The sequence below is a fragment of the Vulpes lagopus genome, chromosome 13, assembly GCF_018345385.1.
Source record: "Vulpes lagopus strain Blue_001 chromosome 13, ASM1834538v1, whole genome shotgun sequence".
Lineage (NCBI taxonomy): Eukaryota > Metazoa > Chordata > Mammalia > Carnivora > Canidae > Vulpes > Vulpes lagopus.
Window position 1 is genome coordinate 31,325,510 of NC_054836.1, and position 72,089 is coordinate 31,397,598.

General features: G+C 36.6%; 1 pseudogene; it reads left to right on the forward strand.

The window, feature by feature from the left end:
- Positions 1-17,888: 17,888 nt before the first annotated feature.
- On the forward strand, positions 17,889-18,002 carry LOC121475175 (annotated as a pseudogene).
- Positions 18,003-72,089: the final 54,087 nt, after the last annotated feature.

Consider the following 72,089-nt stretch of genomic DNA (forward strand, 5'->3'; position numbering starts at 1 on the left):
AGTTCTGGAGTCTAGAAAGTCCAAGATGAAGGCACCTGCAGGTTTGGTGTCTGGTGAGAATATGCTTCTTGGTTCATAGACAGCTGTGCTTTCACTGTGTGCTCAGATGGTAGAAGGAGCCAGGTTTCTCTCTTTTAAAAGTATACTAAACCTATTTATGAAGGCTCACCCTTATGACATAATCAACTTCCAAAGTCCCAACATCCATAATGCCATCGTGTTAACACACAAATTTTGACACATGAATTTTGGAGGGACACAAATATCCAGAACATAGCAGTAACTATATCCAATTTAGGAGTAAATTATTAACAAGTCTATCTGGCTTCAGAGCTAAAATCATAATCTCCTATCAGCTTTTTTTCTGGGTTCCATTTGTCTGACTTTTGTTTCTATTTCTCAATTGGTTCCAAAAGAACCGAGAGACCTATTATTTAGTGATCTCTATGAAGCCCACATTGAAAATATGGTCTGTATTTCACATTATATAAAAATAAATTTAAAGTGCTAAGATCTAAATGAGAAAAACACTGAGTATGCAGGTGAAAATATAGGACAATGTTCTTTTGGACTTAAATATGGAAGGATCTTGTAAGCAAGCAAGTAAAGTAGCACAAATATAAAAACTGGCTTCAAAAAAAATAAAAAATAAAAAATAAAAATAAAAAAAAAATAAAAACTGGCTTCACATCTGATCCTATTAAAATGAAAATACCTGGGTCTCCAAAATGCATGATAAATAAAATACAAAAATAAACCTCACACTGAAATAGTTATTTGTAGCACATATACTTGACAAAAAATCAAAAAGAAAAAACTACTCACTAGGAAAATGACAAAGGAGAGAAAAATCTCACAAATGGTCAGGAAAGTGAAAACTAGAGCCACCAGGAAATATTAGTTTCACAGTGAGAGACTAAAGGCATCGAGTGTAATAACATCAAGTATTGGAAAGAAAGAGGGGCAGTAAGAATACTTATGCACTGATGGCAGGGGTCAAAATTGGCACATTTTATTTTATTTTATTTATTTTATTATTATTTTTAAATTGGCATGTTTTAGATGGCAATTTGGCAATATTAAGTAAAGCTGTAAATATGCATATGACCATAATTCATTTCTATACCTCTCTCCCAGATATATACAAAGAAACATGTATAAGTGTATTTATAGTGGTAGCACTTGTAATGATGAAACTGGAAATAAACCAAATATATGTTAATAGGAGAAAAATAAAGTGCAGTATGACAATACAGCAAAACCCAGTGAAACTGGATGCCTTTGAAGGATCAACATCACAGATATAATATTAAAGAAAGCAAAGTACAGAAGAATACCTCCAGGTGGTTGTATTTATATGTATTCTATGTAGTAAAATATGTAGTAAAAATATGGGGAAAATAAAGGATGGATTGATAAATGCTGGATTCAGGAGAGAAGTTATATCTAACAGGATGGGTAAGTCTTGCTATCATTGAGGAGGGAGGTAAGCTTTCTCAGCTGAACCAATAATGACAGTGAAAGTTTGGACAAGAGGAAGACTTTCTTTGCTCTGCATCTCAGTGTATGCTACCTCTTTGGGGGGAAATCTAGTGTCTTTATTCTGCTCACATTTTCCAATGGCTTATTGTGATTTCTCTAGATGCAGAGACTGTGTTAGGGCTTCCGCTCCATGAAGAATAAAACAAAGAGAGGGAATGGGATAACAAGATGGAGCTAAACAAGGACATGTAGCCTCAGTTAGAATGTAGCTTTAGCCTGATCCCCCTCCCCCACACATGGAGGTCTGATGTGCAATCAACACCAGGGTTGATGCCACCTTGAGGCAAGTAATCCAAGCTTTTTTTTTTAAAGGTTTTATTTATTTATTTGTGAAAGAGAAAGCATGAGCTGAGAGAGAGGCAGATGGAGAGGGAGAGGCAGGCTCTCTGCTTAGTAGAGAGCCTGATGGAGGGCTTGATCCCAGGACGCCAGGATCATGACCTGAGCTGAAGGCAGATGCTTAACCAACTGAGTGACGCAGGATCCCCATAATCCAAACTTTTATGTACTCAGGTCAGTCAGTGTTGACAGCAGTCTGTCTTTAAGAAGGGTGCCATCTCTTGGGCAAGAGAAACCCCATTTGGCTAGAGGCAGTTCTCTTTATAAGAGCCAGCTTCAAACTTTGAGCAGCTAATACACCCAGCGTCTGGGGGCTGGTTCTTGCCCGTGAAGGTGGTTCTGAGCAAGACACTACCCAAAACTCTGCTCAGTTACCATATAATAAGTACATTCTTCCCACTCTTCTCTTTTGACTTTATTCCTTATCATGTTGTTGTATCTCTGCCCTCATATGCTGGATACTGCTTTTGCTGGGCACTGCCACTTTCAAAGTAATCCTCTTCCTCAAGGCACTGCTGTGTCTCCTGGTCACTGGCAGTGCAGCCTGGCACTATGGCCACTTCTACTAAATATCACCATTTATTGCCAGGCAGTGCCAACTCCTGCTGATTCTGCAGCTTTCTTCCTGCCAATTTCTGTGCAGGGTCAAAGCTAGTGAAAGATCCCTTGCATTGTGTTACACTGTATTTGTTAAATGGGACCCAGAGCAGAGAAAATTGTGGCCATGTCTTTAAGAGTTAATAGTAGACCAATTCTTTCATTTGCTCTAAAATAGAGCATCACTCACCCAACACTACTTGGGCTTCTGTCTTCTCCAGTCCCTAATGCCGTTATTGAAACTGCAATCTTCTCAACTCTCTGCTTCCTTAGGGTGGGTCCTCCCCTCACTAATCTCTCAATTGCTCTTTCAAATGGACTGTTAGCAGGCCTGTGCCACCAAAGTTCTAGGCTTCCTAGACATATCTGAATTCAAATACTGACACAACCATACCCCAACTACATATGTAAGACCAAAATTAATACTAAATTATTTGGTTAGTTGAAATTGAAGTTAATTTAGTATGCAGTGACTATTATGGGGAGATCATTGCATTAGGTTCTGTTCAGAATCCCATGATAAGCATCTTTCTAATGTTTTCACCAGTGCCTGGATCTCCTATCCTTCTAGGCAAATGAAAAACAGCCCCATGAGGTGGGAGTGGAATGACTTACAGGCTGAGGCACTGAGTTGCCAGTGTCATTTCTGGGCTGACGCATCTAATCACACATATGAGATCCACTTGTGTTCTCATCCTCCTGCTGCAGCAAGTATGGAGGGGTCTTGGTGGAGAGACGGTATACTGGTGGTTGAAGTAGTCTTGGTTCCCAAAATGGAACCCCTGCATGGAGGACAAAGAAAGACCAGAAGAGGAGGCTGATCAGTCCAGTTTGGTAGATGGTAGCTGAATAAGGAAAGGAACATACATGTGGGGTTAACTTGGGCAGTCACAAGAGGAGTACCTGTACCTATACTGGTACCTGCCCACCAGAATTTTAAAAGTTTCTTGACGGGGTTTGGTCACATATACCAGCCAGATGGTCTCAACAACACCCTACTCTTATTTATGTCCTTGGAATAGCTTCCACTGTGGGAGCAGTAGGCAAAATGTATGTTCTAAGGACAGGGAAAAAGATAAGGAGGCTCTCGTTGCGCAAGTCTAGCTCAAGGATCGAGCAGCAGTCATGTCCTCTCTATTACCCCCTACAACAAGCAGTGTGCATAATCAGACTCACAGTGGATGTTGCATAATTGAGAAAAATAAGCAATAGCCTTATCTTGAGTTAAGCCACAGAGATTTGGGTATTGTTTGTTAGTACAGCATAAATTTAGCCTATCCTCACTAATAAAAACAGCCCCTTTCATTCCCTGCTATTCCCCATTCAACTAAAAAATGTGGTCTCCATAATGAAACAGAATTGTGTGAAGACTGTAAGTTAGAAAATTTTAAACTAATAATTTTTTTCAACTCCTTTTTTTCCTTTTCCTGCCCTCTTTGTCTTTGTTGTATCATCTGGTATGTTAAGTCTTTGTGTTTGTGTAGAATGGTTTTGTAAAACAACAAGAACAACAACAAAAAAAAAACAAAGTAGATGTAAGTAGATATAAGTAGATTACAGGTCAATTATCTGCCACAGTTGTTAAAATAAGTGAAATATCTGAGTTACAAAATGATTGATTCATATAACTTAAGAAGTCAGTAATCAAATCAATTGCATGGTACTAGAGAGCCAAACCATTCAGCCATTCAAATTCTGTATTATTCTTTTTTTTTTGGATGAAGTTGGTCAGAAGTGTGTTTTCAATCAACATGTCCATTTTGGGAAAGTTTAATAACTGTTACTAATAATTATACAAATAGATGGTAAACAGTTTTCACTGGAATCCCCCCAAATAAATAAACTTCAAAAATACCTTTATTTACACCTTGTAATTTGTGAACAGTATTGGAATAAAAAAGAACAATGGAATTAGACATATTCACATCACAACATAAGTCTTTGCTTGTGGCAAAAATATTATTAGTGGCAAAATAATTGAATATTTTGATATATAATATTCTGAAAGCATTGAAGGGTAATGCGGCATTTATTTATTTATTTATTTATTTATTTATTCATTCATTCATTTATTTATTTTTAAAGATGTTGTTTATTTATTCATGAGAGACATAGAGACATAGGCAGAGTCATAGGCAGAGGGAGAAACAGGCTCCCTGCTGGCAGCCTGATGTGGAACTCAATCCTAGGACCCCAGGATCAAGCCCTGAGCCGAAGGCAGGTGCTCAACCACTGAGCCACCAAGGTGTCCCGGGTAACATGGCACTTAATATTTGTCTGAACACATATATTATTTAGAAAATACTTAAATAATAAAATTCTCTTCTTTCAAATGGCTAAAATCTGCATTTATTTTGTGTGCAGGGATCATGCTCCCATGTTCCACTCTTTTACACTTTAGAAAACAAACCTGGAGGCCTATTTTTCAGAATTTTTAATTCCTTTGTTATTTTTAAGAAATATTCTCATCAAAACATGCTCTGCTCTTAGAATCAGCAACTACAAGTTGTAGCCTGTGTCTTCTTATAAGCTTTATTTACTCATAACAATTATCTATAGTAAAAATAGCTACTATAGGTGAATTAATCTGTTCTGATTTTTTAATGTGAAAAATTTAAACCATGAGACACATCTAATGGTTTATATGATAAAGGACAGCTGATAAAAGAGTTACCAGAAAGACGTGTGAGATCCCAGAGTCAAACAGAGCATACATTGATGGCTAAGAGTATTAACAGTTCTTTTGAATATTTTTTCCCTTTTGGAACTTTATGATGTCACATTGAAAATTGGCATTTTTGTTACAGAGAGAGAAGATTCTCTGTACAGTCTTCCCATAGATAGATATTTCATTGTAGTGGCAAACATGTCTATTTGTTTAACATTGGTATTTAGACCATCTGGCAGATAAAAAAAAAAAAAAACTAAAAAATGAAACATTCATTTTCTTCTTCTTTTTTTTTTTTTAACATTTTATTTATTTATTTTAGAGAAAGGGAACACACAAATGGTGAGGAGCAGAGGGAGAGGGACAAGCAGACTCAGTGCTCAGTGTGGAGCCCAATGCAGGACTTAATCCCACAACTCTGCAATAATGACCTGAGTTGAAATCAGGAGTCAGACACTTAACCAACTGAGCCACCCAGGTGCCCCAAAACATTCATTTTCATTACCACTTAGGATAATGGTAATTAATCCAATATTTTTCAGCACACATAGTTTAAGTCACTTACTTAAGGTCATAACTGTAGTCATTTGTTATACATAAATTGAGCAAACATTTGTCTGGTACTAGTATTACAGACATCAGTAAACATGGGTCCAGGCCTGAGGAACTCTGTGGGAGAGATAGACACAGAAATAGCTATTCAGTATGATGTGAAAATAACTATATGCTTAAAACAGAAACCATGATTTGATACAGAGAAAATAACATTTGAGCTGAGAGTAGGATTTCGTCAGAAGGAAAAGGAAGATCATTCTAGCCATCATAAGCTGTATGTGTAGGGATAGGCATGAAGGGCCAAGTGCCTTGGGAAATGCTGATGGCTTGGTGCAGCTAGAATAGAATGTTGAGAGAGGAGAAAGAGCATCTCTTGTTGCCCACTTGAAAGAGCTAGATAATTTGCTTAGTCTTTGATTTCAACACTTTTGCCATTGACTTCCTTCTTTTTCCATTGCCTTTCTTCTTGACTCTTCATATACTTTTTTCACAAAATCTTTACAGTGACTACATTTAAAAAAACATAAAATATGATCACTGAGATTTAAAAAATATGACCAAATGCCTTACAGTAGATTCAAGGACTTGACAAGGCAAGAAGAAAAAGAGATATTCTATTAATTAGGCCAAAAGTCATTTCTAAAATCAAGTGTCAAATAAAGCCCTGAATATCCTAGATGATCTAGAAAAAAAAAAGATGTTAAGTGCCACGCATAATTAAAAATTTTAATTTCTGAGTGTCAAACCCACTCATGAGGTTGGAAAATCCCTACAGTTATCTAGGGCATTTGAATATACCACAACCCATGGGGAAACCCCTAAGGAACAGCAAATTAATTTTAGAAGAACAAGGGTTTTCTGAGTTGATGTTTAAAGATGCTAATGTAATTTGTTTTAGGTTGAAAGGCTGGCAATTTATTTCAGAAGGCAGTGTGCTGATATGTAAAATCTAAAATAAAATACAAAGGAAAATTCTAAGATTGTCCAGAACATTCTGGGCAACTTGGGAAGTCATGCATGCACTTACTAAAAATAGGAGGAGTATAAAATCTAAAGCCATGAGATATGTTTTCTACCAAAGGATAGCAAAATAATAATGGAAAAATATTAATTTTATCTAGCTCTAACAAGAGCAGAACCTACTATAGAAGTAAAAAGGCTAAATCATGAAAGGTAATCATGTCTGGCACAAGTCAAGGCCTGTAGGAATACAGCAAGTAAATGCTTGTGTCACTTGTTTATCATTCAAGAGCAAAACCATTTAGGGAAATAAATTTGACATAGTAGTATGTGGTGGATAAGGCTGATAAAAATACTATTTTACACATGGAAATAATAATAATAATGAAAGATAGCATGAGTTAGAAGTTAGACCTGACATATAGATTTTTACAGAGGCCCAAATGCCTAATGATTTCAGGGAACATAATGGAGATGGAGAGAAGAGTGGGGGAGTGGGGAAGAAGGCCAGAGAGATAGAGCAGATGTTATTCTTCCCTCCAAATGGCTACAACATTGAGAAATGAGGTCTTTGTTTCTTCTGTTGCAATCTGGGGGGCCTGTGTCTATAGTGGAAGTGCTTTTATCTGGGTGGGCCAATGACCATGGTAAAAGGACTGCCATGTGGCTTCTGAGAGTAGGTCATAAAAATGGTGCGGTTTCCACCTGGTTGTCTTGGGACAATCTGCGGTGGGACTCTGAGCCTCCATAGAAGATACTTGAGGCCACCATGCTGTGGGGAAGCCCAGGCCACATGAAGATGCTACATGCAGATTATCTAAGGACCTCCAGCTGAGGTTCCTGACAACAGCCAGCATCAACTGTCAGGGCATGTAAATGAAGATGTTTCCACATGATTTCCACTCCCAGGCTTCAAGTCCTTCCAGCTGAGGCCTCATCATGGAGCCCATACAGCTGTCCCTGCCATTCCATTTCTAAGTCATGGACCCACAAAATCTACGATTGTAATATCTGGTTATTTTTAGGCACTAAGTTTTGGAATAAATCTGTTATGAATTAATACATAACAAAAACAAGAGAAAAGAGAAAATAACATTTATATTAAAAATATTGAGCTTGAACATTCCTGTACTCAGGTCCTTGGCAACCTATATCTAGAAGTGGTCTTGATAGATCATGAGATCTAAGTATCTTGAATTCAATTAATTATTTTGCCAAGCTCCCTCCAGCAATGTATGAGTTACCACCAACACTTGGATTTATCATAATAGTAAATTTTATGAAAATGGTTAATTTGGGGAAATATCTCAATATCACTATAATTTGTACAACAATATTTAATGAAGTATCTTTTAATACAGTAAAATCTGAACGTCCCTATGGGAACAGATGGATAATATGCTGTTTGTTCATATACGCAGATACTACATAGCAGTTAAGATGAATGAACTAGATCTACACACATCAATATGATTGATCCCAGAAACATAATGTTGGAAAAAAGCAAACTGCAAGAGAATACATAATGTGATAATATTGATTTGTATTTAAAAATAGGAACAACACAACACCTCTATAGTTTAATCATTCCAAAAATCTTTACGGTGCCTGCTAGGCTCTATTCTGGGAACTGAGGATGCAATATTGGAAAGAAAGCATAAATACATAGATCTCAGTCCCCCAGAGTGTGCATGGTTGGTAGATATAGCAAAAAAACAAAAACAAAAAAAGTGTGTAGTGATGATACCAGCTTCAGATTAGTGGTTCCTTCTGAGGAAGGAGGAATAAAGAAGGGATAGGTAGAAGCTACCATCTTTATGGAAGAGCATAACTTTGTTTCATTACTTTAAAGATTTTGAAACAAAGAAAATGTCCACATCTGTGAAATTTTGGTAGCAGTTATATGTTATCTTTTGTGCTCTTCTGTTTGAAATGTAACATAATTTTACATGCAAATTTAAATCTATTGATAGAGTATAACAGAGCAGCTGCTCTTCAGGGATGGGGGAAATATCTATCTTAATCAATATGTCACCTACATGGATACACACTTGAAGTTTAAAATGTATCAGTGTAGTTAGGTCTTGAACTAAAAGAAAGCAGTCTGATATATTAGAAAGAATTTATGTAGGCTTTGGATCCAGGTAAGCCTTAATGAAAAGTCTATTTTCTCTACTTCCTAATGTCAGTGAGTAAAATATTTGACCGTCTAGGAACTGTTTCCTCATCTCAAGATAGTTGCAATAAAATTTAAAGTTACCTCAGTAGGTTGTTGTTTGAATCAGAGATAAAATCGACAAGAAGCTAACATTTATTGAATGCTGGTATGTGGCAGGCACTGTTCTACTTGCTTTATAAGACTTAGCTCTGTGACTCCCAAACTGTGTACCAGTGGATCATTGTAGCAATCTCACAGAGGCTCTGAGGAATTTCAAATGTTTAAGAGACATAGTGTGGGACCTGAAAACTGTTGGACACTGTGGTAACTTCTAGCTCAGGCTGTTTCAAATTCAACCTTAGATTATATATATTCCTTGCAATCATATTTTATCTTTGCAGTACTGTTTTAAAAAAAGATATATGTTCTATACTTTCCAGTGGCTATTCCTATAAGTTGTTAGGACACAAATACTTACTGGTTGTTTGGAAATAGTTACTTAAAACTTTTTTTTAAAAGATTTTATTTATTTACTCATTACACACACACATACACAGAGACAGAAAGAGAGAGAGAGAGAGAGAGGCAGAGACACAGGCAGAGGGAGAAGCAGGCTCCATGCAGGGAGCCTGATGTGGGACTTGATCCCAGGACTCCAAGATCATGCCCTGAGCTGAAGGGCAGCCCTAAACCTCTGAGCCTCCTGGGCTGCCCTGGAAATAGTTACTTAAGAGATAAGACTATTTGGTATTTCATTTGGTTTAGGGACACAGGGAAAGGAATTATGGAGACACTTAGCTTAGGGATCTGTGAACAAAGAAGGTTTGGGACCCTCTGCATATTTAATCTTCATATCAACCAAATGACATAAGTCCTATTATAACCACTTTACAGAAACTAAGACACAAAAAAGAGATTTACTACTTTGCCCACAGAGCTAAAAAGAGTATTTTGCAGGATTTGAACTGAGTCAGTCTGACTTCAAATCTCACCCCGGAAACCAGAGCACTCTACGGTTTCTATGTATATAACTATGTAAATACCGTGACAGTGTCGAATACATTACACTGTAGAGACATGTTCTGAGAGGAATTAAATTTTTGAACAGAATATTGGAAGTATGTGTTTCAAGCTGGAGCTGGAAAGAACTTCATAAATTTTTGTACAAGGAGAAAACTAAAGCCCTGATGAGTCTCCAAGACAAACACACCTTGTCATTGGGAGCAGCAGAATAAAAACCTAGTTTTTATTCCCAGTTGTGATACACCTGTGTAAAACTGATGACATTGCATTCAAGAGTGGCCATCAAAATTAGGATACGCTTATCATGCCATAAGAAGACACAGAAAAAAAAAAAAAAGAAGAAGAAGACACAGAAAAATAATCACCCCAATTTGGAGGGCAGTGGCATGGCAGGTATCTTTGTAGCTGATAAGAATCGATAGATAAAAGTCAGGTCTTTTTCCACTGAACTCAGGGGATTTACAATGTTTATTTCAAGCACTTACTAGAGCAACTGTTCCCATTGGACAGTCAAGTAACTCTCCCTACCAGGCTGTAATCTGAGCTCTGTGCTTCCACAATCTATGAAATACTTCCTTCCTTTGTGTTCCACAGCAGACAATGTAATACTCATTTGTTTTCTTGTCTGGTTTCCTCGGCAGCTGAGGGCTCTCGAGGGCAGACACTGTGCCTTTTGCCTCAGTCAGGATTTCCAGTGTCAGTCAAGCACAGTGCCTGGTATACAGTAGATGCTGAAAAGATGTTTGCTGAGTGAATTTGTAAGAAATATACATTGGCAGAAAGTTGTACATGAGCTATGACATCATCTATTCAATCAATCCAAACACAAATTTGTCTCCAATCACAGACACCTGGTTTGGACTTCATATAAGTAAGAAATGTTTATTATATTAAACTACTGAGATTATGGAGCTTCTTTGTTACACAGGCATCTGTTAGCCTAATACATCTCTTCATTAGCCTGAAATAACCATCTGTTATCTCTAAAACAAAATTTTATCAAGAGGTGGGCCTCTCCTTATATATTCAAGATCACTTGATTTTTGTTTATTTTTGAGAGAGAGAGAGTACATGAATACAAGTAATGGGAGGGAAGAGCAGAGGAAGAGAGAGAATCCCAAGCAGGCTCCTCACCCAGCTCAGAGCCCTATTTCATGACTGTCAGATCATGACCTGAGTCAAAATCAGGAGCTGGATACTTAACTGACTGAGCCAACCAGGTGCCTTTATCCAGGCTCACCTGTAACTCTTAGGTAGATTCCCTCTGCTTTGGCCACTGGTGACATACACACATTATATTAGCACTTTGAGAACTCACCATTGTATTTCCATGTCTTTGCCTTTATTCACTATATTCACATTACTTGGAATATTTGTTCTTTTTTACCTATCTGAATCCTCTCTTTTCCTCATTATTTAGTTTAGGCTTATCTCTTTTGCTATGCCTTTTCTAAAAGTTCTAGACTCTACTGATGCTCTTCCTTTGAACCTTAACAGCATGGCAACTCTGGAATGTACCATCTGGCTCATGACTAGACTATCTTACTTTATTTTTATGTGTTAGTCTAGTCTCCCTAGATAGATTCCAAGATCTCTGAGTATAGGCTCAGTCATTGCAGCATCACAGGATCTAGCAGATTCCTAAGCAAATGGTAGTCATTCATTATTTCATGATTCATTTGCTCCCTGATTGCCTCATATATTGCTTAATTTCAATTTACTCAACAAACTCCCAATCTGATCAGATAGTAGTATTTCATGAAGTATTAAGCACAAGCAGAAGTTAGTGATATCAAAGAGGAAGGGAGGAATCATTTCTTGGGTACCAGGATTTAGATCATGCGTCAAAACAGACGAAGAAAAGAAATTCAAGTGGGTGGAAGTTCAGTCATAGTTCACAGTCAAGTATGGGAAGGTCAGTAGTTTAAGGAAGTATAAGAGCCAAAATACCAGACTAAAAGGAGCTGAAGCTTGGAGTGAATTGAACTAAACTGCTCATGTACCACTGATGCCCATTTGAATACTTCCAGGATTTTTTTTTTCCCAGTTCCAGTATTAGAGCAGTAAATGGTAGTGGTTGCTTGTATGGTATATCTTTCCATACACATGTTATAGTTGCAGTCTTGGCATTAATGAAATATCTGCAGTGACAGTGATGGTTGGAATCTCCCTGGGATTATGAGATATGTATGGGTGTGATATTGTAGTATGGCAATGACATACTGTTTCCTAACATCCTAGAATCTATTACCCTGATGCAATTGTTGATTTATTGTAGTTTACAAGGCTAAATAAGGCATAAATCTCAGGAAACCATTTGAATATCTTCTGTGGAATACCAAGGAACCATTTTACCTGAATATGTCTTTCTCCCCAAATAAAGAGAATTAAAGAACTGTCCTTTCTTTCTCATAGAGGAAATCTAAATTGTCTAGAAAGAATCAGCATTAGTATGTCTTGGAAAGTATGAAGAGTGATATTTGTTGTGTTGTATTTTTGGGTACAGCATTTTCATTGTACTGTGAGAAGAGATCATTCTTGGATTAAGGACACATTATGGAAAATAGGCAAAACCAAATATTAAATCACAAATCACAGATTTGTAATTGTAATCTATTTTTAACTTTTTTTCTTTTCTTGGTTTGTTCCCCTATGGGATGAAAGAGATGTTTCCTATGTTGCTTAGCCTTTTGCTTCACCATAGGCTTAAACTCCACCTTCCACTCCCACCCCAAGACAGTACATATTTATCTACATGGTGGGTTGTGTTAGTCTTCCCCCAAAATGGGTGAATTATGCCTATTTGATGGAAACAAACTGAATTATTGAACTTATTCTTGGGGAACTAACGCTTTTAATTTTCTGTGATAGGTCTCATAATTTTATATTAAACACCTATGATAACATCAGTAATTTCATTCAATCAGTTGAACAAAAGGAATATTGAGAGAACAATTTGTCCTCTCTTTGCCTTCAAGTACACTTAAGCCACGCAGTTTTCACATTCTTATGTAAAAGTTCAGGCCATTTTCACTTGCTCCATTCTCAAGGGCAGTGTAGCAACACGTTTGCCCTTGTTTGAATAAAAACCAACTCATCTTAATGAGTGCTGTAGAAGCCTTTTAGGTAAAAGACTTGAGCAATAGACATTTCTACAAGGCAAAAGGGGCCTCAGTGACCCTTGACCTGAATACAAACAGGCTCATTAAGTGTCTTACCTCAAAATGCCATAAGCCGTAACTAACCAATGGACTACTTACAACCAGGCAGAGTTACCAAAAAAGGGAAAATTGCACACATCCCCATACTTCCTCACTCCACCCTGTAACTAGAGCCCCTCACCACCACCTCATGGTGGACAGTCTCTCCCTTGCTATCCTGCCCATGCTGCTGACCCCCACCCAATTGGAATGCACCATAGAAGCAAATCTCAAAGAGGGAAAATGTCAGAGCTGTGAATGAGGACGGTGACTAGAAACGAATGTTACAGTTGTTCTCTTCTGCTGTTTTCATAACCATCAATGTAGCCCTTAGAGGGATGCACATCATAAAAATAGAGATTTATGTGAGTAAAGGATACAGATAGATATCTTAAAATGACTTTATTATTGCAGTTATATTAAAGATTTTTCTTAGGTCTTCAGATCATTAAAAAAACTCATTCAAAGGAGGTGTCTCATTCAAATAATAGTTACATGTGTGAAAAATATTGACACTGTAGAGATTTTTTTTTCTTTTAATTCATGAGAGACAGAGAGAGGAAGAGACATAGGCAGAGGGAGAAGCAGGCTCCCTGCGGGGAGCCTGATGCGGGTCCCAATCCCAGGACCCCGAGATCATGACCGGAGCCAAAGGCAGATGCTCAACTACTGAGCCACCCAGGTGCCCAAATATTGACATTGTAAAGCACCTTCAATACTATCGGCATTGATGATTTTGTTGTCACTTCCCGACCACTGCAGTTGAAGCACAAGAGAGCAAGAACACCTGTCTCCGGGGGTCCCAAACAGATAAGGTTTGGCCACCTGCCACTAACAAAATCCAAAAGCAGAAAAAACAGTGGTGGTGAAACCAGAAAGGAATTTATTTCACTGAGGTCAACACCAGGAAGACAATGGATTAACTCCTCAAAGGCTGTCTCCAAAGTGCCAAAAATACTTCCAGGTTTATATAAGGAAAACGTGCGACAAAAGCCAGTGGGTACATCAAGTGGGGAGTGAAGGTCAAATTGATCATTGTCTCAGGGTCAGTCACATGGGGTCTTGCTGGGTCAGGGCAGTCTTACGCTTTAGGGGGTAGTTTCAGTTCCCATTAGGAGGTGCTTTGCCCTCATGGTCTTTTGCCTGCGTTCAGAGAAAAGCTGGAAAGAAGAACTTAATCAATTAGAAAGTACAGACCGAGGTCAAAATGGAAGCAGTTGAAGTTCTCTTTCACCACCTCTAAATATTCCAGTTATTTTATATCTTTAAGTTTTTAATGATTGATTTCAAAAATAGGTGTCTTTCCCAGTTTTGTTCACGAGGTTAAGCTCCATCTAGAAGTCATTAAGCTTCTAGAACATGCCTAAACTATGAAACTTTGAACATCTAAAAGAAATTGAGAGTCTATTACATATTTTGCCAAATGATGGTTTCAAGGTGTCTGGTCTGGGAAGAATGATGGCAAAAGTGGCAAAAACAATTACAGTGAAAAAAAAATGAATGAGAGGAAAAGTAGCTACTTCTGTTTGTGGACAATGGCTATTATGGGACTGCAGATGTTTAAGGGCAGCCAGGAGAATATGTCTGGAACGTGTTAAGAGTTAGGAGTGGAGATGCCAATTTCACAGGCATCTGTGTTCTGTCAAAGGTTTGTAGTGGGTAAGTTTACTGTGATTTTTGTTTTTCAGTCTCTAACTCACTGCTCAGCTCTGCCCAACTGATTTCATCTTTTGACATTTGAATTTTTTTCTTTCTAGTAAGCTACATTACATTTGTCATGGGCTGGGGTCACATGAAGCATTGGGGTTAGGGAGAGAGAAAAGGAAAAAGCTTTTGTCTGTTTCCAGTACTCCTCTAGGAATAAGAGACAATGGGGAGAAAAGGATGCCCGATGAGGTACTTGTATGACAAAGCCACTGATGAATTGTCATTCACACAGAAACCTTGGGGAAACATGAGCCAAGTCTCCTTATTAAATCGTGCCTGATGTTGGATACCCTCTGTTGCTACTGTGTTATCACAGCTAGTTCAACATTCAGGATTCCTTTAGGAAATATTTGAGAATCCACTAAAAGCATTCTCTGATGATACAGTCAGCTCGGGGAAAGACATCTGAGCTTTAATCAAGAAATGCATGTGGGGGAAAATTTCTGGTATCTTGTTGAATAGACAAGGGTAACATATTCTCCTTTCAAATACGTTTTCGATGACATCAAGTAGATTTAAAGAGATTTATAACAATGGGATTGGCATGACAGTAGACTTCCTTAACCCATTCTTTTATGGAGATCTTTATGTAATAAAATGCCTGTTTATGGGCTCAGCGCAATCATTTTTTGGAACATGTTCCTGTATTTCAGAGCATTGCATCATTTAGAAAAGTATTTGTTTTAATCCTTCCTGATACAAACTTAATTCACTTTGGTGCTCAAGGGTGACAGTAAGTATAGTTACATGCTCCTTTGTGCTTGCCTCACCAAACTTCCATCTGAAACCAACCAACCAAGATTTCTTGAATCTTAATGGTAAGCAGAGAAGTTCAAATGAAGTGTATGAACATCTTTCCACAAATGCACATCTGTACTGGATTTGTTTATCTCTGAGTAGTGTGATGACAACAGTATGTCTTTGTGGGGTTTCCTGGGTAGAGGATTGTAAGTTTGCACAAACAAGGAGTGCACTGTGCCTTGGGGAGATTTTACCTTGTTGCACTGCTGTTTATATAGCTTTGATTATGGCATCTTCCTCTTCAAAGTGTCAGGAGGTCCTTCTTGCCTAAAAGAACTGCGGTCAGTTTGAAAATAAAACAGGTCTTAATTCATTTGCCTTTCATTTCTTTACTCCTAATCTATACTACAAACCAATCAATCTTCTCACAAAAAATTTCAACATCTCAAGTTCAATGTCTCCTATGCTTCAATCCATAACTCCTTAGAGAGTTCCTAAGCTTGCCACAAAACTACAAAAACATATATCACAAACAGCACAAGCCAGTATGCCTCAAACTTTAAAAGCTGATGACAATTTACTTTAGGAGACTATGCTGAAATAAGAATTGTAGGATGTGTAGAAGTTCATGTTTGATTTTTGTGTTGATGCTAGGATGATATATGGACAAAGAGGATAATCCAAATCAGAGATCTGCAAACACACTACAGACATTTGATAACAGCGGTTACTTTTCTGTGTCCACTGACTGGGCTAAGGGATGCTCAGAGAACTGGTAAAATGCTATTTCTGGTTGTATCTGTGTGTGTGTCTGGAAGAAATTAGCATTTGAATTGGTAGCCTGAATAAAGAAGATCCACTGTCACCAATGTGGGTAGGCATCATCTAACCCTTGAAGGGCCTGAATAGATTAAAAAAAAAAAAAAGTGTTGGAAGGATGAATTTGCTTTTTGCTTAAAGTAGGACATCCATCTTCTCCTATCCTCAGACTTTAGTGCTCCAATTTCTTGGGCCTTCAGACTTAGATCGGGATTTATGTCACTGGCTTCTCTGGTTCTCAGGCCTTTGGGTTTGGACTGGAACTACACCATTCGTTGTCCCTGGGTCCCCAGCTTGCTGACAGCATGTTGTGGGATGACTCAACCTACATAATTGTGTAAGCCAATCCCTCATACTAAATCTCCATAACATATCCTATTGGTTCTATTTCTCTGGAGAATCCTAATTCAGTTATTACTTACTAAAATAAGACTTTAAGATCCTATAGCCATATGAAGCTCCTATAAGAATTATTAAGCAATTGGCCATTTATTTAACTTTTATATCATTTATATGCATTTTTATATGCATTTAACTAAGTGCATATTACTATTAGAAGTCAAATAGAGACCTATGTAGAATATTGAAAGACACCGATTCTCTCTTTGAATTTACGACTTCATTTTGGATCAAAAGTTGAGTAGTAAAATGTCTCATTGGTATGTCTCTTGAAAGTTTTCTCTCCACTCTTGTTTCTGGTTGGATAAAATGAATGTACTAATGATCAATACAGTGCTTAATGTGTGGCAGCTAAGAAAGGACTCTCTGCATAGCATATGGAATTGTTGAATCACTAGATTGTACACCTGAAACTAATGTAACATTATGTATAAATTCTACTTCAACAATAAAAAAAGGGGGCCCTTAGTACACAATGTATATAGTGGCAGGAAGAATTATGTCCCTCTCCCCTCAAAGATGCCTGCCTCCTAAGCCCTGGAACTTTTGATTCTGCTGCTTTACATGGCTTAAGGAACTTTATAGAGGTGAAATTAATTTGAAGGAAACCTGAACCAAGGAGAGAAATCTGGATTATCCAGATGGAAACAATCTAATCTGTTGTGTCTTTCTCTCAAAGCAGAGAAACTTTCCCAGCTCTGGTCAGAGATGTGTCCACAAAAGGAGAGTCAGAGAGTCCTAGGGTGAGGATCCTATCTGCTGTTCCAGGCTTTGGAGACAAAAAGAAGTCAGAGCTGAGGAATGTGGAGACTATAGAACCTGGAAATGGAACAGAGTATTGGTGAGTTGAAATTGGTTCAATAATTTCGTGATGTTAATGTGTACAACAACTCATGGGCTACTTGTTTGAAATACATCTCACAGGCCTGACCTTAGCCATTCTGATTCATTATATCTAGTGTGGGATTCTTTATACCTAGTCCGAAAGTTAACTCCGTTTGGACAACGATTTATAAAGATGAATTCAAAAATCCATTTTAGCTTGATTTTATTAAGAGTAAGTTGCCATATTTAACATATAATTTCGTAGTCTTCTTTCCCATATTTATATTATAGAATCAAGGAAAAGTGACATATCCATAAAGGTATTAAATTTTACTGCAGTTAAGTTAGTCAGCTTGTGCTCCCTTTGGCAGCACATGTATTAAAATTGGAACAATACAGAGAAGATTAGCATGGCCCCTGCACAAGGAGGACACACAAATTCACGATATTAGCTTGATAGCATCTTTCTAGAAATTCACAAATTTTTAACTTCAGTTTTTGAAAACTTCACCATGGGTCCTGATCAGAAGGATCAGGAATGTCTTCTTCCAGGGCATTTATTATTCATGTTTATTATACATGTTTATTTATTTATATATGTGTGTTTTCCATGCTTTTCTGTAAATTTCATTAAGGTGGGCAACATGGGTACCTTATTCACATCAACTAGCAAAAGTCCAGACCCCATTAATTAAGAAGCACTTTCTTTTCAGGTAAATGACAAATGCACAAGTGTAGTTAATGGTAGCAGAGGTGCAGGGCAGGGGTAGATTGAAGAAATATTTAGGAATTAAAATGAGCAGATTTAACAATCTGATAAAGGATTGCAGGAAAACGTTTTTCAGCTTCAAGCTTAAGTTGTTGGATGGACATATCCCCATCAAGGAAGAAACACATTTGGTGGAAGATGAATTTAGTTTTGAAGAACATGTGTTTGAAATGTCTGTAGGAGCTAATAATCTAGTGAATAACTACAGATACATATGACTTGATAATGCTCAGGTGTGCCAGAGTGCCCCCACCTCCATGTCTGTGCTCTCATTCTTAGAACTGATAAGTATTATTTTATATGGCAAAGGGACTTTGCACAGATGATGGAAGTTAATCTTAAGAATGGTTGGGATAGGTATTCTGCATTTTCTAGGTGGGCCCAATCTAATCACATGCATTCTTTTTTTTTTTTTTTTAAGATTTTATTTATTTATTCATTCATGAGAGACACACAGAGAGAGGCAGAGACACAGGCAGAGGGAGAAGCAGGCTCCATGCAGGGAGCCCGACGTGGGACTCGATCCCAGGTCTCCAGGATCAGGCCCTGGGCTGAAGGTGGTGCTAAACCGCTGAGCCACCCAGGCTGCCCCTCACATGCGTTCTTTGAAGCAAAGAGCTTTCTGCAGCTGCAGAGAGTCAAAGAGGGCAACATGAGAACGACTCAGCCTGTTGTTTCAGGTTATGATGGAGAAGGGCAGCCTTGAACCAGGAATGCTGATAGCCTCTAGAGGATAGAGAAGAAAATACATTCTGTCCCAGAGCCTCTAGAAGGAACTCAGGCCTGCCAACATCTTGTTTGTAGCTCATTGAAACTGATTTTGGACTTCTGACCTCCAAAAATATAAGAGCATAAATCCATGTTGTTGTAAGCCACCCCATCTCTGTTAATTTTTACAACAGCAATAGAAAATGAATAAAGCAACTATCTCATTTCCCCAAACAAAACAAATAAGTTTATGAAACTTGATAACGCAACCCTCTGAGGCCACATTCTCTGGAGCCAACCAAGGAGCAAATTCTCCCCCTCAGTTCCCTTCATTTTGAGAGACATTTGCTTAGTTGTTGACTTCTGATCTGGGTTTCCCCTGACATTCTTTTGATGCTTCTGAGGACACTGTGGGGTGGAGGGGAGGGCATGCTGTGGCCCACAACAGAAAATAGGAGGCTGACTCTCTGCCAGTCACAGGGTCAAGCCAAACTTTGAGACAGAAAAATTTCACACTCTGGCTCAGTTCTTATTCTCAATATCTCTCAGTTTGGATTTATTCCACCACTACTGAAACTCATCTGAAGATTTCCTGAGAAGCCTTGGGTGAGCTGTATTTGGGGACTGGAGTCTGGACCTGATGAATATCTGAGCATGGCTACATTTGGAAGCAACAACACAAATTGTGCATTTGTCTCTTCCATTATCTCTGTTCCTTCTTGTTTAATGGTATGGCAAAAGGCAGGAGAATCCCTTGATCACCTGACTAGACTGTATTGGTCAGTTCTCTCCACTGTAAAATTCTTTTCTTTTTTTCCATACTCTAGTCTTCGGAAGAAACCTATAATATGCAACCCATACATAAAGAGTGGGGAGTTAGGTTCTACCTTCTTGAATATGGAATATCTGTGTAAATTATTTGGAATTATGTACAGATTGTTCTCTATTTTTTGAGTAAATGATTTATAGCAGTATGGACTCGTGACTCATACTTTGGTTTATAATGCAACACTACTTTATTTTGTTGATAACTTGTTCTGCTTCAGCCACTGGGAGTTCTTTAAGTTTGTTCCTATGTCCTGTTGACCTACTCACATTACTGTGGTTTTGTTTTATTTTCCTTTTTTTCTTGTTTTTTTGTTTGTTGTTCTCTTTTGAGTGTTGCCTACTTTCTGACAATTCAGGATGCTCCAGTTTCCTCTTGTAGTTTTTCTGACCCTAGAATCAGTCCCAGAATCAGTTGTTTTTTACCCCCAAGAAGCTCTGGTTATTTGTATTGGTGAACAATAATATAAACCAAGATCTGAATGTCAGGTGGGCTCATTGCTACCAGGGAGCCATTGCTTTTAGGCCTCTTCAGGTGGCATAAGAAGGAAATATATATGTAAACACTAACTTGTATACATATACATACCTATAAATTTTTATATGGGACAATATTTATTCATACTGAGCTGAAAATGAGTTCATGTGGAGGTCTCCAACATTCACCCATCACTACATGGATCATTCTAGTCTCTTCCCCTTGCTTATCTGTAATCTCCTACTCCAATTGTGAGAAAACTTGCTCCCACTATCCATTTCAGTTTAATTGTTTGATTCCAGTGTACATGTACAGTGGCCTCAGAATCATTAATACCTATCCCTGGAGAAACAACTAGATTATTATTAATAATAATAAGGTTTTTATAAATACATAGTGCCATATATCCACTATTCCTTTTTTATGTAGAGTGGTTTAATCTATATTAAAAACTTTTGTGCTATACCAATTTAACATCCCCCTAACCGCTAGCAATGTGTTCATTATCTTTACAGTTTTGCCTTTTCTAGAATGTCTTATAAATGAAATTATGTAGTTCGCAGCTTTTGCAAACTGCTTTTTTTCATTTATCAAAATGCATTTCAGATTCATGTTTCTGCATGGTTTGATAGTTCATTACTTTTTATTAGCAAAGACTATTGAATGGATGTACAACTTTTTTCCCCCATTCACCTATTAAAGGACATTTTGGTTGCTTCCTATTTTTGGCAATTAAGAATAAGGCTGCTATAATGATTAATGTGAAAGTGTTTGTGTGGCCATGAGTTTTCAACTAAGTTTTCAAGTCCTTGCCCATTTTTTATCGGATTTTTTTTTTCTATGGAGTTGTGGAAATTCCTTATATATTTTGGAAGTTAATTCCTTATCAGATAGTTTTCAGATATTTTCTCCCATTCTGTAGTTGACCTTTTCATGCCAGTGACTGTTTCCTTTGCTACTGGAAGTTTTTAAATTTGTACTAGCTCTTGTCTATTTTGTCTTCTGCACTATTAGCATTCTACTCACAAAAAAATAATTTCTAAGACCAATGTCAAGAAATTTTTCTCCTATGTGGTGCTGAAGGAGTTCTACAGTTTCAGGTCTTATGTTGAAATCTTTAATCCATTTTGAGTTGACTTTTGTGCATGGCATAAGGTGGGGCCTAATTTCATTTCTTTCTTTTCTTTTCTCTTGGCATATGGATAACCAATTTTCCCAGTATTATTTGTTGAAGAGATTATCCTTTCCCCATTCTATGTCCTTGGCATCCTCGTCAAAGATGAGTTGATGTGGGATACAGAACATAAAGACTCCTAACTCTGGGAAACGAACTAGGGGTGGTGGAAGGGGAGGAGGGCGGGTGTTGGAGGGGAATGGGTGACGGGCACTGAGGCGGACACTTGATGGGATGAGCACTGGGTGTTTTTCTGTATGTTGGTAAATTGACCAATAAAAATTAATTTAAAAAAAAAAGATGAGTTGATGTACATGTGTGGGGTTATTTATGGGCTCTGGTTCTATCTCACTGGTCTGTAAGTCTGTTTTTATGCCTGTGACATAGTACTGTAGCTGTACTGTATACTTACTTTACTATATGTTTTAAAATTAAGAAGTGTGATGCCTCCAGCTTTGGTGTGTTTTTCAAAATGGCTTTGACTATTTGTGGGCTTTTATGGTTTCCTACAAATTTTGGATTTGTTTTTTCTATTTCTATAAAACTGCCAATGGGATTTTGATGGGAATAGTATTAAATCTATAGATCCCTTTAGACAGTATGGACATTTTAACAATATTAAATCTTCCATTCTATGCACACAGGATGTCTTCTTATTTTTGTCTTTTATTTCTGTCATCAATGTTTTGTAGATATTAGCTACAAGTCCTTCACCTTCTTGGTTAAGTTTAATCCTAAGTATTATTTTTGATGCTGTTGTAAATATAATTGTTTCCCTTTTTTTCCTTTCCACATGGTTTGTTGTTAGTTTATAGAAACACAACTGGTTTTTGTATGTTGCTGTCAGTTTTTTTTTTTTTTTAAGATTTTATTTATTTATTCATGAGAGACAGAGAGAGAGGCAGAGACACAGGCAAAGGAAGAAGCAGGCTCCATGCAGGGAGCCTGACGTGGGACTCAAACCCGGGTCTCCAGGATTCATACCCTGGGCTGAAGACAGCGCTAAACCATTGAGCCACCCAGGGATCCCCCCGCCCCCTTTATTTAATGCTGTAATTTCACTGAATTTGTTGATGAGCTCTAACAGATTTTGGTGGAGCCTTATAGTATTCTACTTATAAGATCATCTAATCTGCCAACAGATAATTTTACCTGATTATTTATTATTTGGGTACTTTTTATTTCTTTTGTAATTGCTCGGACTGTCAGTACTATGTTGGCTAGAAGTGGTGAGAATGGACACATTGTCTTGTCCTTGATGTTTGAGGAAAAGATTTCAACATTGCACCGTTGAGTATGATGTTAGCTGTGGCTTGTTATATGTGGCCCTTATTATGTTGAGTTCTTTGTATTTCTTGTTGATTGAGTGTTCTTATCATAAAAGAGTGCTGAACTTGTCAAATGTTTTTTCTACATCTATTGCTCTGATCATGTTATTTTTATCCTTCATTCTGTTAATGTGCTGTTATCACCTTGATTTGCATATACTGAAGTATCTTTGCATTCTAGGGATAAATCCAGCTTGCTCATGGTGTATGATCCTTTTAATGTGGTCTTGAATTTGCTTTGCTAGTATTTTGATGAGAATTTTTGCATCTATTTTCATCAGACATATTGGCCTGCAATTTTTTTTTCTTGTTTGGCTTTGGTATCAGGGTGATACTGACCTCATAAAATGAATTTGGGAAAAAAATGGATTTGGGATTTTTTCTCTTAATGTTTTGGAAACAGTTTGACAAAGATTTGTGTTAATCAACAGGATGAACAGGCAATATATGGAATGGGAGAAAATACCTACAAACCATATATCTGATAAAGCATTAGTTTCCAAAATATGTAAGGGATTCTTAAAGCTTAATAGTGAAAAAAAATAAATCTTATTTTTAAAAAAAATGGGCAAAGGACTTACTTGAAAACTTCCATACACAGAAACACTTATATGGGGATCATTATGGCAGCTTTATTAATAATGGCCCCAAATAGGAAGCAACCAAGATGTTTTCCAATAAGTGAATGGTTAATAGGATATGAAAAGATATTCAACATCATTAACTATCAGGTACATTCAAATCAAAACCATAATGAGATATCTGTTCACGTCTGTTGGGATTATTATCTAAATAAATGTTAAGGTTGTGGAGGAATTGCAATTCTTGTGCACTGTTGGTGGGCACATAAAATGGTATGGCAACTATAGAAAAAGTACACAGATGCCTTAAAACATTAAAAGTACAAATACCATATGATTCAGCAGTCTCACTTCTGAGTATTTGCTCAATTAAATTATTAAATTGAAATCAGAATCTCAAAGAGACATTTCTATGTTTACTCCTATGTTCACTGCAGAAGGAATAACAGTAGCCAAATAGGGAAATAACCAGTATCCATTGACAGATGAGTGGTAAAGTATGGTATATAAATAAAATGAAGTGTTCTTCAGCCTTAGAAACAAGGAAATCCTACCATCTGTGATAACATGGATGAACCTGGAGAACATTATGCTGGATGAAGTAAGCCAGTCACACAGAAGGACAAATGCTCTGTGCTTAAGCTGATTTGAGGTACCCAGGGTAGTCAAAATCACAGAAATAGATAATACAATAGTGTTTGCCAGAGGTTGGGGGTGGAGGAAATGGTAAGTTGTTATGCAAGAGTATAAAGTTTTAGTTATGCCAGATGAATAAATTTTAGGGATCTGTTGTATAACATAGTGCCTGTAGTTAACAATACAATATTATGCACTTCACAGTTTGGTGAGAGGGTAAATATATGTTAAATGTTACCACACACACATGAAAAAACCCACAAATAGAAGAAAACTCTGGGAGGTGTTGAATAAGTCTCTAACCTCAATTGTGGTGATGGGGATGTTTGCCTATGTCCAGACTCCTCAGATTAAATATATTTGATATGTGCAGTTCTTTTTTATCAATTATACTTTCAATAAAACTGTTTAAAAAAGAAAAATAAGAGCAGTGCATGGATACAACCTATGGAAAAAAAGTAAGTTAGGTAAATACCAAAAGAGCATGATTCTACATAAATGGATTGATGATTCTACATAAATGGATTTTATACTGAAACAGTATTGAACTTTGTAAGAATCCACCAAATTTTCTTTCAAATTAGTTGGGACATTTTATATTCTCACTAACAGTGACAAAACGTTCCTGTTGCTCTGCCTTCTTGCTAGCAATTGGTATCATCGGTATATCTTGATTTTACTTGAGTGAGACCTATACTGGACTTCCCATCTAAAGAACTGATCTATAGAACCATAAGACAATAAATGTATGCTATTTTAAAAAGTACATTCCTGCAAATTTGTTAGAGAAGCAGTAGAAAACTAACATGTCTATGCAGTGTTTATGTTAGGAGGAATACATATATTTTTGGATGAGTCTATCCCCTAGTTCACATCTGAATGGTAAAGAAAGTATGGTATATAAATATAATGGAGTATTCTTCAGCCTTTAAAAATAAGGAAATCCTACCATCTGTGACAGCATGGCTGACTACCAGAATATGCATGACTTGGAAACCTATTCATGAGTTGGAGAGAAATTATTGTAATTCTTCTCTCCAATTAAAAAAAAAGAAAAAGAAAAAACACCTTTACCAATGGCAATGTGGGACATTATTCTCCAAAGTCCCCAGTTCTCTACTCTTTGTGTAAAACAAATGTTAATAAATAGGATTTTAAAAGTACACTTCGAAGCTTAATTTTATCTGAAAGTATGTTTCTTGTTTTTATATGTCTCTCTACTTTTTCTTTTAATAAAACTTTGCTTGAAGCTTTCAGTTCTTCAAACTGAATCTCATGATTAATATTTTAGGTTTACTTGAATGGCAGGAAAAATGCAGAGTATTTACGACTTGAAAGTACAGTTTTTGAGATAGTCTTATGACTAATATTTCAGTGTATGGTACAGAACAAAAATTTTCATTTATAGACATTTACACTGGTCTGTTCTTCCAGGTAACTTACATTTCAGGCCTTTTCAGTTCTCTCCCAATAAATGTGTTCTTCCTTTATCGTCTGTAATTTCTTCCACATAAGGTTTTCTTCCACATAAGGCCACCTTTTCATTCTGTCACCTCTATTTCTTTTCTTACATCCCAAAAAGCCTCTCACAAAGTACTTATACAACATTTCTACAAAAGGATATTTTGGGGGCATCTGGGTGGCTCAGTCAGTTAAATGTGTGCCTTCAGCATAGGTCATGAACTCCGGGTCCTGGGATTCAGCCCCATATTGGGTTCCCTCCTCAGTAGGGAGTCTGCTTCTCCCTTCTTCTCTTTCTCAAAATAAATAAAATGTTTAAAAAATTTTTTTAAGATATTTTTAATTCTAATTCATTAGAAAAAAAACTAGTTACATACTTTTTAAAAAAAAAAAGAATGTAGGTTTTCAACCTGTATTAAGAAACACGCTATCAACAAAGTGTCTAAAGATTTATCAGCTCATTTTTTTTCTTTTTAACACTCTTATTCTTATCCTCCCTCCTTTCACATATCTGTTTTTAGCAAGATTCATAGTATCACATATATAAGAAAAAAGGTAGAAATCAGTACTAGAGTCTACCTACAAATATTTAAATTTATCAGAAAATAATAGGAATGCAAACATCCCCAAATGGTAACTAATGATGAGGTGATGGGAGTAAAAATAATAATAATAAATTTCTAAGCAAAACTTACACTCAAGATAGATCCACCTGAAATGTAGAACAGTTGATACATGTTTAGTCCTTAATTTCAGTGGAACATAGATGACTTTATGCTAAGGTCAAGGACTAATAGAGCATGAATTATTTCATATTTGAGGTGAACAAATGCTGAGTATCAACTGCACTAAGACAATTTTTAACCTTGAAGATTTTACAATCGAGAGGGAGAAATATAGATGCAGATGTAACTAATAATTTACATTATTTTAATATCTTAATATAAGGTAAGTGATCACTATATAAACCTAAATGTAGAGATTTGAGGAGTTCAAAAGAAGACTGTGTCTAACTAGGAAAGACAGATTAAGCTTTAAGGAGGAGGGAGCATTTGGCATACTTGAAGGACTATTAGAATTTAACAATTGGGAGCAGAATGGGCAATGCTAGAGGTGGAAAAGGATGGTAAATATTTAAGAAACATGAAATAATCCTCCATATATTTTGGGGAGGTTAAGAGTGAATAATAAGTTAGAACTTGAACAAGATTTACTTACATTTTTGGAAATCCCTAAAAGTCCAGCAGAGTTTTATTTAATTCACTAGACAATAAGACGCCATTGAAGGTTTTCAAGACCATTATTTTAGCAACGATACTTAAGGTAAATTAGATGAAATAATAAAAAAGCAAATGGGAATCAAGGAATCATCACGATTGTTCTCTAGGTCTGGATTTCAAACATCAGCGTGCATGAGAATAGTCTGTAGAGTGAACTAAAAAGCAGATGACTGGGTTCATGTCCTGTGAGTATGATTGAGTTTGTAAGTGGTGGGGCTCGGGAACCTTCACAAGTTCCCCTAGGTGGTTCTATGCATATTAAAGTCAGAGTATTTCTATGTCAGATGAGAACCTGACTTGGAGTGTGGCAGAAGAAATGGCTCATAGGGTACAGATGAGACAGATGTGACACCCTGACTGCAAACCCTGAATTTTTATAAATGACTCAGTTTCAGATCGAGGCTCACTTAACCAAAGCATCAAAAGCAATGAATCTTTCTTAAATTCTATAGCACTAATTCTCAGAATTGCTTTCTGACGGTGACTGTAAAACTGAGCACTGTCTTATCACACTTGATTTCTGATTGGCTCTGGCAGGTTGAGACTAAATAGACTAATAGAGCAGTGTCATCACTACTTCTCCACTTTCTTCAAAGCAAGGTGGGGCAGCTGAGAGAGATTATGGAACACAGGGAGAGGAGATTGAGCTCTTCCAGGACAGACACAATAACTCCTACATCTGTCAAGGAAGGGTCAGTGTGAGTGAGATGAATGAGTGAATAAAGGGGAACCTGGGTGGCTTCAAACAGCATCAAGAAAAAGAAGAGTGATAATGTCCTTATAATGATTTTTAAGAATGTTAAAGAATTGTTTCAGGTAGTCTCTATGACTTTCTACTGCCACTAGGGACAGGTGAGCCAAAAGCTAAAACCAATTAGTCTTTCTTGTGGAGTCTTTCCCTCTTATTCCCAGAAACAGTTGTGCTAGAGTTTTCTACACAGTAACAGTCAACAGCAGAGAGGATTTCAGATGAGGACACTCCTGATGGAAGATCTATTTGAGTGTCTCTGGAGCAGTACACATTTCTGGTACCAGATTCTCCTCCTTATCTTTAGAAAATTGAGTGAAGAATAACATAAAGCACAGAAGAGAGCCTCAAAGAAAAGATTGGTCCTACACAGCAAACTTGATTTGCTCTATAGAAATGGAATTGTGAATAAACTGTGTGAACAGTATTTATAAATACTCCTCTCCTTTTTTTTGAAGATTTTATTTTTATTTATTCATGAGAGACACAGAGAGAAGCAGAGACATAGGCAGAGGGAGAAGCAGGCTCCTCACAGGAAGCCCAATATGAGACTTGAATCCCCAGACCCGGGATCACACCCTGAGTTGAAGGCAGATACTCAACTGCTGAGCCACCCAGGCGTCCCTACTCCTCTGCTTAGTAGAAAAAATTCTTGAGTGATGGTAACAATGTCTGCCAGAACAGGGTGTTAAATTCTGGAAAACAACTATTTTCTAGACCATTTAATAGAGCATAATTATTTAAAATTACCATAATTAAAAACAAAATCAAAACTATTATAATTAATCATGGAACGTTTTTGTAGCAGTGAGCATTTCTTCAGTTTAATAGCTACTGAAATAATCCTTTTTAGAGAAAGGACAAAAGACCAGTAATAAAGAATATTATTTTAAACTGATATCCATATAATCATGAACATGATTATAGTATTATTTTAATATGTTTGGTCCTTGAGCTCTCTTAAGCTTTGTCACTTGGGAGATCATTTTTTTTTTTAAATAAATTTATCCTATATGAGTTTAACTAGGTGATGCTTCAGTTTCGAAAATATCATGTATGGTACAGTGTTTCAAGTTGAAAAAAATAGAAATTCAGTAGGTGCTTGATTTATTGGCAAAGTCCTATGATTACTTTTATTTTTACTACAGAATATTAACATGACTCAGGTGATTTGAAGTAGGTCCTGTTTATTTTTTTGACTTTTCCTAGATTTATAAAAATGACAGTAATCTGCTAGAGAAGAGATTTGCCTTCTCTCACAGAACAGAGGTTCTTCGAGCCACTATGTATCATGGCATATATTTCATCCCACATGATAAACAGCTGTTTCATGGAAACAGGTCACGGGCAGAGACAAAGAAGCTATTCTCTGTGGGCCCCTGAGTCATTCTCATGTCATAGAAAGTATAACTACTGACTTCAGTCATAACCATATGGCTTTTTAGAAATCTTCCTATCTAACTACAATATACAGAAATGTGTAATTGGTCATAAACTTAGACCTAAATTTCACATTGACATCATTATCAAATTTTCCTTCTGTAATAATGAAATAGCAGATAAGGAACTACATACATAGGACCTTCCTTATGAAATTAGGCAGCTTTTTAAAATTAATAATTAAAAGATTTTATTTTTTCATTCATGAGAGAGACACAGAGAGGCAGAGACATAGGCAGAGGGAGAAGCAGGCTGCCTTGGGGAGACCAATGCAGGACTTCATCCCAGGATCCCACCACTATGACCTGAGCCAAAGGCAATGCTCAACCACTGAGCCACCCAGATGCCCGAATTAGGCAGCTTTTAGAATTAGTCATCATATACCATTTTAATAGCATTCAATGGCCATCATTAATTCCATTGAAGAGTAATTTTAAATGGAAAAGTATTTTAGATTGAGCTATTGCTTCCTTCTAGATACAATATTTTTTTTAATTTTTTAATTATTTTTTAAAATTTATTTATGATAGTCACAGAGAGAGAGAGAGAGAGATAGAGAGAAAGAGAGAGAGAGAGAGGCAGAGACACAGGCAGAGGGAGAAGCAGGCTCCATGCACTGGGAGCCCCATGTGGGATTCGATCCTGGGTCTCCAGGATCGCACCCTGGGCCAAAGGCAGGCGCTAAACTGCTGTGCCACCCAGGGATCTCCTTCTAGATACAATATTGATAATACATTCTTCGACTAGATCTTTAATTAAAATGTGCAAGAGTCTCCCTTGAAAATCAATAATTGCCAATGATGTCTTTGTGAGATAACTGCATTTACTATATGTTTATTATCCAAGTATACAGTAAACCATTGTGTGTGTACAATTAATATTTAACAATAAGAACAGAATCTAAATATATTTCTTTATTGGATTTGTTTAGAAATGTATTCAGAATTTACTGAAATTTTGAAGATAGGCAAAATGAATATAAAAATAAAATTGAGGGGCACCTGGGTGCCTCGATAAGTTAACTGACTCTTTATTTCAGTTCAGGTCATGATTTAATGGGTCATAGGATTGAGCCCCAAATAGGGCTCCATGATCAGCAGGGAGTCTGTTTGAGATTCTCTCTCCTTCTGCCCTTTCCCCCACACATGCTCTTTCTCTCTCTAAAAAAAAAAAAACAAAAAACCTAAAAAACAAAAACAAAACCAACAACAAAAAACATAAAATTAAGTAGTGTCTAATTCTAGGCCCCAGTCCTGTTAACTAAAGCTTAGAAGACAGCACTCCCAATCAGGAAATGATTTGTTGGTCTGGTAGGGGGATACAAGGATAACATTTAAACAAAAAATTTAAAACCCAGGCAGCCTGGGTGGCTCAGTGGTTTAGTGCCACCTTCAGCCCAGGGCCTGATCCTGGAGACCCGGGATTGAGTCCCGCATCAGGCTCCCTGCATAGATCCTGCTCCTCCCTCTGCCTATGTCTCTGCCTCTCTCTGTGTGTCTCTCATGAATAAATAAAACCTTAAGAAAAAAAATTCTATTAATCAAATTTGGAATAAGGTAAAAGAAGTGGACCTAGAAGAATAACGTGATGTATAGATGGCCATAGAGCATTAGCAACTCTCTAGACACAGTGTGACATTAAAATCTGTTACTGAGAGTTTAGAAGGCTGAAAAAGTAGTGATATCAGAGACAGTGTAATCCTACTTTGAAGACATTTGTAGTGATTACAGTATTATAGGACAAGAAAAATTACCCAAAATAATATACATCATACAGACACATGATCAGACATATCTCCAAGAACATATCTTTTCTTAAAAGATTTTATTTATTTTTTAGAGAGAGAGCAAGTGAGTACACAAGCAAGGTGAGGCAGGGAGAGGGAGAAGGAAAAGCAGGCTCCCCAAAGAGCAGGGAGACCAGTGCGGGATCCCAGGACCCTGAGATCACAATCTGAGCAGAAGGCAGATGCTTAACTGGCTGAGTCACCCAGACACCCAAGAACATTTATGATGAATAGAATTATTGTGTTTTTTATTGAATAACTTAAAATTGATTTTTTTTTTTTTTTTTTTTTTTTTTTGGAGAGAGTGCATGAGTGGACAAGTCAGTCAGGAAGGGCAGAGGGAAAAAAATTAAAAAAATAAAATAAATAAAAAAGGTAGGGCAGAGGGAAAGGCAGAGAGATAATCTTAAGCAGGCACCATGCTCAGTGCAGAGCCCAATGTGGGACTCAATCTCACAACACTGAGATCATGACCTGAGCTGAAATCAAGAGTTGGACACTCAACTGACTGAGCCACCCAGACTCCCCTCCTTCATTTTTATTCATTAAACATTATCTTAGATCTATCATGAGACAGGCACTCCTCTAAAGTACTTAAATAGACAAAATATCCCCCAAACTCTGCCCTACAGAACTTATATTCTGAGAGAAAACACAGAAAATAAATAGTACACAAAATAAGTAAATTCTGTATGTTAAAGGCAGAAAGTGCTGTGGAAAAACAGATAAAGGAGATCAAGGCCTGAAGCAGGAATAGCGTTTTGAGAAACAGCAAGGAGGCTAAAGGGCTGGAGTGGAGTAAGTGATGGGGACAGTGATAAGGTCAAGTGGTAGGGAGAAAAAGCTAGCGCTCTTAGAACTTTGTGGGCCATTACTGGCCTTTTGGCTGTTACTTTAAGGAATACTAGGAGCCACCATAGACTTCAGAGAAGACAAAGGCCATAGAGTGACTTCCATTTCATCATTATTACTCTGGCTGTGGGCTGAAAATAGACGAAAAGATTACAAAGGCCATAGATAAAAGCTGAAAGACCACTGGTTCAAGCCAAAGCATTAGTGGAGATGCTAGAGAAGAAACTCATTTCTGAATACAACTTGAATATAGAGCCTAAAGGATGGTCTGATTGAAAGTAGGGTGTGAAAGAAACCAAGAAGTGAAGAAGTTTAACTCCAGAACTTTGGATTTGTAACTGGAAAGATTAAGTTGCCATCGACTGGGATTTGGAGCAGATATTAGAAAAAAGAACAGAGTTTGGTTTTAAATCTTTTCAGTTTGGTAGGTTGTTTGAACATCTAAGTGGAGATAAAGGAGAGAGTTAGGTAGATGCATCTAGAAGTTTTTTTGTTTGTTTTGTCAATGCCCTTTTGTAAAGGGCCAGGTAGTCAATATTTTATTAGACTTTGTGGGCCAAATGTTCTCTGCCACAACTACTCTGCCATTGAGCAGCTACAGACAATATACAAAAGAAGGGGAGTGGTTGTTTCAATGAAACCTTATTTGCAAAACTAGCCAAATTTGGCCTAAGGGCCATAGTTTGCTAACTCACATATAGAGTTTGAGAGAGAGGTCTGAATGAGAGAAATATGTTTGGGAATTATCCATATATAAATATTTCCAAGATCATGCTAATTTGATGTAATAACATTCATTCTGCTCTATAAAAGCTTTAGGACAAAAGAATGATGTGTTGCTAATGATAAAGAAGGAGGTAGTTGAGTCAACAGGATGTTGAACAATCAGAGATAAGATAGTCTTTCTTAATGACTTAGCAAAGAGAAAAGTACTACTAAAAACATTCTTGTAGGTACGGGCAAAATCATCAAATCTTGGTAACTGATATGAAAACAGTGACACAGAAACAGTATTTGGAAAACTAGGAGAAGGCTAATAGGTTTCCTTCTGGTTTAGGTTTTGAGTTGTAACAATGTATGTGCTGGGATAGGGACTGTTTCTACAGATTAAGTCCTTTTAGAAGAGAAGAGCAGTGTTTTCCAACTGTTTTAGTATTACCATCATTTCCCCTATGAAGTTTTTTTAGATTTTTTTCTTCCTCATTGCAGCCCCCTATGAAAGTTTAATACCTAAGACACACTATACATCTTTATCTCTAGATACACAGTCCATGTATTATTTGGAGAGCCTCAAGCCATTTTAGTATCTAAGATTTTATGCACCCTCCCCAAGAACCAACGCTCTCCTCAACTCACTGGGAATGCTATTGCCCCTTTGAGAATGGCTGCTTTAAAGGATGGACTCCTCATTCCAAATTTACATGCTTCTAAGCTTTTTCTGAAATGCCTTGGTTGGTGGAAGTAGATTGTAGAAAGATATTGGAAGGCAGTATTGAGGGAACATAGCTAAGAAAACAAAAGATTATTTTCCCTTGTTTTTGTTATATTTATTTCCCCCCTTGTCATTGCTCTGCTGAAATCTAATTTGACTGTGAAGCCTAGAAATGTGTTAAAAAATAAATAAAAAGAGAAAACACTTTTAATTTAGTATCTCATTTTTAGAGAAATATAAATGGGGAAAAAAGCATACCAGATACAAAGGGAAAATTTTATCAGAATTATTTTAATATAATTGATATACTTAATATCACATCTAAAGATCAAGTTAAATGTTACTTCCACTTTATAAAACTTAATCATTTACCAAGATCTGTTAGTAGCAAAGTCTGAGATATAAAATTGGTCTCATTCCAGTTCCATGACATAGTTTGATGGTCTTAATATCTCAGTTTCCAGGTTTGGAACCAAGTGTAAATTACGATTTTGACACAGAAAACCCACTACGAGAAACTGCTATGAAAACGGTGTTTTAGTATAATTGTAAATTTAGTATAAATATAAATTATAATTTTCTTGAATTTATCAAGCATTCTGTCTATAGAAAAAAGAGTCGTTCTGAAAGTAATTTTAAGGGAACTTCACAGCTTCTCAACGGGGGCCCTCCTCCAACCTTTCCACATTGGCTTTGGGGAAGACACAGAGACAAACAAGGCAGGACTATTTCCCAGGGCTGAAGGTGGTAAACAGAACTCTTAAGATGGGCGCAAACCCTGTGAGTGAATTCTGGGGAAGAGAAATGAGTAACACTCAGATTTTGTTTCTATGCAAATAAATCGTTGCCATCACTACGGAAAATTCTGATTAATTCTATACCCCATTTACATCCTATGGCCAGCTCCAATTTTTATGTGTGCTCTGTAATATTTAGTGTTACATGATCAAACTGATATATATAAGAAAGTTAGTTTTAATGAAAAAAAAAGTAATTGGGCCTCCAATTTTTATTCCACCAACTCCTTCAACACTCAAATTATCCTTAAAGTGTACATGTACAAAGATAAAGCTACATGTCCTGTTTTTTTTTTTTTTACCCAGAGATGGTTATTGCAAAATGGTAACAGCAACATGTTAATGGGGCATAAGGAAACTGTAAGAAATTCATAATGGTAATGAAGAGGGAGATATCTCCCATTACCCATGAGCCACACTTCTTGTATAGCAACTTCCTTATAACTCTTATATAATATTGCTGCACATCCAAATGATATTTATTGTTTTTTGAAAATGTGAATAACTGATAACAATTGCGAATTATAGTTTTGAACCAAGCCTCAGGATTCCAAGGTCAATGCTAAGAAAATTTCAAAATTCCCAGGATAGAAAGAGGTTTAGAGCAACATTTCCATAATAAATTTTCAATTTACCAGTTAATTCACCCTAGCATCCATTCAATCCCTATTCATCCATCCATCCCTATAAAGGACGTTTTCCCATTCCCTACAAGAGAAAATCTAAGCTACTCCTTGGCAAGAAAGAAAAAATACTTCCCAACCTGAAACCTCTTTAGCCTTAAAAACTAAAGGCTAACTAAAGGCTAATGGGAAACCCCATTAGACCAATAGCTGTACCCAGTGCCATCTTGTCTGCACATATGGGGTACCCTGGTAAGACAGCTTTCTGGGAATCAATGCTCTTGTTTTGTCCAGGTGTCTCAGAGGGATTGTGTTCCAAAAGAAGGGTCTGTTAGGCAAATCTTTGACAGTATCTCAATTTTGCATCTTTGTCTTGTTCGCACCCTGAATTTACTTCCAAATACTTAAAGAGAGGAGGATGCAAGTAAAAATGGCCGGACTTATGTGTATTGGTAAGTTCTAGAGCCCTAAGCCACAAGAAAGCACTGTACAGATTTCTCTTAGGTCAAAGAATGAAGATACTCTGTGAATATCTTAGGGGTAGCACATATTTAATACATTTTAGTAAAAAAATGAATTAATGATGAAATGAATACATGAATTCCAGAAAATATATGCATAAAATCTATGATGTAAATGTGTCTTCAAATGCTAATAGCTCTTTAAAAAGTTGTCCACCCATAAAATTTAGTGTAATAATTACACTCAACCACTGAGCCCCCCCAGGCATCCCGATTAATAGAATTTCTAAGTGATTAAGAGAATGCTCCTATATTTTGATCCTATCCACATTGTGATGATATATCTCCCACCAAAACTTCTTGTCTTAACTTAGGTTCTACAGAAAGCAGAGCCTAAGGCAAAGATCATAATGCTTTTTACTGACAAAGTACAAACTTAGGGAAATGATTCAGTGGGAAAATGATACTGAGAGAAGAGTGCTGCAAAGCTATGAAATACAGGGCTATTGCCCTAGCCTCTCTTCTTGACCAGCTTCAGAAGGACACAGAACCATACTCAGTAAGTATGTTCTGACATGCAGGATTTTTTTGCAAGGATTATAAAGAAAGACCATAATTTGAAATATTAACCAAAAAGACAAAGAAAGGGAAATATATCTACCTGGCACCTTTACACTCTCACTTCCCATTGGTCAGGGTTTCTGTAAAGAGTTGACTTTCCTTTACTTTTATGTTGCCTTGTCTGGCTGTGCAGGAAACCACGAGTGTGGTATTTTATTGAATCCAGAAATGAGTTGACAAAGATGAGGTCAGCATGTGGGACATGAGGGCAACTTAGGCCCAGTATTTTTAAATGTGACTCAAGCCTCTTGAGAGGTAGACAAGAACACCAGTTAAGTGACCAGCGGCCTACAAAGAAGTATAAATTCTTTAAAAATAGGCCATTTTTAGGGGTGTACAAAACCACAACTCCAGTTACCATCAATTTGACTCAACTTCTGGCCATCCTCAGAGGAAAAAACCCTTTTGAATCTTACTTAACTCTTCGAAGTTCTCTATCATTGGTCACAAGCTTGCCAGCATTTGCCCTCTCACTTCCAGTCCACGTGTTCCTAACCTTGTCCCTAATCTCTAGCATTTAGTACCTTTATGATCTCACCTGTATCATCTCCTTTTTGTTCTTTCTTTCTCGGTCATCCATAGCCAGTAAATCCAGAGTCACTTTTCTGTGTAACTCTAGCCTACCACTCAGGAGAATCTCCAATCCTTAACTTCTTTGTTTTTTTCTACTTCTGGGTTGTCATGTAATATTGGATGATGTTGGTACAAAAATAAAGCATATAAATATCAGACAAATTCCTGCTGTTTTAGTTTGTTCTGCCGAAGTGAGCACAAATTCATACTGTTTCAAACTTAGCCATTTCTTCACCAATGTTTTTCATTTTTTTATTCATCTCAAATGGACTATAGCATTTTCACCACCATCTATTAAAATGTTCTTTTTTTTAAAAAAAAAATTTATTTATTCATGAGAGACACAGAGAGAGGCAGAGGGAGAAGCCGGCTCCCTTTGGGGAGCCTGATATGGGACTCCATCCCAGGATCCTGGGATCATGACCTGAGCCAAAGGCAGACACTCAACTGCTGAGCCACCCAGGTGTCCCTATTGAATGTTCTATTGCTCATTTCCTAAATTAATTTTTCAACTCACTTCTCATAGATTATGAAATTTACTAGTTTATTAGTTCAAGAACATTCAAAATTGGCTTATCTCCATGTGAAAATCTCCAAGGTCCTCCTAAGGTTAATGTTTTTACTGACTGATGCTGTGATTCCATCCTAAATTACTTCCTCTAGAACCTTACTTTAATAGTTAGTTACTTTTTTATCTTCATTCTGTCCCACCCTTTTTTTTAAAAAAGATATTATTTATTCATGAAAGACACAGAGAGGCAGAGACCCAGGCAGAGGGAGAAGCAGGCTCCCTGCAGGGAGCCCGATGTGGGACTTGATCCCAGGAATCCAGAATCATGCCCAGAGCCAAAGGCAGATACCAAACCACTGAGCTACCCAGGTGTCCCCCACCTTTTTAAATATACGTCTTTTCAAGTCTCTAACTAGAGTCTCTTCTATCCTGAAATGGACACACATAAAAGAGAAGTGAAATAAAGCAACTAGTTATTCTTTAATTTCATTTTTTCCAGCTACAGCCTAATACAGATTGAATTATATGGCAATATAATGTAAAGACAATACATTCAGTAATATCATCTGTTTTTTTAATATCATCTGTTTTTAGAGATATTTAGATAACCTATATTTGAAAGTAAAAATATATAAATAGGGAAGTACTAACTTCAGCTTTTACTGTATGAAGCCATTCACATGGCTAAACCCAGAGTGGCACATTCAGATGTTAGCAGTAAAGGTGATTTGAATAAGTGTCTAGAAGCTGACCAGGAACCATAATTCTGGTAAACTAGTTCATCCTCCTTTAGGCAAAACTAGGTTAGTCAAGATGAAATCTTAGTAGTATATAATTTGCAGTATTCCTTTTCTTATGCTTGATTTATTAGTATTCATCTTAGTAACTTAAAAATAACCCTAGTTCCTGGCTAATAATTAGTGCTATAAAAATAATCATGGAAGCACTTTAGGAATACTGCCATGAGGAACTCTGTGGTCCCATTCGCCAAAGAAACAATTATAATTGGTGGAGATTGTGAAAAATAACCATTGAAAGTGTCTGGAAATTTTTCTAGGGCATAGATGTAGCTAAACTGCTTAGAGAAGAATTTATAAATGCTTTTCTTTAAAATGAACAAAAATAACAACTCTATACCTTAGAAACTTAGGGGGGGGGGCGGCAAACTATATCTACAGCAAACAGAAATAAAGAAAAAATAAAGACCAGATTTGAAGTAAAATGGAAAACAAAAAAATCAATGAAACTAAAAGTTTTTTCTTCAAAAAGTTCAAAAAATTTAGTAAATCATTACTTAGCCTAATGCAGAAACAAAGAATAACCAAATTACTAACATCAGGAAGAAAGCAGGGCCTATCATTATAACTTTATAAAAATAAAAAAATACATATATATATATGTAGTTACAGGAATACTATGAACAGTTGTACACCAATAAATGAAATAACATAGAATGTTAAGTTCGTTGAAAGATACAAACAATAAAAACTGGCTCAAAAAGAATATCTGAATACACTAGGTTCTAATAGGTAAAAAGATTGAGTTGGTAAATTAAAAATTATAGACAAAGGAAAGCCTAGGCCTAAATGGCTTTCAGGTCAATTCTACCAAACGTTTAAAGGAATTAATGCAAAGGCCCCACAAACTCTTCCAAAAATTGGAAAAGGAAGACATATTTTCAAACTTGGTCTGTAAGGCCAATATTAACCTAATGCTAAAACCAAACAAGGTAGCATTAGAACAGGAAACAACAGATCAATATTTCCTCCAAAGATATGAAATCCTCAACAAAATACTATCAAATGGAATCCAGCAATATATACAGAAAAGCAGTCTACATCAAGGCCAAGCACACAGCAAACTCAAAGAACAGAGCTTCTTTAAACTTAGAAAAGACCTCTGTGAAAGATCCCATAGCTAACACCATACCTAATGGTAAAAGGTGGAAGACTGTCCTCCTAGGATGAGGAAAAGACAAGGATGTATACTCTTCACTTATATCCAACACTGTACAGGATATTCTATCCAAGGCAAGAAGAATAATAAAAGGCAATGAGGTATGAAAAGGAAAAAAACCTATCTTTATGAACAGATGACATGATTTTGTATATAAACAATCAAGGAATTAAAACATCTCTAAGAACCAATAAACAAGTTCAGCAAGTTTGCAGGATATAAGATAATTATACTGAAACGGTTATATTTAGATATACCATAAACAATCTGAAAATTTAAAAAATATTGAATTCACAGTAACATCAAAAAGAATATGCCTACAATTAACTTTAACAAAGAAACTCAAGACTTGTAAAGTGAAAACTATTATAGAACATTGTTCAACTTGAAGATAAATGAGAAGACATTCCATATTTATTAATAGGAAAAGCATACTGTTAAGATCGTGATTCTCTTTGGCTTAGTATTCAATGGCTAACAAAACACATTACCACAAACTTGGTGGCTTAAAACTAAAGAAATTTATTTTCTCAAAATTTTAGGGGTCAGCAGTCTAAAATCAAAGTATTGACAGGGTAGTACTTTCTTTGAATTCTGTAGAGGACAATCTTTCCTTGCCTCTTCTAGCTTCTGGTTATCTCCAGACCATCTTTAGCTTGTGGCTGTATAATTTCATTGTCTCTCCCTATTTTCATAAGACCTTCCCTTTTGAATGACTGTCTTCTTTTTTTCTGGGTCTTATAAGAATCCTTGTAATTGCATTAAGGGCCCACTGGGATGGCCCAGGGTGATCTTATCTCATGATCCTTAATTGCATCTGCAAAGATTATCTTTGCAAGTAAGGTCTTATTCACAGATTCTGGAGTTAGATTGTGGACCTGTTTTTTAGGAATCATCATTTATCTACTATAGTCTCCAAATGGATTTACAGATGGAACATAGTCCACATCCAGCTGGATTTTGTGTTGCTGTTTTTCAGAGATTGACAAAATCATCCTAAACTTCATATAGAAAACAAGGACTTCTGACTAGCCCAATCTTAAAATAGAATAAAGTTGGAAGACCCGTGCTTCCTGATTCCAAACTTTATTGTAAAGCTAGTAATTAAGATAGCATGTTACTGGCATAAAGACAGCCATACAGATTATTTTATTTCAAAAAAAATTTTGAGCATAGTTGACATATAGTGTTACCTTAGTTTTAGGTGTACAAGTTAATGACCCAGCATCTCCATACATTGCTGTGCTCACCACAAGTGTAGTTACCATCTGTCATCACATAACACTATTACAATAACATTGACTATATTTCCTCTGCTGTACCTTTTATTTCCATCACTTATTCATTTCATAACTAGAAACCTATACCTCCCACTCCTCTTCACTTATTTTGCCTGCTCCCATCCTCTTTCTTGTGGGAACCATCAGTTTGTTCTTTGTATTTATAGGTCTGATTCTGCTTTTTGTTTGTTTTATTTTTTAAATTCCACATTTGAGTGAAATCATCCTGGATTTAAAAAATCTAGCTATGTCCTATTTATTGGAGGTACCTAAAGCCTCATGCCACAAAAATGTGGTAAGTAAAAACAACAGATGACATGGCAAAGATAAAGAAGACCATCTTATTGTTATAATGACATCAGGTAAAAATAGTCTTTCAAAAAAACAAGATAAAGTGGATCACAACAAAATGATAATAGGCTTAATTTTATCAGGAAAATGTAATCATTCTAAATTCATATAAAACTAGTAACGAAGTTTCTATTTTTTTATTTTTTATTTATTTATTTATTATTATTTTTTTATGATAGTCACACACAGAGAGATAGAGAGGCAGAGACATAGGCAGAGGGAGAAGCAGGCTCCATACACCGGGAGCCCGACGTGGGATTCGATCCTGGGTCTCCAGGATAGCGCCCTGGGCCAAAGGCAGGCGCCAAACCGCTGCGCCACCCAGGGATCCCACTTTTTTTTTCTAAATATATAAAGCAAAAGTTGATAGAAATACTAAAAGAAATTGACAAACCGTCATCATGATGGAGATAAACTTTTCCCAGTGCCTGATAGATCAAACAAACAAAAATATCAGAAAATACTAGGTCATAAAGCAAGTCCCAACAAAGTTCAGAGAAACAGGATTATAAAACCACATGTCTTACTGATTGTACAAAATAGATAATAATCAAAACAGAAAGAAGTTATGTTTAAACTAAATTTCTATCTGGTGGAGGATCTTGGTTTGTTCTTTTAGAGCTTATTTTTATAACGTTCATATATTGGAAAGGGAATATATGCCTGGTGCATACCTAATTATTTTACTTTAAATACCCAGAAAAGCCTTATGAGAATAATTATTTTCATCATTTGCAAATGAAGAAACAGATACTCCAGAAAGCTAAGTGATTTTCCTAAGTTCTGGTAAGTGATGGAATTCATATGCAGATTTAGATTTGTCTGGTCTCAGAGTCCTGCACTAAGCGTATCAGAACTGAGATTGTTTCTGACAATATGCCCTACTGCTCCCTTGAAACTAGGCAGTAAATTTTGAGAATGGGTGAGTGTATGTAGTCCTACTCTATAAGCAATTCACATTAAGTTCCTTTTTCTTTCCTTTCTCTTTCTATTTATATAAGCCCTGAATAATTGCCCCCCAAATGAAGGGTTGACACCATACCAACTGATACAAATTATTTGCTGCAGCTTTAGGCCAGAAGAAAATGAAAGCTCATTTTACTGATACTATGTGAACGACAAGATGCTGTGCTTCAATGTGGAGATGATCTCATTTTTATCAAGGGATGCTGTGCTAAAGGAGGAGAAAATGGGAAGGGCAAGTTCTAAGGGAGCAAATTTAGCTTTCTTAGAAAGAAAATGGATATGTCTTAGAGATGAAGTACAACAACATTTATTTAGCCAAGCTGTGGGATTTAAATGTGATTTTATTTATGTATTTCATCAACTCTATGAAAAAGGTAAACTTTTATTTTACATTCAATAAATGAGAAAACTGAGACTCAGAGAAGTTAGGTAACTTCACCTGGTATTTTACTGATAATAAGTAGTAGAGCAGGAAAAGACACCAAAAGTCCATGTTGATACTGCATACACTCTAAGGCCTCAAAGGTATGTGAATGTTTTCTAATAATGAAAACATTCCTTGTTTGATGAAAGCAAATCTTCAATCTATATTTTAGTTATTTTTTACTTCTGGTCCAAATTCCTGTTTTCATTTCAGCCAACTTTAAACTTCAGCATTTTTCTTTTTGGCAAGTGACTATGACCAAGATACGTATAAAAGTTAATAATTGTCTTGTTTTTTATCCTTTTAGTGTAGGGTCCACAGATACAGGATTAAGGAAGAACTGTCCAAATGAAGGAATTTGGGAAGAGCTAGAAAGCCAATCAGAAGGCCAAAGTTGAGGAAGACTGAGGTCTAGAAAGACAAAGGCATATATCCTGAGGTAAAAAGTCTAGAACATAGGAAAGGAGGGATTTAAACCTAAGCCAAGAGGTTGAGTATTGACCATCACTGAATTTATTCTTTATGAAGAATAAAATTTATCATAGAGAATGAATGGAAGGATTTTAATCTCACTTGTGTCTGAATGCTTCCTGTCTCTATCTTGCCAAATTTCAGAACTAAAAGGCAAGTACATTGAGCTGTAGGGCAAGTATAAAAGAAACAGGCCTGTGAAAAGTGTCCATTATGTTTGGACTATGTTCTATATTATTTTTAGCCACATATGTAGGACACAGAGAGCTTCCTATTGGGCAACCATGGCCCAATTTATTTCCAGACTCTTTACCCATGGATTACATTTACTATAGGAATACTAGCTATGAAAGATCGCAAGTTTTCCCTTGTTTTTTTATTTGAGATAAAACAAGATACAGTTTTTATATGCAATGTAAAATGCTTCTGCCATTTCAAATATTTAGCCTGACAAACCATTAATGGTTTCTCAAACAATAATGGTGTAATTACATTATAATGTATGGGATTAAAAATCCAAAGGACTCAGACAAATGCTCATTAAATCAAAAAGCGTTTCATTTTATTCTTTTATCTTTTTCAACAAAAAATGCAAACAAAATTTTTGAATTATTTTTTGGCACCAATTTTGATTTTTATATTCACTATTTACTAAAAATTAAAAAGTACTACATTATGTTAAATGAAGAATCTAAATAACTCTTTAAAAAATATCCTATCAGGGGGCCATCTGGGTGGCTCAGTTGGTTAAACATCTGCTCAGGTTGTGATCCTAGGGTGCTGGGATGGAGCCCTGCATTAGGCTCCCTGCTCAGTGGGGAGCCTGCTTCTCCCTTACATCACCGCTCATGCTCTCTCTCTCTTTTTTTTTTTTTCATGCTCTCTCTTGCCCTCTTTATCTCTTCCTCTCCCTCAAATGAATAAATAAAATATTTTAATAAAAAATCCTATCAGTAGCAAGTGAAAGAAAAAATACTAAAAAGAGACTTGGAAGCTTCCACTTTATCTGTGTTTGTTGATATTTTCCACAATGCCCAGAATAATGAATTGTACATAGTTCATGCTCATAAAATAGTTGCTTTTTTATGGAGATTTTATTTCCACTTCCTTCCCAAACCTTAGTGAGTTCAAGTTCAGTGTGTCTTGAGGGTTGCTGGGTACTTGTGTGTTGATGCCAGTAAAAACCATGTACATCATTATTAATGATGTGGCTACATCTACTTATAAATTGTTAATAATTTTTGTAAAGAAGTGTCTCAGATACTTTCATGTTTTACCAAGCAAGACATGGGGACAGTTTCTGTTTTATTCTAGAGAGAGCAGTCTTTCTCACTTTGTTTCACAATGACTTTGCAGACGGAGAGAGTGAAAGGCATTTTACTCTTATTATCAACTCTCAAGTTTGCAGTAAGTCACGTGGTTTCTTTCTTAGAAACATAGAAATTATGAGCTGGAAAGAACCTTAGAAATCAGTCCTGTGACTTTACAGACTGGAAAACTGTAACAGAAAGTTTAAGTGCCTTTCCAAGGTAACAGATTCAGTTGGTGGCTGAGCCTCCTTCTGTTTGCAGTATTTTTCCACTACACACACCCTATTTTGCATCATATCAAAGTAACTGATCAATACACACAGAATAGTAAAATCTGGTTGGGCATTTGACCTATTAGCCTGTGATGAGGGTTGCAAAGTTCTCCATTTTGTGTATTGCACAGATGATAATTGTTAGTTGCTATGTTGCATGGTGCCCACTTGATGAAGACAAGTGAGGAAAACATGACCTCCTAGTCTTTGTATCAGAATATACTGTGTTTTATTCTTAAAATGGGATTCTCTACTGGGAACACTGAATTCTGCAATGGATCAGTTTTTCCTTTTCTAACGGCCTGCACAAAAGCTAAGAGCAAATGTGTGGCTTATTTTATTATCGGAGAGGGCAATATATTGAACCATTCTGTTATCTTTAGTTCTGACTCTATTTTATACAATTACTCTTGATTTTTGTTTTCTTTTACACCTATTTCTATACTCTGTTATACTGGTTTTTTTTTTCTTTTTTTTTTTTTTTTTTTTGGTTGTTGAAACTTAAATACTTTTAGTGGCAAGACAAATATAAATAAGCAAACATATGAGGTTGAATTCACAATGCAACTCTTTTATCATAGATCAAGTTTCAGAATTTATCCCATAGCTGATTTTGAATATATTTAGAAAGTCTTTTATAACTCAATTTGATTGGTTGATTCTCTTCGACCTTGGCCTAGTCTCATTTTGATAAATTTACATCATGGAGATGACATGAGGAAATTAAATTATTTTGTTACTTGTTTACTTAATTTGATTTGCCTGAACTACATCTGAACCTGAATTTAAATTTACAGAAGATAAAGAGCAGATTTGCTATAAAAAGTACCTCATATAAATGTGAGGAGATTAATTATCAGTACTTTAAAAAAATGTTTCAGCCAGGTAAAATGTCTTTTGTACCAGGGCTTTCCATGGAGTTGAAAAGCTTTTGTTGTAGCAGATAAATTTGACAGAAGATCAGTGATACTGGCTTAAACTTCGAAGGATGCTCTTTTCTGAGTATTTCACAGTATTAGCAGTGAGGAATCCTGAAAGGGGGAGAGCTACATGGGGGATTACACAGTAGCTCAAAATTCTAACAATTCTAATTCATGTTTGCAATTTGTTCAGGGCCCCATAATCTGGTTTTGCTTGAAAGTTGTTTTACTTTATAAAGGAACGTTTACCATGTCTAATCATACTGTTCACAAGACTACATGACCTCAAAAACAAAACACTTCACTGGTCTTTTCTGAGCTTCTTCCCCCAGCTTTTCTGAGTATTCAGCTCTGCTAGCCCTTACTTGTCTGCTACATGCGGCGGATATTATAATTTAAGAATCAGCATAATGCTTTGAGGGAAATAGTAGCACAAGATTCCAAGACCACTTCTCTGTGGTTTCTTTTGCTCCTTGAACTTGGCTTCTCACATTCTGGCTGTTGTAATTGTTCTCTGCTAACTTCAGAGAGCTAATAATGTTCGTAGTTTATCCAGTTTACATACTCAGTCTCTTCATGAAGATGAATCCAATACAAGTTGCATTACTACAGTACATCACAGAATTTCTGTTGTAAAACAATACTTGTATTTCCTATTTCATCGACAATAAATGCCCCCTCCTCTTCTTCCTTAATTTAGGACTAGCTAGCACGATCTGGTAGCTGGTAACTGTTGATTTCTCTAAGCTTGGGAAATTAAAGTTGTAAAATTTAAACTCTACTGCCCTCTCAGTGACCTTTGCCCCATGCAGATTGTCTTCAGGTCAACTGACTGGAAGCTTCCAGTTTACTACTGCACCTCTCAGGCTCCGCCCTCTGCCTGAGGTCTTTTTAAGCTGTCTCTTCCTTCTCTAACAATTTCTTATTCTATCCTCTGGAAGTTTACAGTGCCTCACCCTGTTAAAGCAGGGTCAGCCATTTAATATCCTCCTGCCTCTAAATTCTAGTCTTTTTCTGCTTCTTTGTTTTCAATGCTTTGAGTAACTTTCTGAAATTTAGGTCTCATGATGTCACTTCATTGCTCGATACCTCTCAGGTTTTCCTTATTACCTCTCGGAAAAAGCTGAAAGTCCTTGGCATGGAATCTAAGGCCCTTTGTGTGCAGATTACAGCTTACTTTTCCAGCTGTATTTTTAACTTCACTTCTACATGCATCCAAAGGTCCATTTTTTTCCAGATTTTTTCGTGAAAATGAAGACAATTTTTTTTTTTATTATAATATGTCTTATTATCTGTCGTGCCTTTCTGTTTCGGTTATGGCTATACTTTCTTCCTTACATGTTCTTCCTTCTTCCTTTCCCAGAAGAAATTCTCCTAACTCCTCATAGTCCACTGAAGCATCATCTCCATTGTGAGACCATTCTCCCCAATTCAGAGGCCCCATAACACTGTGATGTTTTCCAATATTGCTCATTCTACATTGTAAGAAATTAAAAATATTGTTAATTGTTCTGATATTTTTCTCCAGCTGGACTGTTAGCTCCTGAGGCTCCTTTCTCTTTAGCACCTGCTTGATGAGTAGTAATTGTTTTACAAATATTGGTTACCTAGAACTGAATTGCAATGAATAATAGGGTTTGGCTTGGGCTTTGGCCTATTCTTTTGACAGAGGGCTGTTTCAAGTACTGCATGGAAGGTCCAGGGAAGGCTTTTTATGGTGGGTGGGGGGTGGTCTTTCAGACTTACTAGCTCATAGCATAAAAGAAACTGCAAGCTTTCCCTTACATCTTGGTCCAACCCTGGATAGATATTATTATAAAGGATATTGTCATTTTTAAGCACAATTTTTTTAAACCCTTCAAAGAAACTAAAGTTTTATATAGTTAGGAGTAGAAAAAAGACTGTATAGAATACTAATACCTTATAATTTGAGCCAGAAGTTGCATCTGTATCTATAAATTTAGTTTTGAATTGTCATCAAGGTATAACACCAAGTGGCTCCATGATTTCTTAATAAGTTGGTTGGCTCTTAGCCGGGGGTGAATTCTAGTTGGCAAATGAGTTCAGAGGGATTTGGATTGCTTTTTAGATTCAAGTTATTTTGGGGCTTATGCTCTGATGGACTAAACTATAATGTAAACTTAAAATGCAAAACAGGCATCTGCTTGTGCCCGAAGCATTGGAAAAATGAGGTCTTAGGGCCCTTTGTATAAAGTTTCCCAAATGCATACTGTGCTATAAAACTGAAGAAATCAAAGAGGGAAAATAAAGTAAGTGGAAATGCAGACATGCACACCCTATGGTAACTTCATAAGGTCAGAATGGGGGAAAAAAAAGAAAGAATAATTGCAGTTATATCTGGAAGAATCATAGAAAAGAAAAACATATTTGAGGTCTCCCTGAAAAGCTGACAGGTTTGATGTTACCTGCATTTGGAACAAGAACAGTGTTTGCACTCTGGTGATGTATGCAGAGGAGGGAAGAGAACACGTGTTAGGGCATAGAAATTTGAAGAGGAGTGTACATCCATTAGAGAAGTCACTGAGATGAGCTATTCAGCTCCAAATCAGAAAGGAAGCTGGGACTTGATAGAGGAGTGATCCACTCTTGGGTGTGGGCAAATTGGTTGTCTTAAGGTTCTCTTTCTATCTGGTAACAATGGGGAAAGCAACAGAGAATCTCTCCCAATCACTACCTTACTCATAAGAACAAAAAGGAAGCTGGTCATATTTGGTCTACTTTAGATTCTAGCAGAGAATTATTGGGGCTGGCTGTACCTTTGCTCACCATGGAGCTGCAATTACTGCCTTCTGTGTGAAAAGTGGGAAATTGGATAGATTGATGAATTCTGGGTTCCCACAGTTCAACAGTAGGAGCACAAATTGCTGTGGGACTGTAAAATAGGAAAAGTTGAGGATGCCTGGGTGGCTCAGTCAGTTAAGGCTTTGGCTCAGGTCATGATCCTGGGGTCCCGGGATCAAACCCTGTGTCAGGCAGGACATCCTGCTTGGTGGGGAGTCTGCTTCTCCCTCTCTGTCTGCCCCTCCCCCCAACTTGTGCATGCACTCACTCTCTCTCATACACACACTCTCTCAAATAAGTAAATAAAATCTTTAAAAAAAAAAAAAAGAATAGAAAAGGCTTTTAAATGACTGTGAAAGCAACATTTGTACATTGTAACATAAAAGCCACTGACAGCAAACATATTCTCAAGGGAAAAGGACAGGATGCAGAAGATGTTAACTGCACTTGGGATGGAGTGATTGGGAGCATTCAGAGTCTTCGAAAGGAAATTTTCTTTGAACAACTAGTATCTGATTTCACACCTTCATACCAAGAAATCATGATTACTCTTTTTGGGAAACTAGAAGCACCTGTTCCTACTTTCCATTGAGGTTCACTGTTGTTATTTCTAATAATTTCCAAATACAGTGAATGCCTGAATTACTTTCTGTTGAGGCATGTCACACAGAAATTATGTGAAATATCGTGCACAGGGTTATATTATACTATCAGGATGTTTTCACAATATTGCACAAAGGATGCTCAAACATACCAGTCTGAACTTTGCACTCTGAAATTAATGCTACACAGCCAAGCACTGACCATTGCCCTTTTGTCTCTTTGGTTCTCTTGGAGCCTCTCTTGGAACCTGAGGTTTGCTGAACTTAAATGTCTGACAAAGTGGCGGCACATCTGCAGTTTTCAATTTTAGAAAGAGGACATATTTCACTATTGATAAGCAACATATCTTATCTCAGATGCCAGCTGGTATGCTATCTGTCTAACCATCAATACCAAGTAAGCTAGAAATGTACGATAAATGCTTAAAGCTTTTCTACCCTGCTGGAGACTTGGAGAACTTTGATAGGGAAGAGGGAAAAGAATGCTAGCTCCTGGCTTGTGCTTTGGGTTGTAAAAGATACTCTTCTAAATGATCATACTTCTCTAAATGGTCTCCATTTATTATTTGGTTTTTGAAAAGTACACAGTAGATGAGAAAGACTTTCAGAGCCTTATCTGGGTCACTATTGATAGCTGTCAAGGTAGAAATTTTATCCTGGAAAATAGATTTAGTTATTTCACACAAACAGTCACAGAAAGAAAATCTAAGTCATCAGGTGTTAAGTCTCCCACCCCAACAAACATTATCCTTACAAATAATTTATTCCCTAGACCACTAACATAATCTATTTCATCACTATTTATTATACGGAGATAAATATATATGTATTTTTAAAAACCTTTAAACTTCACCCTGGTCTTGAAGAAAGCAGATTTTTTGGAGATGCTTAATTTAATGCAAACATTCCTCACTGGCTGATTAAATGAAAAGCAACATGAAATAACACTCTATCTCTAGCATATTTTTCATTCATTGCGCAGAGCTGGCCTGAGGCTTGTATAAAAAAGTACCAGATGTTTTTTGGATTTATTTTTCGAGAAATAAATTTGTCTTTGTATGATGACAGATTCCCTTTGAAATTACAAAGTATGTAATAGCATAGTTTCCTATTTGAAATCAAATTTTATCCTCAAGTCATGTCTGAAGGACGAAGTTCCCTGTAAGGTTCTGTATTATGATCACATTACAGTCTTGCCACTTTGAGTTTTGTACCCCAGCCAGGAGGACTCATTCATTCTAAAGAGCAGAAGGTTCACTTAAAGAACCATTTCCTGGTTTGATGAGGGTATTAAGTGATATTAACATAATTTATTGATATATGCCATAATCCAAGGTTTAAGCCATTTTTTTCACTGTTCCTCATAACAGAGGATAACACTTAGGAGAGTGTGGCAAAATTTTCACTTTACAGATGTGAGGCAAGTTAAAATGCCTAAGAGGGGAAAGTCTCTATGCTGCTGCACACTTGTTGCACTCCTGAGAGGATATTTCTGATCACGGTGATTACAAAAGTGAATAAGTAGAGCCATAAAGTTATAAAATATCCTACCCTTGTTGACATAGATAAAGAAAAATTAATAGTATGGTAAATGAGTTTGTATGGAAATTGGCATTCTTACACTTGGTTAGTAGGAATATAAGTGGTGACAAACTTCAGATGGGATAATTTGATAATAAAGCTATGAAAAATAGGTTTGAGCCGGCAATTCTACTTCTAGGAATTTATCATGCAAATGTGTTTGCAAAGACATAAATAATGATCACAATCCTATTGTAATAGAAAAAGTGACATAAATATTTAGCCAATATGGGACTGGTAAAATTAATAATATCTACAGAGTAGTAAAATTATATAAGATTATGGATCCTGTGCTACCACTTGAGTAAAAATGGGAGTGTGTGTGTGTGTGTGTGTGTGTGTGTGTGTAAACTAAGAGGCATACAGACATACATATGCACTTTCACACAAAGTCATTTATATTGTTTTCTATGCAATATATCCATGACACACTCTGGAAGAGTGGACAACAAACTGTTAAGCTGTTTCTTCCTGGAAGAGAAACTGAGACCCAGAATGGGGAAATAAAATACTTTTTATTGCATTTATTATTACTTTATATTGTCAGAAATTTTCTTTGTGTCCATGAGTTATTTTTTTGCAGTTAAATTAATAAATATTTTAAGAAAAAAATTTTTTTAAGAAAAGTTTATTTTGGAGTTAATCCTCTTTTCTTTCTGTCTTATATATTACCAAGGATAAAATCTCCCAATATACCAACTGGGAAAAAAAATTAAGATTGTAGCCAGTTTTTATTGTAAGATAGGTCATGCTATTAAGAATATTCATGCTACACTTTTAAGCCTTTTCTTCTTGGTATGATAGATGAGTAAAAGCATGGGGGTTTGACAAACCTGCATTTATGTTGTCATATATCAGCTGCCTAGCACCTTCGTTTCTTCCAGAAATATTACCATCTTTCTTCGGAAGTTTCTCATTCCTCCCTCCAATGTCATGTCTCCATAAGAATTGTTTGTGTTCGTTTGGTTTGGTTTTTACCAGACTATGCCTCATTGGCCAGCATTCCCAGGAGGACACTACTTTTAAGCCTGGCCAATCACGTGCTGCCCTGAGAGCTTCTCATCAAGTTAACCTGATGTTAATGCAAACGTGCACACACACATTCTCACATATTTAAAGAACAGTTTTCAAATTTGAATATTAGAAATAAGGTTATTTTGAAAATTAAGTGTGTGTTAAACACACTATACACAGCACAAGGTGCCAAACTCTGAAAGTTGAATTTAGTGAGGCAAAAATTTGACATTTCTGTTGGAAATTTTATTTAAATTTTCCAGACTTCTTTGTGAGAAATTTTTCCTTTCAGGATTGCAGAGATGCCAAAATAAAAGCTATTATGGTAACCACATTGGAATAATATTAAAATGACAAAACTGTAAAAAAAAAAGCTATGGGAGTCAATGTTACATATTTTTTTTTTTTTTATTAAAGATGGCATGTTTCATATTATAACATGCCCTCTTCCTGGGACTTGCTATAAGAACTCACCAAATCCTATTTGACAGTTTATTATTTGTTTTCACATTACGTGAATTCATTACATGAAAGAACAATCATAGAAATTTTGGGGTACCCATAAAATATGATAGGACTAAATATTTTTATTCACCAGGACTGCTGATCTTACCTCCCCATGTAAGAAATTTTCCTTTCCGATTGAAAAATTTCTTTTAAAAAGAAAAATCCACCATGATCCATCACATCCACATTTGTTATAATAGCGTTAATTAAGATAACATGAAAATGAAAGAATATCCAACAGTAGGGAGTTGTTTTAAAGGTAGAGGAGGGGATAAGTAATTTCTGGATAGTTCTCTCGAGAAGAGAACAGGACTAGAAATGTTGGTAGGATCTAAGTAGACATGGGAAAAGGCAGGTTCAGATGTGCTGATCAAAACCTGAGCTCTGAAGTTTTGCCCAAACAGAGACCCATTGGAGGGTGAGTGAGCAGACAGACGAGCTAGACTGGAACAGATGGTCCCAGCTGCAAAGTCATGAGAGATGCTTTTGGAACTGTATGTTTGGACCAAATTTGTAAGAAGCCATCAGTGACATGATGATGATAGCAGTGTTTAAGCATAAAATATCTAATGACTTGGTGAAAAATTGAACTAGGGAGAAAGCTGTTTTATATAACCCAGACTGAGAGATGACAAGGGCATATAAATGGGGACAATGACAGAAATTCATGACCAATTAGCTAATGCAATAACAACTAATACTTTTATTTGTTAAGTATTTACTCTGAGTAGAAGCAATTCTAATTCAGATTCAGAGCAAAATGCATTATTTAATTTCCATAGTCACCACAAGAAAGCTCTTAGTTACCCCCGCTTTATATAGGTAGATACAGAGGTTCAGAGAATTTAAGCAACTGTTCAAGATGCTCAGCTGGTAAACACCAATGGCTCCCTCATGCTGTGCTACCTAATAGGATTTCGTGGCTTGACCCTCTCCTCACTCCTCTCTGAGCCATCTCCTACTACTTTGCTTCTTGTTATCTCTTCTGTAATCTTTGCTGTTCCTGAACAAATACTTTCCTAACTTACCTTTTGCTGCTCTTACTCCTGGCAAAGATGCCCTTCCTTCAGAGAGCCACATGGCTTTTCCTTCACTTTCTTCAGGAACATGCTGGAGCATCTCATCAGTGAGCTTTTTTTTTTTTTTCCACTTTCCCATGCAAGATAACTTCCTCACTCTCCTCACACCTTTATCCTGTTTTAGTTTCACTGGAATTTATCCAACATGACAAACTATTCAATTATATGTTGACTGTCTTCCCTAACCCCATCAGAACATAAGGCCCTGAAGAGTAACACATAGTCTTTTTTTCACCTTAGTGCTTATGTAAATATTAGATGAGAAGTAGACATTTAGGAAATATTTGTTCAGTGGATGAACAAGGGGCATGGATAAAACTTTATTTTGGAAATCTGATTTAAGGACATGTCTAAACCCAGCAGATGTCTCCACTAGACCATCAGTTCCATGATGGCATCAGTCACATCTCTTGAATTTCTTATCTCCAGTGCCTGATACACTAACACAGTAGAATTAAAATGAGTTGTCCTTGGCATAAGAAATATACTGCAGTAGACATGTATGTAAGCTTTGCCTCCACCTACCTTGGACGATTTCTTCCTCACAGCTTTCCTTCTCCTGTCTGCTCACACTTTTTAGTTTGATCATCCAACCAATTGACTCTTTAAGATCCTGGTTCATTCATTTATGGTTTTTTTGTTTGTTTGTTTTTATTTTGGATTAATTTTCTTCTTGTCTCTCTCCTCGGGGTGGTTTTTGCACCATTTATTGGTGTGCCTTTATTATTATTTTATCTTTAACTTTTTGGTGCATTCATATCATTTCTGTCTACCATGATATGTTCATGATTTATACCACTCTCATTTTTCTTTTTATCACTTCCAAGAGTATGCACATGAGTGAAAAGAAAATGAATACATTCAGAGGTGAAAACACTCTTACAACAGGGATGGAAAGTGAAGATAACACATCTGTGTTTCTAGTAGAAAGAGTGAGCCACCTGAAAATTTAATTAACTGAATATGAGAATCATTTAATAGACCACTCACTGCAAACTCCAAAAGCCCTTTGTACTAGAGGGGGTTTGAAATGTATAACATCTTCTGAATGAAGAAAGTGAGTAAGGGAATTCCCATAAGATTTTCCAGATGTAACTTTGGTTATTCTTATTTGACTAGCTTTCACTGAAGAAAAAAATTTTAGGCCAAATATCTCAAATATAAAATCACATAGGATGCTGCATGAACATTACTTATTAATGTGCACACTTTTTTTTACAGTTTCTAAACATGTAATGCATTAATATAGAATATAAATCCATACAACTAAAAATAATTGCTGACAACATCCTTCTGAGCATTAAACAACACCACCAATTTTGTTTTATATGTTTTCAATAGACATTATCTTAATTTTCAATAAAGAAATTCAATAGACATTATCGTAATTCAAAAGAAATTCAATAGACATTATCTTAATTTTCAAATTTTTCATGAGTATATTAGGATATTACCTTTTTTTTCACAAATCAGAAAACAAGGAACTACCATTATCTTTGCATAATTTCAATAATAGAGCCAAAATAACAATTCTAGCTAATCTCATCTGGGATCTTAATTAGTACTACTTTTGATAGCAGTTCCTTTTTGTGTCTTTCAAATTACGTATTTGCTATTCTGTTTCAGGATATATGATACCAAGGAGTAGGAACCCTATTTACAATATTTAATTGCCTTAAGAAATGCTTCCCCAGGTCTCAGAAATATGGATCTCCCATAGATGTTCTGTAGGAGGGAATAACTGTAGACATTGAGAAGTCCAGGAAAGGAGGCTTCAGGCAAAGAGGAGATACTGTCTTTGCTGGTGGGAAAAGAGATACAAGTGCGGGCCTGTCTGGAGCTTGAACTGGTGCTTATGAAGTGTAACTCTTTTGAGAGATGACATGCTGCCTCTTAAAAGCTACAAAGGTCTTTTAAAAATGCTCAGTAAATCACAAACATAATGCATGTGACAAACTAGATGAATGCAAGCAGTTCACCAAAGATGAATGATTCGGTATGTTAACCTAATTGCTCACAGTCCAATCAGTTGGAACAGCTTCCTACCTAGAAAGAGTGCCAGATCCGATCTGAAAGGGATCTGAGCAGACCTCTCAAGCAAACACTTCAGGTCAAAACAGAAGTGTGTGTCACATGCTCAAAGTTCACTTTCTGACTCCTATAAATTTATTTCGTTCTCTCCTGATAGATATTGGCCCACCATGTCAAACTCTGGCAACTTGGGGTCACTATTTCATTTATCTCTGAAGAGAAAAACTCACCCATTGCAGACATCTGTTTGCTCTTAGGATTATCATTTCTTTCTGGGCTTGCCAACTTTGTCAGTTTAAATGTGGCATTTAAACTATTCCTTCACTATGACAACCTAAGTTGGTGAGTGATAAAATACAATAATTGAAGATTGAATAAAGTTGAGCAAAAAAAAAAAGAAAGAAAGAAAGAAAAGGCTTGATAGTAATAAAGCAGGTCAAAATGATATGGATATACATGTCACACTCAGAAAGAAATGGGATCTGTGAGTGCTTGCAGTTGTGTTCAATAAAGTCTTTGTGACAGGACCAATGTAGGTTAATAAAAATGTATTAAAGAGGAAATCCCTATACTAAAAAAAAAAAGAATATACTGCTTGTTGATTTGATGTAATTCATTATTAAAATAAGAGTCTCTGAAGATAGAACAGAAAGCAAACACTAGTGAATTTTTAAAGGTGAACTGAGAAGATAAATTAGCATATGATATATTAAAATTGTGAAAATGTACACTTCCTAGATTCACTGAGCAACCCAGGCGCCCCTGAATTTTCTTTTTTTAAATAATCTAACAATATAAAATCAGTCGTTTTGATGAACAGAGATAATAAACACCTATACTTAATTGGTGCCCCAAAGATAGTTCAGAACGAAGTTTCTCTGTTAAGCCCCTAGAACTTGTATCAGAAATGCCATGTTGTCCTTGCTGTGGAGATGTGCACTCCACGGTTTGGTAAATACTTTCATGAAGATATGGACTCAAAGAGGGAACATTTGGAAGTCTCATGGTGGCTGCTTATTTTTCAAATACTCTGAAACATAAATTGATGTTTACTTTGAAATTATTTTTTGGTTTAAGAATGTCAAACCTCAAACTACCTAATCAGGAACCTGTGTGTGTGTGTCTCTCTCTCTCTCTCTCTCTCTCTCTCTCTGTGTGTGTGTGTGTGTGTGTGTGTGTGTGTGTGTAGGAGGGAATGTAAAGTAACAAATGAACTCTTCCTCGCTTTCTAGAGTAACACAGCTGTCAAACATTGAAAACTTCTTTGCACCACTTTTAGGCATGGTTTAAAACGAGAAAGAAAACTAGTGGGAACTAAACCTGAATTCACAAGGAGAGCATGGGTCTGTGTAAGTGAAAAGGCCTTATTTAGGAAGGAAAAAAGGAAAGACGTAGAATGGATTGTTTATTTCCATTGTGCATGGAAAAGAACTGAGATTCAGATTCCAAATATAATCGGAAATGACTACCTTTAGAGTACCCATACATGGAGAAAGGTCTGAATATGTAAAAATGAAATCCCATTGTCAAATGTATAACAATAAACAATGAGAAAATTAAAAATAACTATAATTTTCTAACTGCTGAATCTTTACCATGAACAATAAATTAGATTACTCACTTTTAAACTACAATTGTCTAATGTTGCAGGAACTGACCAGTGAATGCATCACTTATAACAGAGCAGCAGTGTCCTCTGGACTAGATTATTTGTATGACGTTCATGCTTCCTGAATAGATATGATAATTTCAGCATTACCATATTTTTTGGAGTTCTTTAGTATTTTGTTGTTGGTGGGGTTTTTTTTGTTCTGTTTTGTTTTTAAAACCATTTCCATGGCTCTTTCCATGCCTTCAGTTTTTGGGAAATATGTATATAGCACCTTATGCAGTCTCCTGATCACTTGAGAGTTGTCTTTGAGAAAGCGTATCTTCTAACCCTCTCTTACTAATTTGTAGCCTTCTTTAAAACACTGGTCAGATTCTCAATGAGGGCAAGGCTACTAGAATGTTAATGTACCAGTTTGATGCCACTGACATTGTCCCACCTCCAACCACCTTTTTTTCATTCGCTACTGACTCACACTGTTCTTCACACTTCCTCTTTTTAAGAGGAAAATTCATATCTTTGAAGAATTAGAAACGGATGGCCTATTTAAAAAGAAGCCGCTTTGGAGGTAACAATATTGAGAAAAAACTTCAGATTGCAATCTGCTCTTCAATCAAAAATATAAATAGGCTTTTAAAATCTCATTCTGTTTTAGGGGCAAAATCAGGAACAAGGGAATTTTAAATTACTGTACTAGAGAGAAGAGATCACTGCATAAATGGGAGACCAGGAAGACAAACTTTCTAAACTGCACAGTGAACTGGGGTTACTGGCCTTCTAATCAAATGGGAAAAAAATAGAAAAGATCACCAATATGTTTCTGCCCTGAATCTATAAAATTGGACAAGATGGATGTGGTTTTTTTTTGGTGGTGGTAGTGTTTTAAGGAGTTATACTTCTAAAGAAAGGTAATCTGTAAAAAAAAGATAATTTTTTTTTTAAGGCTCCATTCCTCAGACATGGCATTCAAATATTATCACTGTATTTGGCTTACCTGTATCTTTCCTCATCCTCTAAACCCAGGAGTCATTCCTACTAAACCCTCATGGGTCTGCTCAGGCCTTGCGTGAATATTCTGTCTCAGGGTGACCTGGTTTGGGGAGACTGGGAAGGAGGGTCCATGGGGAGTGTATTCAGTATTTCTCAGAGCCGCTTTCCAATATTCTTTCTTTGGGTCCTGCTGCAGTCCTATTGAGCCTCAAGTCCCCAGGCCTGTATCCCTGCTCTGATCCAACTTTTGTCATTGTCTGGTTCTTGGCCCTGTGCATAGTCCCTGACTTCACAGCTCTTTTGTCTTTTAGACACCATTGCCTGCTCATCTAGATTTTGTTTTATCTCATGTTCTAACCATGAATAACTTTGTATTTGAAACTCACACAGGCTTACAAGAATCTATCTTGGATATGCTTTCTGGGTGCTTTAGTTCCATAGATCCTTCTACTTTGCCTTTTCTTTGTCTGTTTATCTTTCAATTTTCATCAGATTCTGGGGCCTCCCCTGTCTAGGACCACACTGCCATCATATAGGAATTTTTGACACCTTGTTTTATTCGGGAAAAATGTAAGCCAATGGGTTTGTTAAATAGTTGATTGTTGAACTTCTATTATGTACATATGCTAGAGTTGGCCATAAGTCAGTAAGTCGTAAGTCTTCAACAAAGATGGTAGAAAAGTCAAGTTGTAATGATGGAACAGTATCATTTTGCAGAGTTTGGACCTAACATGTTTATAGACGTTTAATGTGTTTTCAATTCAGCTCTAAGTCTTTGGCTTTAGCCATGTTTTCTGACTGGAGAAAAGGGATCTCTCACTTATTACTCAGTATGTTCACATTGTCACCAAATAAAAGTTGGCTAATTAGCTCTTACTAAATAAATCATAGGGTCTGATTAGGAGCACCCTGCCTGCAATTATGTGAAGTGGGAGAGGGGAACTGAGCCAAACACTGCACAAGTTGTAAACATTTGTCTCAGTGAAGATCTAGACACAGAGCCAAAGGAAAAGGAAAGAGAATTGCTATATAGCAAAAAACCATGGACTGTGAAAATGGTGTTGGAGGAGGGGAGATGGGTATTTTTAAACAATTAGTAGAAAAAGTAATTCATAATACTAAAGGAATTGGTCAATAATTATTTGCCAGAAAATATATTAACTTATGGTTCTAAATAGCTTGTATATCCCTCTAAGTAGTATGATTGTGGACTGGAGAATCTTCTGAATACGAGAATATTAATTGACCTCAGTATGAAGCAACACTGGGGATTTTCACATCTTCACAACAATCTCCCGAAGTTAAATAAACTCAAAGATTCTTGATTATAAGTCAAAATTATAATGAATCAAAACTTGGAAGATAATCACATCAATGTCCTTGTGTAATTGAATGTCTAATAAACAAAACCTTAAGGTTTTATAACTTGGATAGCATATTTACATACTTAAAAAAATTTCAGACATGAAGATCAACAATTATGTTCTTCCAGTAAAATAACATGAGTCATAGAATGAGGAAGTACATTATATTGGGGTTTCATTTTTGTTTAGCTAAGTTTATACTGATTGGTTATCAAGATCTACATTTGTTAACACGGAATTTAGGCTACAAATTAAAATGCTTAGCAAAAAAAAATTCTGTTTATTTATAGTCCAGCTGATTTCTATCTGACACTATATTGAAAAATTTGGTAATAAAAAATTACTTTCTTAAGCTCTAATTTTTAACATTCAGAACAAGAAATAATAGGTAAAAAATAGAATGGAATATTGAGAACCACCGTATGAACATCTTTTCTTTCTAGTTCTATACCTATATTAAGTTTCACCAAACTTTTCCATCAAGGAAAATCATAGCTTTTTAAAATTTATTTATACTTTTTTGGGAAAATAAAAGGATTTATTCTTTTTGGGAAAATGCTTTATTTTTTTAAAGATTTTATTTATTTATTCATGAGCGACACAGAGGGAGAGAGGCAGGTTCCATACAGGGAGCCCACTGTGGGACTTGATCTTGGGACTCCAGAGTCACGCCCTGAGTTGAAGGCAGATGCCCAACCACTGAGCAACCCAGGCGTCCCAAGGGAAAATATGTTTTAATGAAGAGTGAGTTACTGACAAACTACTGAACTTCCAGTTGATGCCAGGAAACCCTCACTGTGAAGGTAACCAGTATTTATATGAACACTACAGAACAAAATAATTCGGCAATTAGTACTCTTCATCTTCACCAAGAGACGTAAAGGGCAAACATAGGACAATCCAAATATACTATTTTCCTTCAATGAATCTATGTCAAATTAGAAATTAAGTCTCTTCTCCTGATTTTAAAGCCCTTGGAAATAAGAGTATTCCAGCTTTTAAGAGTTTTTGTTATTTAGTAGAAAGAACTTTATTATTTTAGAATATAGAATGTCTGTACATGTTCACATTTTCTACTTCCTTAAGATTCTACAACATTTTATTTATTTTTTAATTTTTTTTTAAAATTTTATTTATTTATGATAGGCACACAGTGAGAGAGAGAGAAGCAGAGACATAGGCAGAGGGAGAAGCAGGCTCCATGCACCGGGAGCCCGACGTGGGATTCGATCCTGGGTCTCCAGGATCGCACCCCGGGCCAAAGGCAGGCGCCAAACCGCTGTGCCACCCAGGGATCCCAGATTCTACAACATTTTAACCAGCATATGTGACCTGGGTCGTCTTTATTTTAAATCTCTAAAAATTTAACAAATTACTTTTCTAGTTGATAATATTTTAAAGGTTATGATTGAATTCATGTTTCTTGGTCAGTAGGGCAATCTGGTCGCAAAATTTATCACCTGGTGATTGTCAGCATCTTGTCAGCTTATCTAGCTGATCAGGCAGCTATCCCTGAGACTTAATTTAAATTCAGTCCAACTAGGAGTTGATAGATAATAAATGGTAAAACATAATATAGAAGGGATTTTAAATCTTGAGTTGTACTGCATTATTGGGCCATTAACAAGAATAAATGCATTGTATATAAGGGTTATTTTTTTCATTTTTGGATATATACAGCATCAACCTTTAGATCTGAATATATATTTTAAAATATATTTTAGGGGTACCTGGATGGCCCGTTGGTTAAACTTCTAACTCTTGATTTCAGCTCAGGCAGGTCATGATCTCAGGGTCATGAGATCGAGCTCCACATTAGGGTCTGTGCTCAGCACAGTCTACCTGTCCCTCTCTCTCTTCTCCTCCCCACATTCTTTTTTTCTTTCTTTCTTTCTTTCTTTCTTTCTTCCTTCCTTCCTTCCTTCCTTCCTTCCTTCCTTCTTTCTTTCTTTCTCTCTTGTAAGTAAATAAATAAATAAAATCTTTTTAGAAAATAAATTTAGTTGCTGAAATATGAATATGTGATTTAAATACTTGTTTAAAATCAGCATATTTTTTTAAAGATTTTATTTATTCATGAGAGACACACACACACACAGAGAGAGAGAGAGAGGCAGAGATACAGGCAGAGGGAAAAGTAGGCTCCATGCAGGGAGCCGGATGTGGGACTTGATCCTGGGTCTCCAGGATCACGCCCTGGCTGAAGGTGGCGCTAAACCACTGAGCCATCCGGCCTGCCCTAAAATCAGCATATTTTTAAAATTAATATCTAAAGAAAGAACTGGAAGGTGTGTGTTGGATTCAGAAAATATATGATCCAGTCCTTGTCCTTGAACATTTAATACTAATGTAGTAAACACACAGCTAGACCTTGCATACATTATCTCAGAGATCTATGAGGCAAGAACTATGTATGCTTTGTAATTTCCATGACTTTGCACAGAGCAAGTCATTAAATATTTGTTGATCTAGTTAAGGAATGATGAGGGAGAGCTTTATTTAGCAGAGGATTTTAAATGCCAGCATAGGTTTGGATTTGGTATTTTGAGCAATGGTAGCCATTTGATCTGGAGAGCTTTAATATAAATAGTATTTAAAGAATATTTAAAATGAGTTTCATCTCTCTTTCTTACTGCTTTGTTTAATCCTGTTGGTTCTACCTCCAGAATTCTCAATTCTATTTGATTTTTTCAGTTATCGTTCTGTTTCTAGTTTCTGCCAATATCACCTTTAGGCAGAATAATAGAGACTGTGTTAAAACCAGATTGCTTGGTTTTTAGTTCTGATTTTATCACAAATTGCTATATGACCTTATCTCCATTTTCTCATCTGTGAAAGGGGACAGTGAGGATTAAATGTGTTAAATGCAAAGCCCTTGAAGGGTTTCTGGCTTTTAGTAAGCTATATTAAATGGCAGTGAAGATTTCTATTATGTTTATTACTCCTACTAATCCTATTACTCCTACTCCTACTATTACTATTATTCATTAGCCGTCTAACTAGTCTAGCAGCCCCTAGTTTTGTCCCATTTTAATGCATTCTCTGTAAGGCTACTGTATTAATCTTTCTAAAATGCTTTACCTCAAACTTTTTAAGGGCTCCCCTTTGCCCTCAGAATAAAGTGTAAACCCCTAAACATTGTTGCTAGCCTTTCATGCAGGCAGCCTCCAGCCCCTGCTATCTAGCCTAGGCCCTCAAACTTACACCCTGCTTCCAGTCATAATGAAATTCTTTCTGTTACTCAGATGAGACAAGTGCTGTGTTACCTCTATGCCTATGAAGAGACAGTTTCCCTTGACTGCACTAATTTTCCCACTCTGTCTCCTGTGGACTTTGCATGTCTAACTCCAATTCACCCCCCTCATATTGAATGCCATTACTCCAAGCAGTGTGCCTTGACCCCTTAGCCTGGGTTGGGATTCCTGATCCCTCACATTATTATCATTTCTTGTTTAATAATGGGTCGCCTCCATTGGATTGTACCCTATCTTGCTCAGTATTATCCCTACAGGATCTCTCTCAGAGACTGACACATAAAAATGTTCAAGGATATTTTTGTGTGAATGAATGTATGCATGACCAAATGACTAAATAATTTGATGATGTTTCAAGGTGTCAAAAGTTCATTCTTAATCTAAGTTGTAAGTACCTCTGTAGCCTGAGCTTCTGGAGCTCTCTCCATTTTGCTTTATCCCCTAAAAATAGGAAACGACTTGTATTTCCCTAAATATAGTATGCTCTTTCATGCCTTTGCAAATGGATTCATGCTGTTTCTGCTGTCTAGAATGTTCTTCTTCATTTAGAACTTTGGTGAGGTACTATGCATCCCTTAATGAGCAGCCCCAAAGCCAGCTCTTCTGAGGAACAAGCATTGCAATTTCTCTCCATAGAGTTACCTATCCTCATCTCTGAGCTGTATTTTGACTTTATGCATACTTCTGTGATTTCATGGTATAACACACTTTTATATATACATCCTGCTTAAATTGGGCAAATCTTAAGGGAAGGATTCAAGCCTTCTTATTCTTTGTTTTCCAGAGCACACAGAGCATCCAGCAGTCATTGAAATCAGGTTTCAACAAGTAGAAGCTGAATTGGAAGTTGAACGTCATTAGTAGCCAATAGAGGTGAGGATTAAGGAGGAGATGTTATTGAGTAGTTCCAGATGTGATGAAATAATCCAGAGATACAGGAGTTCATATGAAGAGTTGTATCATTTAGGAAGAAAAATATTGCTCTGATCTCAGATGTAGGGCAATTAAGAGAGAAGAAACCATATGATAAGCAAGTAGAAGACTGATAACAGTCATTTCTATTAAATATAGAACATCTGCCCCATAGTAAGAATTGCTTTATTGTTAGTAACAAGTCTGATATGTGAATATCTAATAACACATATATATCGTATGAGGACATTTTCTCTCTCCAGGCTCCTACCCTTATTTGAAAACTCTCATTAGTATTGTTTTGAATATTGACATGTAAGGATTGTGATCCATAATTTTAATTTGTCCTGATCACCATAAAATTTAATCATTTTCTCAAATACTGTGGATTTGATCCTATAACATGTCTCTTATGGACGACAGTCCTTAAAACCGAACTTCTTGAAAAACTCTGCTTATCTCATGAAAGAATGGCATTAAGCAGACATGACAGTTTAACATGTCAGTCACTATTTGTAATTCAAAAAAAAAAATGAGCATGCAGTTTTAGTACCCTTCTCCTAACATCCAACTGACACATGTTTGGCAAATGTGCCAAACTCAAAACCTTGAATCCAAGCACTTTGCAAAAGCATATGTACATGCTTTCTTAAAAACCAGTTACAGATGTGTTGGACAAGCTCTAAAATTGAATCTGTAAACAGAATAAGTGTCAGAGCAACATGGTGGGTGGATACATGGTTAAGATTGTAGACTCTGGCGTCAAGCTTTTTGAGTTCAAATCTCTTTCTACCCCTTATTCCTGTAGGACTTTGAGTAAGTTACATAATCTGTTCTCTCATCTGTACAGCTGGAGAAAAAAAAAACAATTCCAAACTTAAAGAGTAATTGTTAGGTTCATAAGATAGGCTTCAAATTGGTGTCTGGCACACTGTAAGGGCTCAAAAAATATTTGCTGTTGTTAATATTATTAGTTCTGTGCAAAGGAACATTAATAGCAATATAGTCAAGTCATAAAATGCAAAGCAAATTTGTTAAGATGATGATTATTAAATAGAATGGTTGTATTTGTGACCCATTCTGTGCTAAATGCTTAACCTGATGCTTTGGGTGAACACTATGATTTAGTTTCACAATGATACTATGTATGAACATTAGGAAATATATTTTATAAAAGACTTGGGAAAGTTGTAAAATATGCTCAAATTCACATAGCTGTTCAGTATACAACCAGATTACAGACCCAGGTGTTAGACTCTGAAGTCGACACTCTTTGTGTACTTATCAGAGTGCAACACAAGGGAAGTTGAAGAAATGCTCTTTTACCAAGAGCTTGTTAATTCCAGGATTGTAGGCTTTCTCTTCATCTATGATGCTTCTCAACTTTTAAACAAGCTAATTTCTTGGGCCAGAATTGAGGGGGAAAAAAAGCCTACCACTGATGTTTTTTCTCCAAGCTAGCTCTGAGTTCCCAAAAGGAACAGCTGACCTTTATGCAAAAGTTGAAAATATAGACTCAGTTCATGGTTAGGTGTCTTGATGAGAGTCTGAGGCCCAACAAGCTGCTGTTCCATGAGACTGTGAATGATATAAAATTGAGGAGGAGGAAAGATGAATGTAAACTAAAATGAGAGGCAAAGCAATATCCAGCAATTTAAGAAATAGGATGAAGAAATTTCTGCGAGGCCAGAGGTCATAGCAGAGCCTATTAGATGCTAATCTACTTATAAATTGATATTATCTTCAAGGAAGCATGGAGCCAAGTGCTAAATTGAAGTTCTATGTTGAACATACTCTGCTGCTAACAACAAACAAATACATCATGGTCCTATCGGGGTCACTGTGCGGTGGCCCTACCCATACCCGGCAGTGTCAGGACTTTTAATGGCTGTTCAACTCAAATATAATGTCTCTGGTTTTGGGAACTATTATCTGACCCTCTCTCCTCACCTCCTATGAGAAATACCTCCTTTGTTCCCACTCCATTCCTCTTATCTGTTCTGAATTTGTTTTGGTAGTTTCCAATGTTTGGCAAGATGGACCCACCAGTGTGTTCATTTATATGTTTGTGTTCACTGGCTTTCCGTCTTCTCTATGGGTCACAACACCCCTACCTCCTCTGGCTGAGTACAAAACCTGGAAGGCTGTAGGAAAAAAAATAGCTTTAAGTCCTTGGAAAAATATGGAGCTTGTTCCATGCATCAGACAGGCAGGTGATGGACTGATCTAAATAATAATTGTGGGAGTGATAAGAGCTTAAATAACCAATCCTGTGCAAAATACTTTATATTGATTATCTCCTTTAATCTATACATTGTTCGAAATTGTTTCCCAATTTTCCTTAAGAAGAAACTGGGGCTTAGGAAGGCTAAGAACAGGGTCAAAGAATCTATGGTGTTTGGTGTTGTTACCTTTTAGAGCAGTGCTCTTGAAAAGAGTGGCATGTGGGTATCTGCCGGAGGAGGCTAGCTAGGTCTTCTTTTTGATCTGGGTGTGGGTACATAGCAGTCAGTGTTCACTCTATGAGATTTCATCAAGGGCTACAGGCCTTATGTGTATGTTATACTTCACTAAATATTGAAGTTTTATAAACTCAAGGAACAATTTTTAAAATAACTTGTTCAAGGTCTCATTGGAAGAGCTGAAACAGAATGCACATCTTCCCGTCTCCAGCACCCGAAATTTTCAACGAAACACTGCCTTCTATTTGACAGCCTCTGGGTATGCTAGATAATGTAGAGAATATGGGCCTGAATTCCCTGAATAGCTGGGGGTTTTGCTGTCTGAATAATCTCCTCAGGGAAATCGACTGCTCCCTGCAACAGTGGGAAAAAGTTAGGCAAACAATCACTGCAGGAAAAATATTTATTATGGATTTGGGAAAAGGGGATGTCGAAGATGAACTAGTCTCGTTGTTGCTGCAGGAGGAACCGGGACTTGGTTTCCAAGGGCTTCAACACTGTTGAAGGGTAATGACTTGGCACCCAAAGTCAAGTTCAGATTTTCTTCTCTCCTAAATCCGGTTCCAATGTACTTGATTGGACTATAATTCTATTACCCTGGCCTGGACAGTAGACTAGAAATGAGGCATCAGAACCAAAGGTTGTCCCTCCCCAGTGCTCCTCCCCGCTGAGAGTGAGAGAGAGAGAGAAAGGAAATAATATTTAAGACAAAGCTACATTAGGGAAAAAAATAGATCAGAGAAGCTTCAAACCAAAAGTGCTAGTCAGAGAGGTGAAAACTTATAGAGTACAGTAGACTTGAAACTACAGAAAAAAAAAGAAATTGCAAAAGGCTCTTGTTTTTTATTAGAGGCAACGTTGGGTGAGATTTTTGAGGTGCTATGATTTTACCCCTGGGTGACAGCTGACTGTATAGGTCATCAGTTGGTCTGGGCTCCTCGAATAGCATCTCATGTGAGACCTCTTTCCTCTAAGCATTTAGCAATCATGTAAGTGCTGCTTGTCTTACGAGGAAAAAATAGGTCCTGAAAGTTACAGTTTTTGTTTCCTAAAATTCCTAATGAAATGTCTTAACAAATTCTTTATGTCCAACTACAGTGAGGTAAAGCACACTGGTTCCACTGAAGCCTTTGACAAAGTGTCTGACACCTGCATACAGCTCTGTTTTCACCTTGGACAAATACAGGAAAATAGGCGCCCTCCCCTGATCCCTTTCCCATAAATGTTTTCCAAGTTTCATAGACAAATAACCTCCATATTTTGTCTGCTGAAATATTTATTTCAGTGTCCCTCTGAGTTTGGCAGATCTTAGCTCAACCAGGTCATGTTTTCCTTCCCTTCTGCAGAAGTTGCATAAAACCTCAGGTCAGAGAAGGCCACTGCACTGAGAGAAGCACTCCCTTCTACTTTGGTGGCCTGAAATACTCCATGGCAGACTCTACGGAGCTCATTTTCTTTCTATTGCTTTAGATACACAGAAAGTGCTAACATCACTTCATTTTTCTACCTAAAGGGAGAGGCCCCATCACTTAGGGATGACCTTTTGAGACTCCGTCTAGGAAGTTAACATAAACCACATGTTAGTAACTGAAACTTTCAAATTCATGCTGAAGAAATTTTTTTAAAAAGGGAATCCATAAAGCAAAATTACGGTTGATTTCCAAATGCAATCTGAACAGAGAGGGATAAAAAGGGATTGCAAAATGGTAGCTAAACCTAAAAATTGGTGGTGTAAAATGAGAGATTATGAATGTGCTCAAATGGTGACAATGATCTGTCCCATCAAGTGCTGTCATAAAGTTGAGAAAAATTATATGTAAAGCACCCAGTGAGTATTCATATGTGCCAGACAAGGTTCTAAGTATGTTTCTTAGATTATGTACTTCTTTTCTCTTTTAATCCTCACAACCACTTGTAGGGTAGAGACTCAACCCCACTTTATAGACAAGGAAATTGAAGTGAAGGGAGGTTAAAATTTCTTGCCCACAGTAAGAGAGCTCTTCATTCTACATCAGGACTAGAGCCCAGGCATTCTAGCACTAGGAGTAAAATGCTAACCACTACTTCTCATAATTAACCTTGCTGTACACGGAGTTCCAAACAAGATCGTAACTAGTGGGATTTGACCATGTGGGGGCAGCAGGAGATGTTCAATGCTTGGGCCAGTGTGATCTCTGTAACATGCAACTCTTCTTACTTTTTTCTCCTGCTTAAAACCCAGTTAAGAGTCAAGTCCAAACTTCCTTGAAAATGTCATAAAGCCCTTCATGATGTGGTGGTCTCTGCATGTATCTCTGACTCATGCTGTTGTTTTGTTTCCTTTGCTATTGTTTGATTTTTATTTTTTTGTTTCCCTAATACATTGTATTTGATTTTGTCATACTCTGTTGTAGCTGCTTATATACACATCTGTCAATCAGAAAGGCTAGAAGCCTAGGAGGGGAAGGTCCATGTTTGTTTTCTCTGTTATATTCCCAGTGGTAGGGAGTAATATTCAAAATATTAAATTAACAGAAGGCCTAGGCATCAGTCATCAGAATAGACACCTCAAATAAACAGCCAGGTCATTGCATAGCCATTTAGCTGATTACCAGACTGATGATAGGTGGATACTATCTGTGAATGAACAAGTAAGTGAATGAATGAATGAATGTTAGTAAGAACTCTTAGCAATTGGCTTTTTTTTTCATTCTTTTTCTTGACTCCAGTTTATGCCTTTTTTTCTTCTTCATTTCTAAATTATATATATTAATATATATTTTATGTATCCTTAAAAGTGGACTTACATATCTCCTATGATAAGGATGGAAATAAATTAGTATGTAAAACCATTGGTGGATATTAACTATCATTCAGAATGATCACTCCAAGGAGCATCACAATCAGAGCTGATCTGAAGGACAAGCTGTATAATTCTTCCTTTCTCCAAATACCAACACTTCTGGCTGCTTTGGTCCCTAAAAGTCTATTGAAGAGATTTACTTCTTAGGATCAGAAGTTTGCCCTTTACAGAATAACTACTATAATGCAAATTATCCCAGAAGGAGTAAATATTAGAGAAGTTAATTACTATTAGGACCTCAGCATTGGTTAGTTTTATTGAGTTTCTCTCTGCTTGACACTTTGAAAATGAACAAATAAAATAAAACAAATTAAAAAGCTACCCAATGCAAATGCTGCATTTTCATTGGAGTGAAGAGGGAGAGATTACTCTTAAGCTATGTTCTAAGTATCTGGTACAAGATTTGTGTACATTTGTACACAAAATGTACATGGACATGTAGTTTACACCTGTATTCCATGCCCAGATATTTACTTTATAATAAGTTTCCAATTTATTTCAATGTACAGCAGCTAGATTTGGGAACCATTAGTGAAGAATGGGCTCCGGTAGTAAAGTTACATCTGGAGAGGGGATCCCAGGGCGTCATCTGTATATTGAGTTCCAGGGATGAGAAGGCATGTTAAACAAGACATAGAAGAACATTAAAAGGACATGAAAAGGCACAAAAATTAAGATTCTAGGTTCAGAAATAAGGAAATGACTTGTTGATATACAGCATAGTCTTTTAAAGGCCAAAAAGTGCCCTAGCTTCCTGAAGAAAATCTTTTCACCATGAAGAGTTGAAGCAAACAGTATTTTTGGTCAAAAAGTTAATTAACCAAAATACTCTAATTTTAAGGCATTCCAGTTGATAGTTTGTGGCTTATATATTTGTGCCAAATATATAAGACATTTTCAAGCCTGAAGTTTTCTTGTGTTTATCTTGTCCTCCTCAGCATACTATAAATAATGTTGATTATTTGATGTTGATTAGTGCCAAAGTAATACATCCTTTACATTAAAATTTTTCCTTATATCAAGTTAATGCTAACTCATGTCACAACCTTAGCAAGATTTGGAACTTTTCTAGCCTTTGCTTTCTTAACCAAGAGAGAGAAAGAAAGAGAGAGGGGGAGAGAGAAGTGGGGAGGCAGGAAGGGAGGGAGAGAAAGAAAAAGGAGAAGGAAAATTAATGTTTTCAAATTTTCTTCTAACACTAATATTTTAGGATTTTTTTGTTGTTGCATTAGTTATAGGTACAAAGTTTGGCAAGCCAAATTTGGGGGATATGCTCTAGTAGAAATACTTTTCTTTAGAATTAAAGACAAACATTTTGTTGACCTTAAATGAACTTAGGCTGAGTTGTTAAATTCCATCTTGGGCTCAACAGCTATGCATGTCAATGTTGATTTGCAGCTATAAGGTTGGCCTTTTTACAACTATTCTCCCAAACAAGTTTCCCAATTATGTAGCATATGGATTAGTTGATATTAATCGGGGATGATTGAAGAAATAATTCTTCAGTACATATTTCTTTCATCTGAGTATGTTTAAGTATGTGTGTGTACAAGGACAAGGCATAAAGCCCTTTGTGGAGTTATACTTAAAATTCCAATTTCATTGTAAGTAGGTTTATAGCAGACATTTTACCATGAAGGTAGAATATTTTCTTTCTTTCTTTTTTAAATTAATTTATTTATTTGAGAAAGAAAGAGAGAACACAAAGGGGGAGGGAGAAGCAGACTCTCTGAGTGGGGAGCCCTATGTGCATCTCGATCCCAGGACCCTGAGATCATGACTGAGCCGAAAGTAGATGCTTAACTGACTGAGCCACCCAGAAGCCCTGAAGTTGGAAGATTTTCAAAGTCTTCTCTCTTAGGAGTGTGAGAGTAGGTATAAGAAATTTCCCCAGTCTTTAAAACTGGCAAGGAAGTCTATCTTGCAACTTCTGGTTTCCATATTGTCGTGTAAATATTGATCAGTCTTTCATGGTGATGTCTCCACAGGTTCTTTCTGTCATAACTGTTCATTAGCCAATGTAATTCACTTCACTGGCATATCCAAAAAAAAAAAAAAAAAAGAGGTCAATTCAGGCTTTTATTCTTTCACCTATTTTTACTGTGCTGCTAAGAAATAGCATCCATATTTGAACTCTCTTAAATAAAATGTCTTTTTTAATAACTGAGTTTTCTGAGTATTCCAAATTTCATTTTGTGCCTGACTTTTGAAACTGATTTAGGGGTGCCTGGGTGGCTCAGTCAGCTAAGCATCTGCCTTCAGCTCAGGTCATGAACTTGGGGTTCTGGGTTCAAGCCCTAAGTCAGATTCCCTACTCAGTGGGAGTCAGCTTCTCCCTCTGTCTCTATCCCTCCCCTCCCACTTGTGTGCTCTCCCTCTTTCTCTCTCTCAAAAAATAAAATCTTTTAAAAAAATTAGCTGATTTAAAAATTAGTTGTTCACTTGTTTAGCTTAACAAGTACAATGCAAGGAATAACCCATTTCATCTATTAATGTTTATGGTTAGAAGATTGTTATTGAATCTTTCTCTGATCACTGAGAATTTTCTCTGGATTTAGAGTAATCATTATAAATATCAATCCTAATTTTTCATGGCTATAGATAGAAAAGATAGAAAATACTGGAGAGAATCCAAAACGGCTTTGAACATACTACTTTCATTTCTGATCCTCCTAAAATGGCCTCCCAACAACAGCTGGCCATCAGGGCTGCTGGGGTCCTGTTTTACAACTGACCAGATCTCCCTACCCCTACAATGACACCAAAGCTCACTTACACAGAAGGATCAACAGCTACCAAGTACTGTATCTGCCTTCTCTTATGCTCTGGCACATTATTCTACATTGTTCCCATTCCCAACATCTTCCCATTCCATGACGCTTTAAGCCCTTATTTCATTGGAAATAAACTTTTTTGTGCTGCCTACCTCTCTACTGAATGCTCCGTCCACCTAACTGCTTTCTCTGAAGTCTGATTCTCCCTAGGGGCTAGTGCTTTCTTTGTAGCTCTCTGGAGATTAGGCTTCTCTTCAAAAATCCTTTAGGAACCACATTCTCCTAGCTCCAGAGCACTGATTCTAGGCTCTGCTCTTTCAGCTCTTCTGTATCACCCACCCCCTTCGATACACTATTCAACCAGTTCATTTATTGTGAATCAGATTCTTCACTGGGCCCCACTGACTCCTTACCATTCTGAGCATTTATCAAGCATTCTGACACCTGGATCATAACCTGCAGTCATCATTTTAGAGGAGGCCTAAACATCCCTGAGGGTGTTTCCTGTCTGTAACCTCATAGTTCCTTTGTATGATCTGTTGTATGTAGTGTTACTTTCACCTCAGCTGTAACTCTCAGGGTCATTTGTTGGAATATATAAATAGCTGGAACAGCTCCATCTCCAAAATCGATGACTACAAGAACTGATAATCTGACCACAGCATCCTTTGTTTCCTGTGCTCTCACACAGCCTACTCCCACGGCACTTCCTCTGTCTGTTCACATCTCGTTTGCCAGTCCTTGTCTACAACTTCTCTTCTTATATGCCCAAAGGTTCCCACTGACTGTGCTCAGGAGCATCATTTCCTCAATACTTCGATCCTCAGCTCTCTGGGATTCTGTGTCTTCCACACACTGAGTCCCTCACTGAGAATCTCAGTACTCTATCTCATCTTCTAAGCTGCTAAGCTTTTCTGGAAACAACTATACCACTGTGGAGTTGGTATTAACAGAGTGGGTAACCTCCAAGCTTAGATACTTGCAATAGCCCTCAACAGTTCTGCTATTTTTTTTTTTTTTTGGCCTGGCCAGTCTAGTATCCTGCTCCCCTCAGTATTTTGAACGTGTACAACCATTTTTAATCTCCCCATTTTGTCTTCTTGCTCTCACTTTCAGCACACAAACTTTCATACAACTTTATGGACAAAACAGAAGCTTTACTAATGAATTCTCTTGATTTTCCTCTTTCATACCACACATGTTATTAAATGCATGTGCCTTTGATCCAGGCTCGGAATATGAAGTGTCCCATTTCATAATCAGCCAATTTTTTCTTTACATTTGGGCCTAAGACATTCCCATTTTATCCCAAGGTCTGCATTCAGATCTCAAAGTATCTTCTCAAGACTTTCAATGACTGGCTGTCCTAGTGCATAAGTATGTTTAAGGTTCTTCTATCTTAAAACAAAATCTCTCTGTTCTGAGTCTTCCATCTATTTTTCTCTTTTGAATCATAACCAAATTTCTGGGAGGAAAATAGATATTTTCCCAACTGCTAATCTATTTTCAACCTGCTCAATTGGCTCCTATTGCCATGTCACTGATATTGCCCTGGCCAAGGCATTCCTGCTTGCCAAATCCCAAGAGCAAACTCCAGTCCATACTCCACCATCTTCCTTCACAATTCCTTACTAGTTTTCATCCTGTACCTGTCTAGTGCACATCTTTAGTCGTCTTCATACGTTCTGAAATTTTTAAA